This window comes from Lepidochelys kempii, chromosome 27, assembly GCF_965140265.1.
Source record: "Lepidochelys kempii isolate rLepKem1 chromosome 27, rLepKem1.hap2, whole genome shotgun sequence".
NCBI lineage: Eukaryota > Metazoa > Chordata > Testudines > Cheloniidae > Lepidochelys > Lepidochelys kempii.
Window position 1 is genome coordinate 19,471,943 of NC_133282.1, and position 72,089 is coordinate 19,544,031.

The 72,089-nt window shown below is 43.2% G+C and overlaps 2 protein-coding genes and 1 long non-coding RNA gene across 3 annotated transcripts in view; all 3 read right to left on the bottom strand.

The window, feature by feature from the left end:
* Positions 1–346: 346 nt before the first annotated feature.
* MEOX1 (mesenchyme homeobox 1) lies at positions 347–14,099 on the bottom strand. Its single transcript, XM_073326160.1, has 3 exons — positions 13,649–14,099; positions 2,384–2,556; positions 347–571 (listed from the first exon to the last, which is right to left on the bottom strand). The coding sequence occupies exons 1-3, from the start codon at positions 14,097–14,099 to the stop codon at positions 449–451; spliced, it is 747 nt and encodes a 248-aa protein (XP_073182261.1). The 3' UTR covers positions 347–448.
* A 15,177-nt stretch (positions 14,100–29,276) lies between these two features.
* On the bottom strand, positions 29,277–38,449 carry LOC140903987 (uncharacterized). The gene is made up of 5 exons (XR_012156402.1): positions 38,308–38,449; positions 35,168–35,229; positions 33,946–34,060; positions 32,394–32,456; positions 29,277–30,820 (listed from the first exon to the last, which is right to left on the bottom strand). It is a non-coding gene; the product is annotated as an uncharacterized lncRNA (long non-coding RNA).
* A 32,109-nt stretch (positions 38,450–70,558) lies between these two features.
* SOST (sclerostin) overlaps positions 70,559–72,089 on the bottom strand; it is a 6,822-nt gene continuing 5,291 nt past the window's right edge. Inside the window, exon 2 of the mRNA XM_073325724.1 lies at positions 70,559–72,089. This exon is cut by the window's right edge and continues 280 nt beyond it. Coding sequence (XP_073181825.1) covers positions 71,948–72,089 — 142 coding nt within the window. The 3' untranslated portion in view covers positions 70,559–71,947.

Here is a 72,089-nt window from a genome sequence, read left to right on the forward strand (position 1 = left end):
TTTAACAAATAGCAGTGACCAAAGAGAGATGCTGGATAAGGTTATATGTTGGGGAGCTACATTACTGCCCCACTGAACCCTAAACTGGTGCCTCTAAACTGCGTCTTTTGAGGACTTGAAGACCAGTATTGGTTCTTAGAAATCCAGCTCTAGTCAGCTTTATTTGTTTCATAGTCAGTGGGCTTAGTTATTATTTTGAAGAAATACTGGCACTGCCAAGATGGCAGTGGTGAGAGTTCATTCAGACCCTTCTCTGGACTTTCTTGTGTGCCCTTTACAGTCCCCAAGGCATGTTAAGGCTCACCACTTCCAGAGTCACAGGAGGATGAGATGATTTGAGCAGGGAGGGGCACCTGTTAATGATGCAGCTGCTGCTAAACTGTGTGGCGTCAGTTCTTTGACTGACAACCCTTCCTGCATTTGTCAGTGCGTTACTACTGGTGAGGAGCTATTCAGAGCTCGGAGAGGCAGCAGAGTCCATATCTTCTGTGTCATGCTCGTGAGGGGACACTGGCTGCCCACCCTTCACACGTTTCCACTTCATCCTTCGGTTTTGAAACCACACTTTAACCTGGATGAGAAAAGGAAGGAATTATTCATCAGCTCCCCATTGTCTGTCTCTGCATGCACCTTTGCAGTGTTGTCCTAGCCGTGTCGGTCCCAGGATACTAGAGAGACAAGGTGGGTAAGGTCATAGCTTTTATTGTCAGTGAGAGACAAGCTCTCGCGTTTACACAGAGCCCTTCTGAAGAAGAAGACCTGAAGAAGAGCTCTGTGTAAGCTCAAAAGCTTGTCTCTCTCACTGAGAGAAGTTGGGCCAATAAAAGGTGTCTCTCTTGTCTCTCTATTACTCCTGGAGAAATTCTGTGCCAAAAAATTAAAAATTCTGCACACAATATTTTAAAATTCTGCAAAATTCTACATATTTTTGGTCGAAATAACACAATATAATCAAGCTGGTTTCAGTTATTTTGATAATTTATTTAAACTACAACACAATGGATGGAGAATGGGAGTGGGGAGAATTGGAGGAAATCACCAAACCCCCTCTATCTATTAGTAATGTAGCTAGTATTGACTCTTTATTTCTAGTTATGAGGCAAAAAATATATGCAGCCATATGCTCAGTGTTACATCATAGGCAATTGAAGAGCGAGCAATTGAGGGCTGGGAACTCAAACTCATGATTTATACTGGCTACTGACCAGCTCCAGAAAGGTCAGTAGCAAACAGTTCATGGAGCACATTTTGATAGGAAATTTTTTCAGTCCAAAAATTTAGACCAGTTCTAATCAACAAAGCACCATAAGCATTTATAAGGCCATACTGCTTCAGAAACACTCCAAAGCCCCGCCCCTCCACGCTGAGCATGCCACAATAGCAAGCGAGAGGGACAGAGTGTCTCTCTCTGTCTCATACACATGTGACTGCCCAGCTCCTCCCCACCCCGGTGATTTACATCTCTACCAGCTGCTCTGGGTGCCCAAACCGACCTGCCTGCATTGCCAGGGAGGGGGAGCATGACTGCTCTTGTGGCTTCCCTTTGCTTCCCCATCAGAAGTCATTTTTCTGCAAAGAAGCACAGAAATCTGTGGGGGCCATGAATTCTGTGCACGCGCAGTGACAGAGAATTCCCCCCAGAAGTACTCTATGCATACACCTGTCCATCTGCCTATCATATTTCTAATAGGCCTATCTGAGTCAGCTAAGTGTATACTATTTTCCTTTCTTCACTTGATTAATTCCTTTATTGCCCAACTATTAAGACTCGATAGAAGAACCCTTCCTAAGAGCAGACTAGGAAACTGGGAGCACAGTGACCCTCATAAAGCCCACACTCTCCTCACTCTTATACTCCCTAGTTAGTTCACAACATTCCCTTACCCTGAAAGAAGACAGCTCATCAGATGAGAATCTAACATCCTCTGCACCCTTGTTTCATTTACTGCTGGGCGCCTTGGGATGCTGCAGTGTTTGTGGACCTTGAAGGCTCAGCTCAGTCCTGGTTATCAGATCCTGGGAGCTGCCGCCCAGCATTTCTTATTAAGTACCAGCCATTTGGTTTGTGCCAGTGAATGGGATAGGTCTTCTGAAGACACCACTTAGACACCAGTGATTCAGAAATGTTTTTTGCAGCTTAAAATTATATTTAAACATGTATATTTTTAACCAAATACCAGAAATCAGCTTCTCAATTATCTCCATGTTAAAATGCATTTGTCAGATTTGCTGTGAAGTTTTTCAGGTTGTGTACAAATATTTAAGCACATTTGCAAAAGTAGAAATGGGTGCAATGTGAATAAATTGTACATACACCCTTCTGTCCAGGCAGGAATAGCCCTGTCAGGGGGTACAGCTGAGGAAGCAGATATTCCAGAGGTACCTGTCTCTCGGTGAGGTCCAGATTCACAGCTATCTCATATCTCCTGAGCCTCGTCAAGTAATTATGATGAGCAAATTCAGCTTCTAATTCCCGCAGCTGCTCCTTGGTGAAAGCTGTCCTCTCCTTCCGTGCTTTGCTGCTGGCTTCTGGCTTCCTACTGGAATCCTGGTTTTCTAAGAGGCAAGCATACTTTATGTATAAGTTGCAGTCGTAATGGTTAATACAGCTATATGCATCAAAGAGAACTGATAGAATCCTGGTTTAGGTCCCAAGTGAAAGTTTGTTTAATGACCTTATTCCATCCCACCTCACAGCATCAGTCACACAGTTGGGACACGACTGTCAGTTCAGACACAGAACTGATGGGATGCTGGGGGCATTGGCAGAGCTGTGTGGAGGAAGCTTGCACATCATTTGGCTGCATTGTGTTTGTTTCTAGTTAGCACAATCAGGCCTTCCCTTTTACTTACCTTTTTTTATATACACACATCATCACCTACCTAGACTGCTGTTGCCTCAGATTTTAGTTAGGAATTGGTCTCAATGCCAGTGCACTTAATGAGGTGTGTGGTGACCTCTACTGGTGTATGTCATTTTGCACACACTAGGGCTAGGATCCAGCTTTGAGGGATGAGGAAGCAAAGGTGCTGAGTAACCACCCGTACTGACAAGGCAATGACCTTGGAGTAGCTGGTGGCTCTGAGCAAGGTTTATAAGACCCAACCAAGTTGGGTCTGGTGCCTGCAGATTCCTCTGGAAATGTGTTTGGTTTGTGAACGTAAGCACAGAACAATGCTCATTAGAGTGAATAAAGCAATGGGCAGAATGGGGTGAGAGCATTGGTGGCATCATGTCCTTCCCTGTTACTCAGAGTTACTCAGCTCTTATTGAGTTGCCCTGAACTGTTTTTCGCTGACCGTACACTTAGTTGTCATATACCCCTAGGAAAGTAACATTTCCAAAGCTGGTCTTGCAAGTCCTAGCTGGAGAGCTGCTGTCCAAACCACATTTTAAAATGCTCTGACAATGACCATAGCCACATGCAAAGTAAGATCAGTTTATTTTAAATGAACGATTATTGTATATTTCTAAGCAACAGAGGGACACAGCTCCTCTGCTTCAGTGCGCAAAGGCAAAGTCCATGCTTTTGTGTCAGGAACTATTTCTACAAGTTCTAGCACCGAGATGTGAGCTGGCTGGTTTCAGTGGAAGTGAAAGAGGTTTTGTAGCCAGTGGAATGTTTTGCCTCATCTCAAGGGCTTGTTTAAAAAAAATCTGTAATTGTTTAATGATGCCATTTTCCACTGTGTTTCCATTGCTGTCTGAAATGACACACGTTAGGGAGCATCTGGTTACTTCATTGGGAAGACAGAAACTCTGGCGGTGTTGGAAGGATGAAGAGGAGGGGGAGGAAGTAAGACCACCGGTGGAAGGCAATATACAGCTTGCCAAGCTGCCCTGAACATTTGGGCCTTGCTGAACTTTGGGGTTTGCAGTAAATTTTCCCAGCAGCGCTCAACTTTGTTCTTTAACCAACTTCTAGCTCTGTCTTTTGTCAATATCTTCACCATTTAGGAAAGTCATCATGAAGACGTGATGATGTCAGGGCTGGCAAAAACCTTGCAGTGCAAAACTGCAGCTTTGGAACCTCACTGAAATGTAACATGAACTGGGGTGCATCAGCTCCAGCTAGGCTTAATAAATATATACAAATGAATACACTTATTTCATTAGGTCTCTGCTCAGAATTAGCCACCCCATCAACTCCTTATCTAAAGCCCTTCAGGTTCCAGTTTTCTATATAGCCAGAAGGGAGACAAGGAGAATCCAGAATTCTGCAGCAGCCAGCATTTTGGAAAAAGAAGGGAGCTATTCTGGGGATTAATTAATGTTCACCTATTTTCAGAGCAGTATAAAGTGTTCTCTCCCCCCCCCACCCAAGAATAGAAATACTATTATTGAGTTATTCCAGGAGATGCACAAAAGAAGATTGGAGAAGCAATATATATATATATATAACAGAAGCAATGGATGTATAATGCAACAGCATTTACCAAATGCTCAATTTGTTTGTCAAAGGAATCCAACTGGAATAATCCATTAGGTTTAAATTTAGGATTTATAATGTGTTCGCTCTTAGTGCTGCCCATCAGAAATGGAGAAATTACATGCAACTCTCATTAACAATAATTTCTGCTAGGAACTGCCAGCATTACCTGGTGAAATTGTCCTTGGCTACATTTCTAAAAAATGTTTTTCATTTGTAACAATCTGTTCATTGTAGCTTGATCTTTAACCCCACTCCCAACCAAATAACAAAGTAAGAGGAAAAATCACCCCAAAATATTCCACCCAGCATCAAACCCAATTGCACAAGTTTAATAGGAAGCAGGTTTAAAATAAACAAAAGGAAGTATTTCTTCACACAGTGCACACTCAACCTGTGGACTCCTTGCCAGAGGATGTTGTGAAGGCCAAAACTATAACAGGGTTCAAAAAAGAACTAGATACATTCATGGAGGATAGGTCCATCAATGACTATTAGCTAGGATGGGCAGGGATGGTATCCCTAGCCTCTGTTTGCCAGAAGCTTGGAATGAGTAACAGGGAATGGATCACTTGGTATCATTTGTTCTGTTCATCCCCTGTGGTGCACCTGGCACTGGAGACAGGATACTGGGCTAGATGGACCTTTGGTCTGACCCAGTATGGCCATTCTTATGTTCACAGAAATCCTCTGCTTTGCCATCTCCCTGAGTAAACAGACCAGTCTCACATCATTCCCCAAAGGTCAACAAGTTTGGGGGTTGACAGAGCAGCAGGAGGAAGCAAATTTCATAGCTGAGGACCCCATGTGGAGAGGCCCTTGCCACCAGCTCCTGAGAGCTTCCAGCTCAGGGGATTCCCAGCTGCTGTCTGCTTTCTAGGGGCAGCATGAGGAGAACTGCAATCTCTGACATAGCCAGAACCCAAATCATGCAAGGCTGTAGTGACTGAAGCCAATAACACAAATTGCATCTGGAAGCAAATTAGTAGCCAGTGTAGTCTAAGCAAGGAAGCAGCAACGTTCTGCACTAGCTGAAGCTTCCCAGTTTGCTTCATGTGAGTGAATAATTTCTAAAGAAGGCAATTTCAGCTGGTCTTTTTTGTTACGAAACTATTCCAGTCATTTTTAATGATTTTAACTCTGTTCCTCAGGCTGATTATCTTGGGGAATGGAATAGGCTGTGTAACTTGGAGCCTGTGGCATGGGCCATATGCCACACAGAGCTCCTAAAGGGACTGGTTGTTTAATTATGATTGTGGGTTTTGTGCCTTTCCAAAAGTAGAAACTGACTCTACTTTTCTTTGGAGTTTTGGCCATAGGATGTGGAAAATACAGAATGCACATGAAATATTACAAGTCCTTGCTTTAGAAAGGTTTTTCCCTCCAGCACAATCCACAAAAAGATCCCAACCCAGAAAGTCCTCTGGTATCACTGGGGAAGATATGGTGGCATTTATCACACAGACTGTGAACATTTTCAGACCTCCATCCTCTCCTGGATCTCACATCTCTTCCACCCTCACATCTGCAGCTTAATTAAACAAGTTTTCCCCAAGGGAGCTGTCATGCAGCAAAGACACATGGGAGCCAAAAAGTACTTGTGTCTTTGTGCCATAAAATTTCCGAGACAAGATCTGCATCAACCTTTGCACAGAGCGGGAGAGGGGCAAAGATGACCAGTTATTTATAAAAGGATGATGGGCCAGAGTGTAAATCTGGAGTCAATCCAGTAAAGTCAGGGGATTTACTCTGGATTTACACCAGTGTGATTGAGATCAGAATCTGCCCCCCAATGAGAGGAAAGGCGAGAGAACACGTCTGTGCGAGCAGTGACGCAGCAACAATGCTCACCTGGCTTCACCCTCTGCCCACTCAGCCACACTGAGCAGTTAGACACAGAACAATTTCTCTACAAATATTTCCAGACAGCTTCTCTCTCACCCATAACTCATAGCCTGCCTCTCTCTCTGCTGTTATCCAGCATTGATTTCTGCTGCACATTTTGGGGTACAGCTGGTGTGAACAACCATCTGTACAAAAAAGCTGCATGCAGCATTTTGTAACAGCTGAGGCATCAGGGCTGTAACAGCTGCGACTTTACGGAAGAGTCGCCTTGAATTTGGGACTCGAACTCTGAATTGAGAAGCCGAAAGGAAACATGCCCAGGCCATAGTAATTGTCATGTTGGATCAGAGCCTAGTGTGAGGTCCTGGCTATGACTGTTTCAGAACAAGGCGCAAGCAACTTCCCAGTAGGCAGATGTAGGACAAACTGCTCCCCCATGAAGGGGCCTCACCTTAACCCCCTGATAGTCTGAGATTGGCTTAAGCACTGAAGCATGAAGGTCGGTTGGGAGTGCATGTACAATGACACATTTGGTTGCTAGATGTGCATGGGTTTCATAGCCAGTCGCTAGGCACCTGAAGTTTTAATTATTGACATTTTTAAAATTTCTGTAGTTTTTTTCCTCCCAATTAATAAAGGGGTTACAAAACCATTGGAGTATCTGCATAATGTCTTTGAAGTAATGTTTTCTCATGCTAAAGGCTTTCAGGGCATATTTATTCTAGCTAGTTAAAATAGCAAGATGCTGAAAGATTTGCTGTTATGGAACAAGTCACAGGATTCCAAAATCTCAGCTAACAGGATGTGTGTGTGTGTGTGGCTTTCACCATATGCATTCATGTTGTCCAGGTGAAATGATTTCATAGATCACTGGCTCATTTGACATCTGTTCCTACAGTAACTAGAAGTTCTTATCAGCATGCACCTCAGGGAGGTATTTTACCTGTCAAACTATTTCAGATGTAGCTCTACTCAAGGATAACATGATCAACACTTAAAGTCCACATAATCTAGGGAACCAGTATTCCTTTGGTCCCTCTGAGGTCATCCAGAGCAGGAAGAGAGTTTCTGTAGCTTTTTCATTACAATTAAGTTAATCATAATTTCCAAACCACTGAGTCTTCCTGGATTCTGACAACACTTAGTTGTTTAGCTTGATTTAGCATTATCTCTGCTAGCACAGTTTAGAACAGTCTAATTGCTAAAGTAAAAGAACATCCCAAGCCAGCACAGGGCTGGGGCAATTAAGCATGCTACCTGATGGCTTTTGATATGTTTTCTTCCTGCCTTAACTGTACTTGTGTCAACAGGTGGGTGCCTGCAGAAAAATCCAGTTAAACTCAGCATTTTACACTTTCTTATGAAAAGACAAGTGTACGGAAAAGACTAGACAGTAGCAACAGTAATCTTTTCGTGTGTTACACAGCCCAGGTCTAAAGAAAGAGGTGCAGGAAAGGTGAAGGGATAGTCATTTTTTTCTTCCCTAATGCAGGTTCAGGTCAGTGATACTCTGATAAGTGCAGGCACGATGTACTGAAATTTGGAACTGAGACTTACAAACATATTACAAAAAATAAGAAAGATCTCATACAGAGACTTCTGCAGCTTCAGCATTTGTTTGCTGCAAGCAAAGCAAGGCGGATCCTTGCGACAGTTTTTATATTATTTATTTGCTGTTTGTATAGCACCTTCAGCATGCTGGATAATTTAAAAACAGCTGAAACAAATAAGGTACCTGCCCCAAAGACCCTAAAATAGAAACTTATACAGGCAGTTCACAAAGGAAGGGGAATAAGGAGGCAGGGAATGTGTAGTGTGAATGAATTCAGCAGCATTGCATTAGTTCTTCTGTCTTTTTTTCCTGATATGTTGAATTTAATCTTAATTATTTTAATATTTCAGCATGTCTGAGGGCTTGTGGAGGAGAAGACGTCTATGGCTTATGGGCCAGTTTGAAGAGGTGTTTCACAGTAATAGCTCATAATTGATTTATGTAGCTGAAACTTGCTAAGTGCTTTGAGATCCTTGGTAAAAGGCATTCTAGCTATACAACGTGTGTATTATTATTTATTAATAAGCTGCAAAAATGGGCTGCATTAAGTGAAAAGCTCATTGTATTGTCCCAGAGTGCTGTGTCTTCATCTCAACACACACAGGATTCTGATTGTTCTGTCTTGTCACACACGTCTGGTACCTCTCATGTGTCGTTCACAAATCAGTCAAAATTCAGCCTAATTATTGCAGCACATTTCACCCACAATGTTTGAATCTTCATGTCTCTGTTTGGTCAAGTCTTAATCACAGATATGGAAGTGAAACACCTGCCACTAATTCACCAGCCTTTCCACTGCCCTTGCCCTCTGGCTTTTTATTTGCACCTCAGGTTGTCACTAATTCTGACTTCAGCAGCTGCTAACAAGCACATTAGAATCTACATGCTTTTTAGGGCACCGTGACTGCAAATGCAGGTCAACCATAGAAAAACCTCCATGTTTCTCTGCAATCAGTGGTATGACTAGTAAATGCTGTCATGGGAGATCTTGTTAGAAATTTGATGGAGGTCTGTAAATAGGGTTAATATTTTACTTAGGCAACAGGACAAGGCAGTGTATGTTATTTCAAATGTAAAAATAAATATCAGAGAAATAGGCCAAGCACTTATTTCATCTTCTTGTAGGTATCCTGCAGTATACGTGTTCTTATTTACTATTTGTATTGCATATAGAAGCCCCAACAAAGATCTGGGCCCCACTGTGCTCAGTACTTTTTGTATGTGCGCATAGTGAGAGTCCAGGCCTGCCCCAGAGAGTTTACATGCTAAATAGAAAAGGGAAAACAGGTACAGAGCAGAGAAGTGGCTTACCCAAGTCACACAGTAGTGGTTCAGCTATAGAAGCCAATAGGAATAGAACCCAAGCCTCATGAGTCCCTATCTAGAGTGCTATCCATTATACCATGTGCCTTCTCAGTTCATTATACAAAGTTTAATTAGCAGTTTGTTCAAGGGACAGTTGGGCAAGTCACATATTTTTAGGTAGATTTCCTTACCTGTGTTATTATATTATTAAGATAAGAAGGATTTTTAAAATTGAATGTACTTCTCACTGTTATTGCTGATCCTTTACTTGGCACACTTCACTGAGTGTGGAAACTCAGGGTGGTCAGTTTGCTTTATTTATAGACTATTTCTGACTACTTTCACTTTCTGGTTCTAATGCACCAGCACACTAGTCTAATGTCTAGGTTGCAAACACAGCCAGGGGAGTGCTTAAATCCAAATTTAAGATTATTTTAATTGGGTATTAAAATTATAGGGCTATTTTCATTGATCCTTGGATTTATAAAACCTTATGTTTTGCATCTAAAGTGATCTGACACTGTCCTTTGAAAATTTCGTAACATATTTTAGGCTTTTCCTAGGATAAAAGGCACTGTATGAATGTAAAATGTTGTAAATGAATCCTTACACACTGTAGTCAGATCTCATTTCTGCTACATCCCCATTTAAATTCTGCATGTTTTCATTTATATAAAGATAATGGACCAAATTCTGCTATCAGTTACATCAGTGCAACTCCCCAAAATTCAATAGTGCTTACCAGTGGATAAACATTTTGTAATTGCTGATAGATAAACAGAATAACCAAATTTTATGTACTGTTTCCTATGTTCTAGTGTGACGTGTTCTTACTACACGGTTTTCTAGTTTGTTGAGTGGTAGAAAACTGAAATATCCAAATTGTCCATCTGAGTGAGTTGGGTTTCTGCCAGGATTCTGTACTTTATTTGTAAATGTGTGTGGATACACATGGAGAGGCTGGACATGTCTTCTGCACTGTGGTCATCTGGAAAATGCTTCACACAGAAAGTCTAAAATGAGATTACAGAAGGTCTGTTCAAAGCTTGCGCACGGTCCCATATATGTCCCACACAGTCAGTGCCTGCAGGGGTTTATTAGTCACTCTGACACTCAGACCATTTGTCGTTTTATTGAAGAGCTTAGTTAAGTGCTTGTGGCATTGTTTGTTTACTTGGTAACAGTCACTTTATCATATGGAAAACATAGAATACCATAAGTTACAAGTCATTATAAAACGCCTTGGCTTTTGTAATATTGGTCATTGCAAGGCATCATGTTAGAGCTGCTTTTATATGTGATGGGTATGGTTGCACAATATTGAAAACCTGAAGAAATCTATAAAGACAATAATTGAAAATATTAGGACTGATGTACAGGAGAACTACTGCAATGATAGGTGTGAAAACCAATTCTAGTCCATCTTCTGCCTTTACTTTCTTGGGCATACCTAAGTTGTCAGTCAGGGCAGACCAGAGCCTCTTACTAATAAAAGTCAGTAGAAAAGATGTGTGTGTGTGTGTGTGTGTGTGTAAGGTATGTACATGCACATATTAATATTGCTGTGACTGCTACTGCCCATACTAGGCAGTTACATAAATATGTTTAATATTACAGCACTGTTTTTCATGGATTAAGCAGAATGGTCAATCTTTCTTTTACACTGAGAGAACACTATAAGTCTCCCTGTTTATCACAGAGTTAAACTTGTTTTGGACTTTTTGGGGAGCACTATACTAGCAAAGAGCCCAATCCCGAAGTCCCTATTATGTATCCTCTGCTGAATATGGACCAAGAAAGAATTACAGGATCTGGCATCAAAACAAATAATTGAAATTCTGTGGCTGTGTTACAGTACAGCAAAGACAGTAGCTGGTAAGACACCATCACATAACTCTGTGTAATAGAGTATTATCTTGCAGCATGTCTCAAGGTGGTAGAAAATTGCTGTTTCACTTTATTAACAACTGCTAACTTCTGAAGAGAGCAGTCTTTGGACACTTGGATTTTGCTAAAGCAAACTGAAGCCAATTCTCAGGAAGAGGGAGAGGAAGCATGTCCCACTTATAACAAACTATAAACGTGTGTCCAGCTGCATTTCAAGGAACTGCCGTTAGATTTCAGGAAACCAGAATGTTTACCCCAATAGGAATTTCTCCCTGTTTGTTTTATTGTATTTATTCTGGGGAAGGGGAAGGGGAGGAAAGGAGCAGTAACAATTAATTTTAGCTGCTGCTTCATCAGCACAGTAGTGAATGAAATGAAAGCAGCAATGGAATCACCTTTGGGACACTGTCTGTGCAAGGTGTTAAACTAGAGAAGGAGGAATAATTAAAACAGTTGGCCAGAGGGTAGAGAATCATTTTATATTTCAGTGATGTCATGTGTAGCAGTGTTGGTTACAGCTCCTCTTACAGGGTTACAGGGTTGGCAGCAAGCGGGAGGAGAGAGTGGCAAGGTGCTCACAGCAATCAGGGGGTGGAGGGTATCAGGGACTATTTGTCATCTGTTTAACACATGAGGACATGATTTGGAATCCCATTAAACTATTAAGAATAAAGATATCCATTAATTGGAATGTAGTGAGATGTCCCAGCTATTTCTTAATCCCATAAATTCTTTAAAAAAAACAAAACCTTAATGACTTGCAATATTGTTGTTCTGTTCTAGAAAAATTGCTCTTTATATTATTTTTATGGCTGTTTGTTGCCTGAAAATCCGTTATGGGTTTGGATGGCCAAAATTTCTATCAAGTTGGGTTTCTAGAGACTATAAAATATCTAAGGGAGTAATTTAGAGTCTGTGACTCAGGTTTGGTTATTATCTGTTTCAGATACTCACTGACAGCCTGCCAATGTCTGGAGGGGACTGAAATGGGAAACTCTCCCGAGCAGAGATTAGGGCTAACAATGGCACTGACAGAGGAGAGAGAGAGAGAGAGGGAGAGAGAGAGGATGGTCTTGGAGTTAAGGTGTTGGGCAGAAAGTCAGGAGATCTGGATTGAATGCCTGGCTCTGCCCAGACAGCTCGTGTGACTTTGGGCAAATCATTTAATCTCTCTGGGCCTCAGTTCCTGGTCTGTAAATTGGGGATGATATTTCCCTATCTCCCAAGGGTGCTGGGAGAATAAATGCATCAATGTTTTTGGTGGGCACAAATACTTCAGTGAGGGGACTCATAATAAATACCTAACTCGATAGCTTCCTTAAGGGAAACTACCGGTCTCTCCATGTCTGTATTTCACACTGACAGCAAAAAGAAAAGGAGGACTTGGGGCACCTTAGAGACTAACCAATTTATTTGAGCATAAGCTTTCGTGAGCTACAGCTCACTTCATCGGATGCACTGACAGCAGCAGCCAGTCTACAGCAAAGTATCCGTGAGATCCTTGAAAACTAAGAGGTGGAAGTTTTTCATTTTTCAAGTTACAACAACACAATTAAACCCATCTTCACTGTTCTCCTTACAGCTGAAAACAACATGTCCTGGTTATGTCTAATGGGCAAGTCATTAATACCAACTCGACCACTGATTTTGGATTTGAATTGAAAGTATTAAATGCTCAGCCAAACTGACACAAAGGTGGAATGTGTATCAAAGGGGAGGGGAGGAGGCATCTTCGACTGCAGACAGCTGAAAACTACCTTCTCTCTTTGGCTGCATTTAACCTGCATTGCGATACAACATAGCTTCCTACAATGGGCAGCTCCAGATAGCAGAGGTCAGAGCCTAGATTCTGCAGTGGTAGGTGCATTAGCAATGAAAATGGAGAGTCAGGTCGATGCTATTCAGCTCTCAAATAATTTGTAAAATTAGTGACATAATTTTCCTGTTAGATTCTCAGCACCTCGCAGTATAGATGCTACCTGATGTCTAGTTAAAGGGCAGAATGAGTGTCCCCCTTGGAGCTAGCCTTCATGATACAGGACCCGCTGCTGCAGGAGACTGCGTTTAGCAATCCAGTGATCCACAGCTTTCTTGATGTCTGCTTCTTTACGGCTTGGGGTGTGAGATCTGACAGTGATTTATTCCCAGTGAATTTTGTGTTACTCTTGAGTGTCTCGATCCTTTTCTAATCCTTTAATCTTAGCGACAGTAACTAGCCCGGAGCCTGTTTTGCTTTTCCCCATTTCTAACATGCTCCCACAGGCTGCCTGTTCTTTGACCCCCATCATTTCACACTTGGGCAAATGGCAGCCACGCAAAGTATCTGCTCCTTATTCGAGGCCTGTGGTCCCAATATATGGGACACCACGGCTGCCTTGTGACCATGTTGGGAGGTAGCTAGTTCAGGCCCAAGATTTGGAAAAGCAAACATGAACACAAGGGAGCAGCAGACAGAAAGCACTCTAGCTCAGCAGTAGTGCTCTGTGTTGCCAGCTACACTTTTCCCTAGTCAAGAATTCTGAAGTGTAATTCTCACTGGTTTCCTTTCCTAATCTCTGCTATAGAACCTCACAGATGTTCTGACTCTGTGAACTTTGCTACCCCAGATCCCTGGTGACATGCCACCTACCTGAGGTTTCCTTTTTCCTTTTGGATGACTTTTTCTCAGTTTCATTTGTAGTGTTTCCTGGTACCCCATAATCTTCATTCATGCCCCCTGCAGCAGCCACTAGGTTTGGGCTGCTGCTTTCTAGCTCCCCAGAAGCCAAGGCCAGTCCTGGATTTAGCCGCCTTCTGGCCTCAGATGCTGCAAAGTGCCATTCAGAATGCTGGAAAGAAGGGTGCTGCTCTGCGAACATGCGTTCCTCTCGGGGGAAGCTGTGGGGGGCAGTGGCCAAACAAGAGGCTGAGAAATCGGAATATGCAGCAAAGTCTGGTTTTTGATGGAATGAGAATGGTGCTTGTGGGTAATGATGCGCTCCTGCTGCTGTGCTGAGCTCCGAATGGGCATTCCGCAGGCACCCCCAGAGTGGGGTAGTGGGACGGGGACTTCGCATACAGCTACTCACGGAGGGATCCATTCCTGGCTCTATGCTGTCCGTGCTCCGAGATTCGTAACTGGATTTGGCTCAGGCTTCAAGGATACAAAAGAGGGGAAAAAACAGCTCCAAACTTATATGGAAAAACAGAATTGGATCTCCCCCGCCGCCTCCCCTAAAAAATGGTTAGTTTGTTCTATTGCAAATTTGTTAGTTTGGAAGCTTGACTAAACTTCCGCATAGTCCCAGCTGGAAAACCCCAACCAGATCTATGCAGCAGTTGGGCCGAACGGTTTCCCAAGGCCTGCAGCTGCCTCCCTGTGAAACGCTGGACATGGGTGAAACACTTTTTAAATACAGTGCCGGGCAGCAAGTGACAAGTTTGTGAAGTGAAATGTGAGAGAGGGGAGGGAGGGGTTAACCTGCATACACTCAGCCCCTCCAACCAAAGCAAAGCAGGCAACTATTAATCATCCGAAACCTTATATGCACATCTAATGGGATTTGCAGATGGAGACTTTTAAAGAAACATTGTCTGTATTTTTTTATAAAGGGAGAGAGCAGCACACAAAAAGGCTTTAATGTTTCCCTGCAACACTATGAAGTTATTTTTATTGCACTGTTAACAAAATTCCCCAAGTCTTGGATTTGGAAAAAGCCCTAAACCAGATCCAGAATTCAACAGATGTCAAATTCCAGGGACTAAAACAGGGGAAATAAAAGCAAGAGAGAACTTCACTGATTGCATTTGATTTAAGGGCCAATCATAAGGTAAAAAAAATTAAACCTGATATTTTTATCCAAGGTTGTGTGAGTGACTTATGTTGACTTTTTACAAAGAGGGATTTGCTGATATGTGGTTTCTGCTGCCAATGGCAAAGAATCATCCCTTTTTGTGTCCCACTTTCCAGAGGATTGTCAAAATGATACTTTTCTCCAAAGAAGTCTCTGGTTTTCATGCCAATGGGAGACACATTTTTCATCTTTTGTTGAAAGTTTTATAGTTTTTGTTAACAGAAAACAGATTCTCAGACCTTAAAGCCATCACAGTTGAAAGGATATTAGCAGGGAATCTGCTCTCCATCTCTTTCCCAAAGAGAAGTGGTGGCAGAGAATAGTCAGAACATGCCCTTCTGGAGAGTTATGCTAACGGTACTGTAACTTGTCTCAGGGCTGTAAACTCTAGCACTTTCTACACTGTATAGTTACATATATAATATTTCCATAGTCTGCCAGCAGTCATCTCCCACACTGGTTTCATAAGGCCTTGCTATATTGTTAGTCTAAAATATATAAGTGACTTTCAGGAAGAAATAACATTTAGCAGGTGCTTGTTTTCAAATGGGACTTCAGAGAAAAGTGGTAGTATTCTGTTGCCTTTAACATGTCACTCAGGAAGGTGAAAGACATACAGCCTAGATAATGGCATATAACATGGCTTTTCCTTTACTGATAGACCACAGAATACTGAAGTCCTTAGTGATTCCTTTTGGAACCCAGTCCCTTGGTGAATGTGACCTGGAGAGTTCAGCACCAGAGTTACATGATCTCTGGCCAGCTTGTGCTACGGAACATGGATGTTCTACTACATAGCTGGGATGATGCATCGTGGAAGAATATTATCACTTACCCACTGGGCTCCTGGACTTTCTTCAGAAACATAATTTTGCTGCAGTTAACGCATTGAAATTCAACACTAAGGTGCTTACACTATATATGGCTTGTTGCAAGAAAAGATGTTAGACATTTTGGGTTTGTCTGCACTGCAATAAAACACCTGTGGCCAGTCTGTGTCAGCTGCCTTGGGCTCGTGGGGCTTCAGCTGCAGGGCTATACAATTGCAGGGTAGACATTTGAGCTTGAACTGGAGCCTGGGCTCTGGGAACCCCCAAGGGAGAAGAGTCCCAGAGCCCAGGCTCCAGCCTGAGCCTGAACATCTAGGCTGCAATTGTATAGCCCTGCAGCACGAGCCCCATGAGCCCGAGTCAGCTGACACGGGCCACCCATGGAGTTTTACTGCAGCAGGCTTACCCTTTGTCATCTTGCCTATCTAGACTGTAAGTTCTCCAGGGCAGTTCTCTCACTGTGTACCTGCACAATGGGGCCTTGCCTTTGTTTGGGGTCTCTATGAACTATTACAATATGAATAATTAATAATAACGTTTGAAGATTGTAAGTCACATCAAGCAGACAATGCAAACTGATTACAGGTCTGATTTTTCTGGCCATATCTCAACCAGGGCTCACATTAGTTAGTGATTTAATACTACAGATAGCAAAATAAACAAGCATTTTAAATCCCCTCTCCTCCAGCATCTTGGAACTAGCAAGATGATGTCAAACACAGTTTCTCAATCTCTTTGCTTTTATGTTGCATCCCATTCCCATGCTGTATTTTCTATATTTGGATGTAAGCTCCTCTGGACAGTGACCTTGTCATTACATATCTGTGAAGGTCCATGCTTACCTATATAAATAAATAATTTATTTTCTGAGGAAGTGGTTTTTACCAACGTATACCAACTTGATGCTGATTCTTATGACTGTAGGTTCAGAAATTAGAAGCAGTGATTGGAATGTCTGGATGTCATGTTCTGAGATTCTTTAACATTTTAGGTTGTTTTTTGTAGTGCATTTGCTTTTTGAGATGGCATTTGTAGCTTGTCTCTAAGATCCTTGTGTAAATATCTTAAAGGGGCTTATTGGGATAGGTGAACCATGAAATTTTAATCAACAAACAAATTTGGAGCCACATTTTCAAAACACTCCCTACAAATTCTAAGATACAATTTTTGGTGGACAGCTATGGGCATGTGAACAAACCAAAATTTGTAGGTGTAGAAATATAAATGCACAGTTACCATTTGTACATGAAAACTGGGAGCCAATTAAAAACTCTTTCATTTATGGAAGTTTTCTTTTGAAAGGATGCTATAATTTCTTGGCTAGATAGTGCTTTGAACACATGGAAAGCAGATTATTCTCCCAGCAATTCAGAGCTGGAAGGCTGGTGCCATCTGGAATATTGCCGTGAATCAAAATGACAGTGTAGGTTCAGAAAACATCCAGAAAACAAGAAAACAGAGGCTGCTCCCTCTGAACTATTATTTCTAATAATGCTGAAACCCTGGTGAGATGATTTCTGCCTTCATTGCCTGGGAGCTCAGTCTCTTCCCCCACCCCTGACTTCAAAGAACCACAAGGGAAATCATAAACATGCATTCCACTAACCCACTGTTATAGGTGGGCTATGTTCTGTGGTGCACTGGTCTGGAGCCAGAGTCAGGTGATAAGGATGAAATTAAATGAGGAAGCTCTCTCTTCAGGTTCATTTGACTGGAGTTTGATTGCAGACATGAACGCACGTATTACTGGTAATTGCCAAATATGTTATAGCATCACTTCTTCCTAAGTGGTGCTGAGACCTTTTCTGGCCCTCTGAATTGCATATGGAGTGGGAATTATTTTAAGGAATCAGAGGAAAGGGAAAATGCGTGTTCACTCTGGTTTCTCCTAGTTCTTCAGTAGTGGGCCTATTCCAAATAACCCCAGGCTGGTCTAGTGAAAAATGCTGGGCTTTCCAATCAATAAGGAATAGCATCAAATCTCACTCTATTTTTCATGTGATCCTTGACCTTTAAGATACTAAATATCTGGTCACTGATTCATCCTTTAAGAAGAGCTATTCTTACTAAGGGCGTCTCTTGCTGTATTGTAGCTCAGTTCTAGCTGAACTTTACTACATGCTTTTTCCTCCCGTCAGTGAGTTCAAAGCAAAATCATGCTTAGTCTTGGAAAGCTGGTGCCAAGACTGAATTTATGAATCCTTTAACTGTTAAACATGATAGTCCATGGAGTTTGCAGAGTCCACAGGGACCGCTGTGCAGCATGAAGCACAAATGCGAAGACTATTTTTTAGGTTCTCAGAGCTTTCCTGTGTGGCGATAAGAAAGACACTGCATGTAATAGGTATGCTAGTGTCCATTAAAGCTCTTTCTGTTGAGCTGAGAGGCCTAAGTTCTATAAGTATAACTCAAAATGTGTTTATGGTCCTTATCTAAGGTAGTTATTATTACTGCAGTATGAGTGCCCCACAATCTTTAATATATTTATTCTCACAACTGCTCTCCCCCCAGAAGGTATAGACATTGCATCCCTGTTTTTAAGGGAACTGAGGCACAAAGACTAGGCCAGGATCACAGAGGAAGTCTAGGGCAGAGCAGGGAATAGAACTTTAGGTCTCCCAAGTCCTAGCCTATTGCCCCAACAACTGGACCATCTTTCCTCTCAGAATAAATTGATAGATAAGTGATGCACCCATGGCAGCGCCACCCACATCAATAGGTGGTCACATGCAAAGTGCTATTGACAGTGGGACAGTCACGAAGGAAGCAGCAATGAAAACTGCAGTGTGGCCTCAAGTGGATACATCTCCAGTGCTATTGGTCACTGGAGCGATCGATTGATCGTGTCTTGGCCATGGTGCAGGTTCTGATCTGGAACATGGAGCTGATTTTTTATTTGGTTGTCTCCACTGAATGCATCCAATGAAGTGAGCTGTAGCTCACGAAAGCTTATGCTCAAATAAATTTGTTAGTCTCTAAGGTGCCACAAGTCCTCCTTTTCTTTTTGCGGATACAGACTAACACGGCTGTTACTCTGAAACCGTCCATTTTTCTAATATGCTCTTTTCTGGGGAGAGAGCAAATGCAAGGTGCCCTCTGGGGCTCCTGGATCTGTGGCAGTGAAAGCCTCAGCTGTTTGTTGAAGCCTTTTTCCTAAGGGCCCAGCTCAAAAAGAAAGGCAAACCCATCATCCTTTTGCCTTAGCTTTCCACCATCACCCAAAACACTTTGTATGAAACCTGATGTCAATGGGAATTTTGCCCTTGACTTCAGTCATGATCAGGATTTCACCCCATAATTCCTGGTTTCAGCAAAGGGGAGAGAAGAGAAAACTTGATGGTTAGTTGGATTGGTCTAGTTGACTGAGCCAGGGCTGGTAGTCAGGTGTCCAGGGCTCTAACCCAGATGCTGTCCTTGATTCCCTGTGTGACCTTGAGCTAGTCACTTATATTCCCTGTGATCAGTGTAACACTCACCCACCTGTGGGCAATGTTCCCTCTAATTTTTGACAGGCCGTGTGCGTAAAAAATTTCTTCTGTGCAAATTGTTGTGCTTCTGTGCAAATTTTTGTGCGTGCGGTGTTTCGCCGTGTGCGCAGGGTTTAGGATCTGTGTGCACTCGCACATGTGCAAAGTTTAGAGGGAACAGGGCCTATGGGATGCTCGTTGGGGTCTATAAGTGGAAGGGGATCTGTACTGTTACACGTGGGCAGATAGTCCTAGCTGTGGATCACTCTAACCCCAGGATTCTAGGGGCTCCGTTCCCCCAGGAGTAGGTTTAGATTGTCGTTCTGCCATCTCCATGATGCTGAGTTTTGGGGGCTACATGCAGGTGAAGACGCGGTTCCTGCAAGTCACGCAACACCGTCAGCTAAATCACTTGGATTCAGTTTTCTGGATGGAGCCCTCCCTATTCTTCCTCTAGCTTTAGCTGTGTGAGGAGGGGGCAGCCTGCATTTCCCAGTGGTGAGAACCACTGGCCCGACATCACCCCGGCACCCTCTGCAGCTGGTGTTGTCAGTCAGCTGCTCAGCAGGGGCTGTTTGCCCTCTACATCTTCCTGACACTTTGCTCCCTGAAACAAGAAAAAACAACAGTCCTCCCCTCCTGCGAGAGCCCATTTGTTAGAGGGGGCAGCCACCTTTAACCTCCTGAAAGTCAACATCTCCCTTGTCAAGCTCCAGGCTGGGCGGGATGGATATCAGGGCTTGTAACAGGAGCTGCTTTAACGAGCTGAGTGCAGCTTTCCAGAAGAAGGCTTGGGGTTGCTTTTTCAGACTTTTTCTGGGGATTGTGGGATGTCCCTGTGAAGGGTTTTCTTTGTGTCCAGTGAGTCCTAGAAATAAAGGCTGAAGAGGACAGATTGTCTGAGGAGCCTTATAACCATGGATACTCCTCACTTACACACCAAACTTTATCCAAGTAACCTTTGGGATGATGAGGAGGGGATGCCATGTCATTCTTCTCCTTTGCTGGGGGGTTGGGAAGTCCCAAAAGGCAGAGCCTGTACAGCGAGTCCTCTCTCTCATTCTGAATGCAGACCTGAGTCACACTGCACAAACCCAGTTCCCTCTTCTCAATTCATATTAACGTTCATGTCACCCGGTAGAGCAGGGGTGGGCAAACTTTTTGGCACAAGGGCCACATTGGGGAATAGAAATTATATGTGGGCCATGAATGCTTATAAAATTGGGGTTGGAAGGGGTGCAGGCTCTGGAGTGGGGCTGGGGATGAGGAGTTTGGGGTGTAGGAGGGTGCTCTGGGCTGGGATTGAGGGGTTTGGAGAGCGGGAAGGGGATCAGGGCTCAGGCAGGGGGTTGGGGCGTGGGGAGAGGCTCAGGGGGTGCAGGCTCCAAGCAGTGCTTACCTCAAGCAGCTCCCAGAAGCAGTGGCATGTCCCTTCTCCGGCTCCTATGCATAGGCACGGCCAGGCGGCTCTGCACTCTGCCCCATCCGCAGGCACCGCCCCTGCAGCTCCCATTGGAGTGCGTAGGAGCTGGAGCAGGGCCATGCAAACGCTTCCAGGAGCCGTATGGTGCGGCCCCCGATCCTGCACCCCGGCCAGAGCCGTAGTTTGCTCATCCCTGCACTAGAGTGCAAACCAACAGTTACTTTTACCCAGAGGTCAGACTCTGAATTCTCTGGGGAAGAAACCACCTCATCCTGTGTTTGTGCAGCACCCGGTACAGTGGGGATCTTCTCCTGGAAGGGGCTGCTGAGCAGTTCTGCAGTCTAAGCCGATTCAGAGAGTGCCCTGGGGACGGTGCCGGGCCCTCACTGCTCCCCAGCAGGAATAGTGCAGGGCCAGTACGCCTTGCGAGGAAGTTCAACTCACAGGCCTTGCTGAGCCCCAGTGCTGTTGCAGGGCAGCAGGTGAGGCGCTCTGAAGGGCTTGGGCGCAGGATAGCTATGCTGCTTGGCTTGGGTGGGCTAATGATAGGGGTAGCCCAGGGGGTGGCGGGTCTCTGTCACATTCAGGGCCACAGGTGCAGGGTAAGAGGAGGGACAAAGTGGTTCCTCTGCCTGATGCCACAAGTCAGTTTGCTTAATGTCCTCTGCCTAGGAGGGGACCTCCAGGGCCATGCTATGGGGATAGAGTGCCATGTTTCAATGGTGAGAACCCCACAGGTGTATTAACTCTGCATGAAATCAATGGGGACCTGCTCAGCAGGTCTAAGTTGGGTTTGATCCTACTCAGGTAGCCTCAGACAGGGCAATGCTACTGCTGGTCTCTCTGTGGCTCCATCTACTCTCTGAGCTGGGTGTGTGATTCCCAGCTGGAGGAGACACACTCATGCTAGCTCCTATCCAGCTAATGCTCTAAAAATAAAGTGTAGCTGGGGGAGTGCTAGTGATGGAATGGGCTCGCTACCCAGAAGCCATGCCGGGGTCTGTGAGGGCCACAGATTCAGTGTGGCTAGCACCTCCTGCTGCTCGTGCTGCCACGGCTCTGGCTCGAGGAGAGCTGGCACAGTGTGTCTCTGTGCGCTGGGTAGCACACCCCAGCTTGACGAGTTGCCAGCCCCTATGCAAAATTGTCAGAGAAGATTATATTTTTTCAAAGGAGCCCCACACTTTCTGACTCCGGAGTTCAGGCACTTCATGCTGGAACCGCAAAATTGTCAAACCCTTCAACATTCCCTGTAGGGATAATTCTTTCCTACTGTAGCAAAGCTTCCAAACTGGAGGCTTCCCATGGTTTGTGTTTGAAGCTGGAGATAAGTCGTTTAGCACAGGACATGCATGAAACCTCCTCTGCCCCACAGTAGATTAAGACATTTGAAAAAGTCTCTCAAAATGTTTAGCACAAGTCTACTGAGAGCGAAGAGATAGTGGTCTCAGACTATTAGCCTGTGGGGAGAAGGGAACCTGAAATTAATTCCCCTGTAAAAAGGGTAATGGGGAAAACACCTGTAAGGAACAGATCAGTGAAACTTCCCAGAAGCATCTGGAACTGAAACCCAAAGAGGGATGTTTGAGATTAAAGAATTTCTTTCTAATTTAAAACTTCCTGTGTCCTGCAATCAGGATGGAAAAGCACTAGCTAAAGATTTATCTCATCTAGAGTCTGAGAAAAATATACCAGCGTGGCATGAACAAAACTAGAGGTGCACGAAATTATTCTGTTAAATTTTCTGACCTATTAAGTTGTAAGTTGTAACTTAATAGGCTCCTTTAATTTAAAAAAAGGCACCAACTTGGTCTGCAGCTGGAGTAACTGGGCTAGGTGTCCTGATGGGGGATGTCCACCAAGGCTATGGAATTTGGGGACGGGCCCTTGCTACTGGCACCACTCCTCACCTTTAGCGCTTGTGGGGTGGAAGCTGAGGTGAAACAATAGCTGCTCTTTTCTGCATTGCTGTCCCGGAAGTGACTGCTCCACAAGAAGAATGTTGCAGAAATTAAAGATGGAAAAAATCTTAATAAATCGTTTAGTCCCCAGATTGCTCCATGTGGAATGTTTTCTAGGGCCTTGCCCAGTTCCATTTAAAGTGTCCCTAGCAAAGAGATGTCCTACCTGTCCATTGTGTGTGTGTGTGTGGGGGGGGGGCAATTCTACACTGTCAGGATGTTTTCAAATATATACACTCAGTTTTCCATTTAACACCTTCATACCATCACTCCTAGTCACATCCCTTTGCATAATCCTAGTTAACTCCCCACCACCTAGGATGTTTAAAAAGTTTGTAGGCAATTACCATGCCCCCTGTTCTTTTAATCTCTCCTCTTAAATAAATCCCTCTAGCCTCTTAACCATGTTTGTGCTTCGCGGAACTCTCTTCAAGTTGCAGTGCAGGGACTGAAGATTGACTGGTGCCAAGTTGTCACTGCTGCCCAGTCCCTCTTATGGAGACAGGAAGCTACAGCCCAGCAGGGTGAGGCAGCTCAGCCAGCAAAGGGAGCAGCTGCAGGGAGCTGACAGTAATCTCTGCATATCTCCCATGCCTAGCACCTTCCTCATAGTAGTGAGTCATTTTTGGTGCTCCCGAAGTTCACTCTGTCCTAAGGGATAATACTGCTAACTACTACAGGGATATAAATGTGAGGTTTTTTGGGGTAAAACCCATTGAAGCAAGAAATTCAGAATGAAAGTTCAAACTGTGGTAATGACTCTCAGTTACTGACTGCACCATCTCTTGGTCTCGCATCAGAATCCCCCTTCCCCTTCCTTACGGCCTTGGAACCATGCTCAAGGACCCTTGCTTTGTTCTCCTGTCTTTCTGCATGGCACCATCATTTGCATTGCTTGACTGTGTAGGTCCCTCCCCATCTCTCATGAATGCTGAATTCTATTCCTCTCAGGTGGAGCGGCGAATTACACAAAACAAATGAAACTGGATTGATTGTCAAACTAAAACAGTCTGCAAATTCACTATCAGTGCAGCCATGCCACTGTGCCAGGTCCACACAGAAAACACCCTTCTGGTAGGAGAAATTGTCCTACCGCATAAATCCAGAATCACTGCTACAGCATTTCCCCTAGTGGAGAAACCCAAAAGAAGGTGACGCTGACAGAGCCAACAGAAGCAAGTAGCCATGAGGCGCTCTGCATTAGATTGTCATGTGGTAAAGAGAAATGTTGACAGAAACTTTCAAAGCTGACTAGGGATTTAGAGATTAAATTAATGGTGTTTCTAAATCCCCTAGTCACCCTGCAGTTTCCCAGCTCGCGGCTTCTGGACAAACTATACTGTTTTTTGGAAAAAAATGGCTACTGGGAAATGGGACAGAAACACTGTGAGATTTATGTAGTGAGGGAACCTTAAAAACACTTGAGGAATCTGCTCAGTTCTGAGTGTTGTGAGGATTGAGAGAGCTTCTGGTAGATAAATGTTTAACAGTATTGTTAATGAGCCCCAGCCAGGAACCTGTGGCCAGCACCATATCCAGCAACAGTCTGATACCATTTCCGATCCAAAACTGGATTCTTTGGCAGGAAGCTGTTGAACATTTGCTGGGAATTTCAGATGAACACCTGTATCCACTAGAGGAGTGACCTGCTCACCCACCTCAATGGCACAGGCTGCCCTACAGATTAGCCAAGCTTTCTGCATCCAGCCATTCCAAGGACGGAGCGTGGGAGATGTGTTTCCACTGAACAGCAGCCCAGACCTCCTGTTTCCACCCAGGGTTATTTTTCAAAGCCTTGTAAATTCTTGTTCTGTTTTTCTCTGAAGGTGACATGCCCCTGAGGAGGCTGGGAGCAAAGAGGCCAAGGCTCTTTGGAGCCTTTAGGGGTTATTTTCAAATGCGGGAAGGATCTCATAGAATTGGGGGTGAGACAACTCCCCAGGCCTGGGAGTTAATGCATCTAGGGAAGAGCAGGCCCTGCTCAATTTTGCAGGACTGAGCTGCTGTGAAAAGGGCTGGTGGATTTTTCTGAGGCAATAGATTGGAAAGTCATCTTGTTTTTATATAAAAAAGGAGCATGAATATCATACAGGCCTTTTAGTGTCTCCTCACCTCATGAAGAATTGTCCTTTCCACATAATTTTCAGATTGTTTCCTTTGTATTTTGAATTTTTTAAAAAACTGTACTCTGTTTATTTGACCAGAATGGCGCTGCATCTCAGGACCTTTACCCAGAAGCCTGAAATGTGGAGCAGTCCCTGAAACTGGTCACGATTCTCTGAGCTGTTTCATTGAGCAGGCCCAAGGCTGGTTGTCTGAAGGGAGCACTGTGGGGCTTTTGAAATGCCATCATTTCAGCAGGATTATGACTGAGTTCCTGTTTCTATACTATTCATTCAACTTTGGAAAGCAGACTTTCAAGTCTCTGGAAGAGACAAGGTGCATGAGGGAATATCTTTTATTGGACCAACTTCTGTTGGTGAGAGAGACAAGCATTCGAGCTACACAGCGCTCTTCCCCATGTCTTTGAGAGCACTTCCTACAGCAGCTAGTGCATGGTATTTTGGAGCAAGCAAAGCCTTGGGAAAATGAAAGTGGACACTCAGCTGATACATAGGGAGTTTGCACCTGAGAAGAATGGCTTTTCTGTATTGTGGAAAAAGGGAGAAAATCTGACACAAAGTCAACACATTTTTCACAGCTCCATCAAATGGGGCTTTATAGTGGTTCTGCACAGCGCTGCTGACAGGGTTAATTTAATGTGGCAGAATATCAAGTACTCACCTGGTTCAAACATGATTAGGACTTTACAGCAAGGCACAAAAAGAGTTAAATAGTGATTGAAAATATTGAAATTGAATCTGGGGCATTTTTTAATCCACATCTGGTGTCAAGACAGCTGGGCCTCTGGGCTCCATTGGCCGGTGCCATTCAAGTCAATAGGAATTCTGTAAAAAGTGAATTTCCATGTTTGCAGCAAATCTTTTTTAGCAAGAATGACTTTAGCATACGGTGCAAAAAGGGCTAAACTTGAAGTGAGCTCCAGCAGGGACATCCTGTGGTAGGAAACGGAACTGCGTGGAATGGTTTCCAATAGGTACAGCTGCCTGGAACAATGCCTGTGTTGTCCCAGCAGAGGAGTGGAAGCCAGTGGTGAGTCTGAGTTGCAGTACAATATGCTCGCCTCTGCAGCCCCTTCCCTGTCGAAGGCAGGGCTTTTTAATGATGCCCTCGAGACCTCACAGCTTCTCAGAGACTCTCAGCTCCTTCTATGAGCATACACTCATACATACCCTCATACACTCCCCCGCCAGTGCTCCTCTCTCCCCAAGGCAACTCACCTTCCCTAAGGTGAGCACAGCTTGTTTCTTGGCCCAGAGGCTGTCTCACAGATAATGGGAAAGTCCAGAGTGATACGGCTATTTGAGAGTTTAGAGTTTAACCTACTGAAAAGCGTATAAATTAGGGGATGTTCTAGAGGTTTGATGTTAATGCCAAAGCAGATGGGGATTCCCTCGGGCAATAGGAAATTCTCTAGCTAAAACTTTACCTTAGTGACAGACATAGAAAAGTCCGAGGCAGGGTTTCCATAATCCCTTTCTCCAAATAAAACCCCTTGCTCCAGTTCCCCTCTATTCTGCAGTGGAGAGTTGAGGATTCTAATGAGGAATAATACTCGTTTGCTCTTCTGTGGAATCTTTTGTATCTGAGGAGCTCACAGCGCTGTACAAACACGGAATGAATTAAAACTCCAAACTCAGTAAATCAGTATTTGACAGGTGGGGAAACTGAGACACAGAGCGACTAAGTAGCTCATTCAAGGTCATGCAGTGAGTCATAGATGGGGGAAAAATCCCAGGAATCCTGACGCCTGGTAGCATGCGCTAATCACCAATCACACACCTTTCTCCAATAGACCAAAAAGCATTTATTTCAGTGTTAAGGAACAAAACCACCCTAAGCAGTTATAAAAATCTAAGACTAATTTATAAATGAATAGTTCAGGGTCTTCAGTTCACCATGATATCCCCAGAGGAAGGGTGGATTGTCACAACCTTGCATTGCCATTGTATGGTATGTGATCAGTCAAGCCAAGTCAAGTCAAGCCAAGTCAAGTCAAGTCAAGCTCGAATGGCTGACATGCTGCATAACCTGGCTTTTTTTTTTTTTAAATTTGTCAAGTTTATTATAGTAGTGCATAGGAGTCAACCAACAATGGTGCCACATTGTACAGGCCCTGCACAAACAGAGAATGAGAGACAGTTCTCTGCCCTGAAGGGTTTACAGTAGAAATAGATAAGCCAGACAAAAGATCAGGGAAAGGGACTGAACACACAGGCAGCGTGAGCAGTGCTAGAGAAGAGGGGGGAAGTAAGTCACAGATTCAGCAAATCTCTTAAGCATGAAGTTAAATCCCATTGAAGTGAATGAGACTCAGGTACTTAAGTGCTTTACTGAATTGGGGCCTAAAGGAAACCAAGTGGGGCCATAGTAGGGAAGCTCCCCTGCAGAACAGTGGATAAAAGGAACTGTCTGAGGGAGAGAAACAGAGAGCACAGCCTGCACGGAAGAGGGGGCCAGGCCACAGAGAAGAGATGAGGTGGGGTAAGGGAGCTTTAAAGAGGAAATACCAAGGCCAAAGATGGGCTCTTTGGATCTATCTATCATTTTAATAGTTATCTCAGCATCCTTAAGGAATATAAGAAGAGAGAAAAGTGTAAAGCTGGGACTAATAGAGGCAATGTACATAGAAGGGGAAAATGATCTCTTAGCAATGAAAGTTAAATAGCTGTGTGGTTAAAGAGCAATGCAAAAAGACATTAGATATTGGGCAAAATGTCAGGAAACATTAACTCGCCTTTCGCTGTAATCCCATGTGACAAATTAGTCCAATTTCAAAGGCTGGTATTTGCAGCAAATTAATGGGGAATATTAGGTTTTGAAGGGAAGAGAATGTGAATGTAGGTAGTAAGATAAATGTACAAAGACAATGACAGCTATTTTGTAATATTGGTATCATATCATCAAGATGCATCTCATCACCACCCCGTGCCTCCCCAAACTCCCAAGAACAGAATTTTCTAATCAGTTCATAGGTATGTTTCCAGCAGAGATGAATGCGTGATGTGTAACTTCAGTGACATTAAGCTGCTGAGAAGGTCCCAGGGTACAGGACTTTAAAAGTCTGATGTGGCGCAATGACTGTCTATGGTTTAAAGGGTCATTTAATGCTTTTAGTCTCAGAGAGTTTTGTCAAATGAACACATTACAGCTTAAAGCAAATCCTTCTATTCCCTATTATCTGTTGTTGACTGTATTTTCATATATAAAATTCATCCGGATTTATTTATTCTTGTGTTTAGAATCATTTAGTTTGTTCCATTTTTGGCTTAAAAGGATAAGGATATTTGTTACTGGGAGCAGATGAGGATTTGTCCTTATTCAAGAGATACCATATGAAATAATTCTTACACTCCAGCCACAGAGCTCAGAAATAGATTAAGCTAAACTTCTGCCTTATCACTAACTGTTCAGGCTAGAGATTTGCCCCTGCTTTGTCGCATACTGCAGCACTCTTGATCCCTTTCTCATCTCATGGTGAGCAGCAGGGATCTCTGGAGCTGGGAATATCCACATAGCTAGTGCTTCCTTAGCACACTGCACTATCAGGAGCAAGAAGACACTGAAGGGGCAGAAAATATATAATTGATCAAAGGAATCTGTGGAATTCACTGCCTCATATTGGTAAATATTGTGGCTGCATTTTTAAAAAAGATCTGGATAATTTAATGATCATTAACACTGGAATACCATCCAGCTGCACCCAGATGTACACCTCATTCTCATCTGGTCAATTCCTACTGTTAATATTGTATTCTGCAAAGCTGTATATTGAGTGTTTTAAAGAAAACATCTGCTTTGTAACAGATTATTTGAAAGAACTGGTTTGATGGTCAGTGGGAATTTTGTGCTGCCCCACTCATCATTTTTGATACACTGTCTTATTTCACAGAAATGATTTGTTAGTTAAAAATAAAGACTCAGAATGTTAATGCAGCATCTGGCATTGCTGGAAGTGGCATTGTTCAGCAAATTCTCATTGCTATGGACTTACTGGGAACTGGATACTGTAACAATAACCGCTGGTGTTGATGGGTTCAGATGCCTGTCACATTACAGTGGCACTGGGCTTTGGAACCCTCATCTAGTTCAGATGACTGAAGCTGGGCAGTAAATTTCCTCTCCTCCCAATGCCATAGAGTGTTACACCTTTATTATATACACTAAGAGGGTTTGCCTTATTGGTCAGCTGGCCTAAATTGCTTTTTTTTAAAATGGAATATGTATCTTAAGTCCCCTTTCCTCTTTGTCCTCATCTAGAGTTGGGCATAGTATTTATTAATGAGTCATATTTGTTACACATTTAGCCCCTTTCCGGGTAGTGAATCATTTACAAACCAAGCCTGCTTTTCTCCTAATGTATTTGTAATTCATTAGCAGTTTCTGTACAGTTTGAACAAATAGTTTTCAGATTAGGGGTTGTTTGCTTTGCTGTTTCACTATTTATGTGAAGTTATTGCTCACCTAAGTCACAGGGTATATTCTGCTGCCTGATTTGATGGTGAAATATTTAAATTGCAGAATAACTAATAATGAATCATGCTCCTGCCTAAAAAGAAATATGCTCCATTTTGTGAAACTTTGAGGCTTCTCAGACATTCCCCCCATTTTCCCTGGATGTCTGAATCTGTAAATAATAAAAAAGTCTCCTGAAATCAAAGTTAGCAAAACTCAGCACTTTTATTTATGAAAACAAGCATAAATCGGTTCATTTGCTATTTGACCAGCTCTACACGGGTCTTTGTTAAACAGAGTGAGAAAGTCCTGTTTTAGGAGTGAAATAGAGAAGAAGGGTGCTTTTTTAAAGTGAACAGGTAGCAGATCCCTTTGAATTCCTCAATTTCTGCAATTAAAACGTTAGTTCTTGAAAACACTTTCTTTCCCTTGGTTAACCAGAAGATGCAGCACTATTAGCACAGACAGAGATGGAGCCCCTTTGAAATGTCACAGCACTGAGGGAAGCACAAAATGTCATATTCTGAGACACTTGTTATAGAATCTCACTTTTCCCAATCTTCATTTCATTTTCTAAACTACAACTGAACGGTGGAGCTGGGAGATCATACTCATTCTTGACAACTTTGAAGAGGAGGAAGAGGTAATGATCCCCCTTATTCTCTGCTAGTGTTCTCAGTCTAACAATACAAAGTAGAACATTTAAATAGCGTCTCTTGCTCACTGCTTCTCTCACATTCTCCCTTCATCCCCCACTTCTCTGCCATCCATCCAATTTATTCTTCTATCTTCTACTTTTATCCCTCTTCTCCTGCTTGGATTTTCAGGCTCTTTAAATTTCTTTAGTTCCCCACTAAATTTTCAAAGCATTGTGTGTGGTTTTAGCCACACAACTCCCATTAAAGTCAGTGGGAGTCATTAAAGTCCACAGGCTCCGTATTAAAGTCAGTGGGAGCTGTGCAGTTAAACCCCTCTGCAGAGCCATGGAGCTTTTTCCTTCTCCATGGTCTTTATTCAGTAGCTTCATTTGAGACTTTACTGAGGTTTAATGTCTGACTCGCTCTGCAGCTGGGAGCTGACATCACTATCTCAAGAATTCTAATTTAATGATAATGTTTCTCTTAGAACTAAGTCAATATTTCCGGTATTAATTAGATTTGATGGCTTTATAGTAGTGGGAAAACAGTTTCGGGTACAGGAAACACCAAACTGTGTTCAGAGCAACTGATATGACAATTTATCTTAAGGACAGATAGGATCAGCAGTGGAAAAGAGGGGGACCATAAATATAATTTGTTATAACTTGGGGAAAATATTAAAAGGAAGATAATTCTGTATGGGGGGAAAAAGAAACATTAGTTGGAAGCATCACAATCACATTGTACAGTGAAAGTGCTGCAAGATTTTAACTCTCTGAGAGAGACATGGGCATCATATTGCTGTTTTTATTACTATTAGATTTTCAGCCCAAAGGATTGGGAGTTTTGGGTAATGGTGGGATAGACACTACTGGTAAAATTAATCCTTGCTATAATTTTACTGGACTCAATGGAATCACACTAGACATGAGTTAGGTGACGGTCCCATCTGTAAGAATGAGTGCTTCATTATTACACAAATTAAATTTTATTAATTATTATATGGAGTAAATTACCAAAGTCACCTCCATTTGGTCATTTTCTGTTACGTCTGGAGAAGAACAAGAGAGTATCTGTCATTAAAAAGAGGAACAAAGAGTCAGCCTAACTTCAATACATGGAAAGATACTGGAACAAATTATTAAATAATCAATTTGTAAGCACCTGGAGAATGATAGAGTTATAAGGAATAGCCAACATGGGTTTGTCAAGAACAAATCAGGCCAAACAACTTAATTTCCTTCTTTGACAGGGTTACTGGCCTAGTGGATGGGAGGAAGCAGCAGATGTGATATATGTTGATTTTAGTCAGGCTTCTGAAACAGTCCCACATGACATTCTCATAAGTAAACTAGGGACCTGTGCTCTAGATGAAATTATTATAAAATCAAATGCACATTCACAAAATGGGGGATATCTGGCCAGGTGGCAGTACTGCTAAAAAGGATCTGGGGGTTATAATGGATCACAAACTGAATATGAGTCAAGAATGTGATGCAGCTGCAAAAAAGATACTAATATCATATCGGGGTGTGTGTGTGTATCAACAGGAGTGTCATATGTAAGGCACAGGAGGTAATTTTCCCACTCTACTCGGCACTGGTGAGCCTCTGCTGGAGTACTATGTCCAATTTTGGCCCCACCTTTTTGGAAAGATGTGGACAAATTGGAGAGAGTCCAGAGGAGAGCAACAGAATGATACAAGGGTTAGAAAACCTGACCTATGAGGAAAGGTTAAAAAACTGGGCACGTTTAGTCTTGAGAAAAGAAGACTGGGGGGTGGGGCTGCTAACACACTTCAAATATATTCAGGGCTGTTATAAAGAGGACAGTGATCAATTGTTCTCCATGTCTAATGAAGGTAGGACAAGAAGTAATGGGCATAATCTGCAAGAAGGGAGATTTAGGTGAGATATTAGGAAAATCTTTCTAACTCTAATGATAGTTAAGCTCTGGAACAGGCTTCCAAGGAAGGTGGTAGAATCCCCATCCCTGGAGATTTTTAAGAACAGGTTGGATGAACCTGTCAGGATAGTCTAGGTTTATTTGGCCCCGTCATGGTGCAAAGGGCTGGACTTGACATCTTGAAGTCCCTTTTAGCCCTAAATTTCTATTATTCTGGGTTACAAATATTAATGTGTTGCGGCAAGAATTACCCCAGCTCCTCATAACAAAAACCATTTAATAAGGGATGAAATGTGGTGATGACATAAAAACTCATGGCTCTGGCAGATGGATAAGTGAATAATGCTATTTGGGCTGTGAAAAGGGAGTCTATAGCAGAGAAGCTGGCATCCATGCATTCTTTTTTCCATAATAAAAGTCATTAAGCCAAATTCCCTACACTTACAAATTGACAAAACTCCCTTAAAGTCAGTGGAGCTGCACTAATTTACACTAGAAGAAGATCTGATCCATTACCTGTAAGGCTGGATATGGGTCATTTGGTTAAATTGTGTTTACTGCAGTGTAATTATTCTTAGACTCATGCAATATTCTAGCTGGATCTGCATGCCCTCTGTGCCCTTTCCTTGGCTCTGCTTATAACCACCTGGAGTTGTGCCTGTGCTTTATTTGTCTTTAAAGCTTGCCATTTTCTTCTGTCGTTAAGAAACTAATAGGAACATAAGAGAGAAAGTACGTTACCCCTGGCTTCAGATCCAGTGACTGCAGGAAGCAAGTGTGTTCAACAGCATCAGTGGCTGGGAGCTAAGGGAACAAAGATCTCTGCTTACAAGTCTAGATACCATTTCTCACATTTTAACTTTGTCTCTATTATTTCAATTTCCTTTTGGATTTAAGGCCTACTACCTTGTAAAGATTAGGAATCCCCTTCCCCTGGAAGGCCATAATAGTAAGCGAAGTCTTGGTTTCACCTTTATTCTTAGAAGCAGGAGACCATTTGACAAACACATTTTATTGCAGCATATTGCAATCTACATTGACATTGCTTGTGCCAATTAAGACTGAGAGTAAGAGCTGAACATCACTGAATATGGGTCCTGGTCAGGAGGCTCCTGAGTCTGTGTAGCAACAGGCAGATTTTTAGGATCAGCAGATGAGGAGTTAAGCATTTATGGTGGGCAAATTTATTAAAAAATACAAAATTAGCTCAGCTTTTGGCAGATTTTAACGCTCATCTGCTGTTTGCATCAGACCACACTAAAGAAACAGGAACCACAGCATCCCCAAGGAGCAGCTGGGAACAGAATGTTCAACCTCTTCAAGCCACTTTTTGTAGATTAACAAATCTACATCTATTTACACACATACAATACACACATATTTTGGGAAGGGGGGTGGCCATGCATTACATGTGCATTTTGTGTGTATGTGCATGCAAAGAGAATGAAGCATCTTGGGGAAAAACAGGAAAAAATCAGTTTAGAGAAAAATCTGCCAATTGATGATCTCCTTGTCCTGTTTCATCCCCTCTTTTTTTAGTGCTAGAGATATTTGTATTTAATCAAGATCTGTATTTAAGAGCTCATCTGCTGCCATTATCCAACATAATCCTGTCTGCAGGAACTGGTTGAACTAAATGCAAATAAACATACATCCAGTAGGGATTTCCAGAGGAGCTAAAATTCAGCCTTTGCTGAGGGCTAAAAGAAGGCATATACACCACTGAAGTCCCTTAGACTTTGTGCTGCCCATCTGTATAATGGTGAATTTCACTCAAAATAATTAGTATATATTATTTCTCCAGAGTCACAAATGTGCCCCCAGGATCTTACATTTGAAGTAGAGATAAGAGGCACAAGGGCTGTGGACAGCCACTGGAGCATTGTTGCCATCTCATTTTATCATGAGTCTCACAATATTTGGTGTTTTTCTTAAAGCCCAACCTCCTGGAGCCATACTAAATGATAATCTTGGCTTTCATTAAAAAAGTGTCGAGCCTTCATGGTTGCAGAGAAAAGCTGGAAAAAGCGACCCCCTAAAAGCTCAACAACCAGAAGGCAAATTAAAAGAAATAAAAATGAATTATTTTAAAAAATCTCATGATTTTTGTATTGTTGGGGTTGGCAATAGTGTTGGGGTTAGCAGTACACCACTGAACTCCAAGCTCTGAGGCCAGCCCATATTCTGTGTGTGTCATTGCTCTAAGAAACTCTGCTGAGAACACAAAGCTCATTTAATCTAAGAGCCACAGAGCCAGAGCAATAAGGATATAGTTCGGTCCTTTTACACCTACTTCTCCAGTGTTGCTGTAAAGGAATTGTGGTTTGTTAATAGAGAAGTTACTCCCTCTACTGGCAGCATGTAGGAGTTCAATATCAGCGCGGTCCACACTGGTGGGCTCCATTCTACTAAAAATCAGAGAAACAATATTATCGGTAAAGTTGTAAAATGTCTCCCAACAAAACCAAACTAGCACTTGTAGCATAAGGGCTTTAATGCTGCTGCTGCTACAGGATTTTATTCAAATAAAAAGGAGTAAAATCTCTGTTAGCTCTGTGTTTAAAATTGAAGGTCTTTGTTGTAATTTATAAACAGCTGATGTTCACATTCACAGCAGATGGGGCCAATTCAGGGATATTTGAGCTCACAACATACAGTTTTTGTGATGTAGCATATAGTAATTTGGCTGAGACCTCCTGACCCATCTCTCTCTATCTGACACTCACATTCATACTCTTTCTCACACATTTCACAGACAAGGGTCCACTGAATGGATTCAATGGGGCACCTGGGGAATTCCATTCCCAGCCTCTTGGATCAAATTGCAAGGTGCTTGTTAGTAATAATAGCAGCCATGCAGCAAGTCGGGGCTCGGAGGTGAGTTAAAGACTAGGGCTGCCAGAGCAGAAGAATGACTTTGGCCTGTCAGTGCCCCTCAAGCCAAAGAGCAGGCACAGCTCTCCTAGATAATATTTAGTCCTGCCTTGAGTGCAGGGCTCTGGACTAGAAGACCTCTAGAGGTCCCTTCCAGTCCTATGATTCTATGAATCTGTTGGCTGTGAACATTATTCCATTACTGTAAGAGCAGATGTTATTATGCACTGGTATCATGCTTGGAGTGTTTTTTCAGGAGTTATAAGGCCATGCTGTCTCTAGTATTATTAGCTTTTATTGTGCCCTCAGTGAGGCTAGGTTCAGGTCAGCCTTCTAAACAAGTGAATTCTGGAGGAAACTTCCCATTTAGAAATTGTTCTTTTTTTTTTTAAAGGGGGTAAGAGTTGGATGAAAGTAGGGGAGATATTGTTATGGGCCCTCTTTTCCATAAGGACAGAAGATTGAGCAAGGTGGATTGAAAGAACCACGGAAACTAGAATTTTAAAGTCTTAGGTGTGAAATGGATCTTAATCCAAGAAAAAAAAATCCTCGGGCCCAAGGAGATAAGATCAGGTGAAATGAAGAAGGAATCTTTACACCATAAAACTAAATCTGATTAATGAGACATACGGGTCACTTACATTAAAGCTGCAACTGGCGATAAATCATTTTTGAAATGAAGATCTGAAATATTCGTGTATTCCTGGCAAAATAGGCAGATGGAATTAAATGTATAATACTAACCCATGAAGATTATTTATACAGCCACCTCTCATATAAATCTGCTTCACCTTGGCCCTCAACCCCACTGAAAATTATAACTATTATCAAGGGCCTCATTAGAACACAGCAGAAAGTGGCCGGAGGATGAGTGGATTTGAAAGGCTCTTTGCTGTTGTACGTGCTGTAGGAGCCTTGCTATACCAAGATTATGGATTCAGTATTTAACAGAGCATATTCTAGAGGTAGAGTATGCAGGAAATGCCAACAGTCTTGTTGATATTCCCCCTGCCAAGCATTCCCTTTGTGGGGTTAAGTGCCGCTGTGCTTTTTAACTCAAAATGAAGTTTGTCGTTAGAGCCAGGCCAGAATTTGAGTTATGGTGGCATCTTGCTAAGTGGCAAATTAAAATTTTTCAACTTTTTATTGGAAAACAAACAGAAGCTGACAAATTTTTAACTGAAATTTTTCAGTTGCTGAAAAAAATTTGCTTTTTGATGAAAACCTGAAAATTCTGGTGGAAAATTTTGTTGAAAACATTTTTACTGAAATTTTCTATGGAAACAAAAGCCATTACCCAAGCAGCTCTAATAACTAGTACAGAAACTTGATAAAGATGGTAAGGTGTGAACCAAACAGTACAGTGACATGGTCAGATCAGCGAGCAAGGAAGGTAATTTTGTCAGGGCGTCTCTGGATGGTCTAGATGGGGAGGGATAACGGATTTCAGAGAAGGCAAGCTGGTCACAAACAAAGAGAGTTTGATGTTATCAGCATACCATCATGGAGGTTTATTCACAACACAAACACAGGGAATAGCAGGAGAGGCTGTAGGTTGGGATTGAGGGGTATCAGCAGAGCTGTATGTAGGATCCCAAGGACTGGCTAGCAGTACCTAGCACAATGGAATCTTGGTTCAGCTACCTAAACTTTCCCCTGCAAGTTCAACCAGATACAGGATTCTTCTTCAGTTTCCGTTCTAAATTATTGTGAGGTGTTACTATTCAGTATGCATTATTTAACAGCTTCTACCAGAGGTGGCTGCATTTCAGCAGTCAGACACGTAATTCCTACAGATACGGGCCTTGCTCCTAATTGTTTTGTGCAGGGATACCCTGGTGTCTGCATGGAGCCCCCAGTTCAGCACTGGGACCAAAGTTTGTAAATCAGTTGGTAAAGTGCTTTGTGTCCTTCTGGATGCTGTAGCAGGGCTGGAAGTGGGGATTGAGCAGCATTGGCAGAGCCATATTTGGGAAGCTTGTGTAGCATCATGCCGAGTCTATCTAGTGCTGCTAGTCTCCTAAAATGTGCTCTGTTCAGAATTGTGCAAGGAAAATCCTGTGTTGTTAGATTTTCCTAATGTTGGGCCAGTGATGTCTGTATTTTTGTTAAGGGTTAAAAAGCTCACCTGGATCAATAAAAGCAATTAATAAATGTTGGTACCTAGAGGGTTACAGATAAATCCATCCTATTCAATAAGTTCAGTGCCATAAAACAGCTTTTCTCTTTTAATTCTAGAGTTAGTTTGATAGTAAATGTGAAGAAATTAAAAAAAGGTGACTTACTAATTGCCTGTAAAATAAAAAGCAGATGGATTCTTTATTGCAGTTGAAGGAAGTTGGTAATATTAAGGTAAAATGTCAAATAACAATTGATTTTTCTCACACATAAAGGGGCGATTTATAGCTTCCTAGTTACTACAGGAGAAATTATCTGAAGTTCTAAAAAGTATAAGGCTAAATAAAGATGAAATCATAGGAATTTTTCTTCTGCAACTACAGGATGTGACTTACATACCATCAGGAGCAGCCTGTGCTCTACACTAGGACCCTCTGGATATGTCTACAAGCATTTTGCAGTGAGAGGGAATGAGTGTCCCAGCCCAGGTCAACAGACTTGGGGTAGTGGGCTCATGATAGCGCCCTAAAAATAGCTGTGTAGACAGTGGTTAGAAGTTGTGGTTTAGGCTGGGATTCTGAAGCCTACGGCACGAGGGTGGGTTTACATAGTAGGATACATAAAACCAGCTATTAAACAGTAAAAACACTATAAAGGAGAAGTTACACATTCATTTGTAGATTCATTCCCCACAATCTCCAGCCGTTTTGATACTTAGCTTTACCAGCCAAATTCCAGTATCTTAAGATGAGCACTCAGATACAGCCTAGGGTTGCCAGGCATCTGGTTTTCGACCAGAACGCCTGGTCGAAAAGGGACCCTGGCGGCTCCGGTCGGTGGTAAACATCCAGTTGGTGGGCAGCAGGGACCAGGGGCTAAGGCAGATGCCATGCCTTCCCTGGCTCTATGTGGCTCCCAGAAGCTGCCGCCAGGTCCCTGCAGCCCCTAGGTGCATGGGAGGCACCGCGCACTGCCTGCACCCCAAGTGCCGGCTAAGTAGCTCCCACTGGCCAGGAACAGTGACCAATGGGAGCTGTGGAGGCGGCACTGTGGGTGCGAGGGCAGCGCATGGAGCCTCCCTGGCCACCCATGCTCCTAGGGGCTACAGGGACCTGGTGGTTGCTTCCTGGGAGCCGTGGTAAGTGCTGCTGGGACCCTGCACCCCCTGCCGTACCCCAACCCCCTGACCCAGCCCAGAGTCCCCTCCCACACTCCAACCCCTGCCACAGCCTGGAGTCCCCTCCTGCACCCAAACTCTCTCCCAGAGCCCGCACCCTGCAACCCCCTCACACCCCAACCCCCTGCCCCAACCCAGAGCCCTCTCCCATACCCCAAACCCCTCATCCCCAGCCTCACGCTAGAGCCCTCACACCCAGCTGGATCCCTCACCCATCTCCAGCACTCAAACCCCCTGCCCCAGCCCTGTGAAAGTGAGTGAGGGTGGGGAAGAGTGAGCAATGGAGGGAGGTGGGATGGAGCGAGCAGTGGCTGGGGTATCAGAGAAGGGGCAGGGCAGAAGCAGGGCCTTGGGAAAGGGTGGGGCAGGGTGTTTGATTTTGTGCAATTAGAAAGTTGGCAACCCTAATAGAGCCCTGTGTAAATTCAAAAGCGTGTCTCTTTCACGAACAGAAGTTGGTCCAATAAAAGATATTATCTCACCTACCTTGTCTCACTTAGATACTGTGGTAGATGTCTTAGATCCGATAGATCAGAACTCGGAACTCTGGGCAGCCCCTAGGAAGGGTGATGTTAGCCTGTCTTGTCCTGTGGCCTTATGACAACAAATGACTGAATTGGTGCAGTGCCAGGCCACTTTCAGGAACAGATCTGACTAAGAAGAAAGAGATTCAAATACATCATCATTCTAACGCACTTGATAGCATTTTGGATACACAAACCTTATCCTCAGCAAAATACTGTATTTGGCATCTACAATTTCACTTAACAAAACTGACAGTAATATTTACTACACAAAATAGATGGTAAATAGCAAGGATGTTGCCCTGGAAATGATACATTTGAAACATTAATGATAAGTGCACACAAAAGAAGCTTCCCTGTTCATACACTATCTGGGTAGTGAGCTCCTGGAGTGAGTGAGTGTGTGTGTGTCACACTCTGATTTGTGTTTGGTTAAAAAGCTCTGTTGTATATTGTCAGAATCAGATTTATGATTCCACTTTTCTACATTTTCAGGGTTTGTCTGAGCAGAATTTTCAATGAGGCCACTAGGTTCAGCTGAGCTTTTCTGTGCCTGTCAAGTGAATCATGTATTTCTGGTTAAAATGACTGTGAAGTTAAAACTCAGGCTCTTTTCTAAATAAGTGAGCAACAGATACATGTAAAATGTACTGAAGATGGAACAGTATGCTCTCAGTAGTTTTATGAGTAAGTTTCTAGTAAATTCAGTGGAGATGCCCCAGGGGCCGGGAGTTTTGTACAGTTCTGACTGGCTAAGCTAGTGAGGCGGGGGCAGGAGATAGAAGTTCACAGGAACACGGAGATCTGGGTGAAGGGTCGGAATGTGGGGGGAACACATGGCTTGGATCAGGGTTATACAAAACCTGGTGCCCCAGTCACAAGACAGCAGTTAATAACCTTTGATACCAGTGGCTACTGTTAAAACATATCCTATCTGTCCTGGCTGAGAGCACCAAGTGTTACAGTAAGTTATACCTGGATAGATTGCTACAGCTGAGAGTGTTGGAGAATCTGTCTCCTGACTGGTAAGTGTGATTCCTGGATTTTGTAGGATATCATAGACACAGCTGCTGACAATATGTGTGTAGAAGTGGGCTGGAGTGTTAAGAAATTAAAAATCATGATGTTTTAAAAGCAGATATTTTACTCAGATTTCCAAAGGAGATTTATTTAGAGACTGGGGACTTTGAACCGAATTTCACACTCTTATACAGCCTGATTTCTACTAGCTTTATGCAAAGAGCCACAAGAATGATTAAAGAATTGGAAAAGATGCCTTATAGTGAAAGACCCAAGGAGCTCAGTCTAGTTAGCTTAACGAAAACAAGGCTGGGGTGACTTGATCAGTCCACAGATAACTACATGAGAAACAGAAATTTGTTAATAGAGGGCTCTTCAAGCTAACTGACAAAGATGTAAAAAGATCCAACGGTTGGAAGCTGAAGCTAGGCAAATTCACCCTAGAAAGAAGTACAAATTTTTAACAGCAAGGGTAATGAATCATTGGAACAATTTGTTAAGGATTAACCACCACTGGACATTTTTAAATCAAGATTAGATGCTTTGCTAAAAGATCTGTTCTAGTTCAAAAGGAAATAATTTAGGAAAGTCCGATGTCCTGTATTACACAGGAGGTTAGACTAAATGGTCACAGTGGTTCCTTCTGGCCTTATAATCTATTGATCTCAATGGTCAGAAGAGACCAAATTATAACTCACATTCATTTGACATTTGATGAAATGAGAACAATTTTTCCAAGTCCCATCTCTGTTATATCACAGAATGTTGAAGATTTGATGTTTAGTTAGGATTTCATGTGGAGTAGCATGGTAGGCATAGTGGCTGCATGCTCAATGCTGAGGCTAGCTTAAATTTTTTAGTATTTCTTTGCCATTAGTTCTCCATGTTCATGGCAACAAATGACAGAACAATCTTGTTATTTCAAGCCCCCTCCATCCAAAGTCTGGTTCTGTCACTCTGTCAGTGTGCACCTCGTACTGCAATGGCATTCATCCCACACTCCATCTATTCAAAGGTTTGATCCTGGTTATGTATATCTCAGATGGATGCTTACCTCTGTGTGCATGTTTTTCAAAGCTTTTTGTCAGTAAGATTTTTTTTTTGTCTGAGATATTGTCTATGACTAGTGTTCATTCCCTGCCCTCATGACCATGGAGAGAACAGAAGTTCTGCATTGCCCCCAGCATACTCATAACACTTGTAGCTCTGCATTCAGACAAGCTATAATCAAATCTCAGCTGGTTACCTACTGGACTCAGAAAGGAATTTTTTTACTCAGTGCACAATTGGCCAGATGTATTCTGGGTTTCTTTCACCTTCCTCTGATGTATCAGTGATTGGCGAGAACTGGAGGTAGGACACTAGACAGGGAGAATCAGTGGTTTGAAGTGGTACCAAGAATTCCCTTTCTTAGATCCCTGGCTGCTGTGCCTTGCTCATATGGTCAGGTCATAATGATTGCTAGATTTGAGGTTGGGAAGGAATTTTCCCTTAGATCAGATTGGGAGGAACCTTGGAGGTTTTTCACTTTCCTCTGCAGCCTGGAGCACAGATCAGCTGCCGGGTATATCTCACCTAAACAATCCCCTGTTGTTGCATGGGCCTTAGGCATTGGTGGCACCTCAGTCTCTCCTGTTCTCTGCCTGTAGCACACAACAGTTCCGTTTCAACACAGCTAATGTGGTGAAATGTAATGGCCTGTGATACACAGGAGTTCAGACTAGATGATATAATGAAAAGGGACAGAAGGTGGCTGAAATTTGAGAAGTGAATGGTTGAAAATGGCAGAATTTTGTGTGATCTGAAAGTTATCTTTGAAATGAAAGGGCCTGTGGCTATTGGATTATCCTTCTGAAGGAGATTCCATGACGAAACAGTATTTCCCTGCTGTGAAACTGAAGGAGAGCACTTCACCCACCACCCTACGCTGGAAGTAAAAATGAACTTTTCTTGTCTTTGTGTACTGCAAGTACGTAAGGCAGAAAAGCCCCTCCACTTTCTGCTGTGGCATTGGCGTAGAAGGGTAAAAGTATGTAGCTTGGAATAGAATAGAAGATGCTAAAGATTATTTATTGTATCAAATTACATAGAATTATCCTAAATGATTATTGTGGAAGAAATAATGTTGTTAAAGTACAGAAATGTTTTAAACCAGTTTCTTGTATGTTTGGATGTTTGGTGTTATGAGGATATCGAGTGTGGAAGACTGGGCTTTGTGACAAACTATTTTTTGAAAATTCCCTTTTCCTCACAATATCTTCCTCCAGATGTGAACAAAGATCCACCCTCTACAGTTCATTGGAAACTAATGGTAAATAAGATAATGTGTTGCTGCTCTTGCAATGAATGTTCCCTTTAGGCACTCCTACTCATCACCACTAGATGGCAATATATACCAACAATTCCTGGTTAGAAGACAAAAAGAAAAGGAGTGCTTGTGGCACCTTAGAGACTAACAAATTTATTTGAGCATGAGCTTTCGTGAGCTACAGCTCACTTGAACAGTGACATTACCAGCAGGGATTTATGCACATAAAGGGCCAGATTTTAAAAAACGGGCCTTCTGTTTTTTGCACTTGCATATAATTGTGGGTACAGTCATTTTCAAAGAGCTTTAACTTCTTGCATTGTTTCACACTAAAAACATTTGTTGGGGTCCCCTGGCCTGGTACCCAGGATTTTTGTGCATGTCTTCCTCAAAGAGCACCAGTTATTTTTCCATGTAAACCAGAAGTGAGCTCCCCTTGGCCAAACTGGAAGGAGCTGTGCTAAGCAGGGTTCAGCTGACAATTGTGCTTTGCACCTTACCTAGGGAATCCGACCAGTCTGTGGGCCTAAGGCATGCCCTGGGTGAGCTGGCACCTCAGCTGTTAATATATTGCCAACTCTTCTCTCTTCTCCGTTGGGGACTGGAGCTGAGAAGAGAGCCCCAGTGCAGACTCTCAAAGGAAGAAGGGTCAGGCCCCAATAATGACAATCTGAAGCTCCCCTCAGTGAAAGGGACCGACCACAGGAGCTGCACTGAGGAAAGACCAAGGCATGAGTTTGAAATGGATAGTAATAAATTCCTCATGGTCTAATCACTGTTAAGGGTAAAGCACTGCCCTTTACTAAGCCAGCAAGGGAAAACATGAAACTCTAGCCAGACTCCCTGCACTGGATCTAATCCACAAGTTCTGAGGGGAATTATGAACTCAAACAGCCACAGCAGCATGGTTTCCCTCAGCCTGAAAATTGTCCTGAGCTGCTTGAAAGAGGAGGGAGAAAAGAGGAGGGAGAAAAGATCATTTCAAATAGATAATACTTGGACTACTCCAGCAAGCTGTAACCTTCTTGGTAATAAGATGGCTCAGTTTTAGCCCTTCCAGAGCCTAGCAGGATGAGGGTCACCCAGGAGCAAGCAAAGGGCACAAAAATTTCCCCAAGACAAACTCTCTTCCTGTCACATTTACCTGAAAGACAGCGCAGGCCCCTCCACAGGACCAGTCACAGGTCCTTCTGCAGGCTTGTCAGCCATCGCTTCTAGAACACCAGACTGTCCACAGATCTGCGAAGCGCATGCTCCCTGTCCAGAGCTCCTTCCCTCCCCTCAAGGCTGCTGCCTCATTTGTTTTTGATTTCATGTTTACAGCTTATACATTCCAAGCTCCTTTCAGTAAATTACAAGTGTGTTCGCCAGCTTGTTGTCTGGGCCCAAGGGAAGAAGCTATTTATTCTCATTGCTGGACCCCTGCCATCATGGGACCAGCATGTCTGAAGGGCAGAAGCCTTCACAAGAAGCTGACAGGGACAGTTACTCCTGTGGTTCACGGCTCAAGGACAGCAAGGCACCACGGTTCCTGCTGTGACTCAGGACTCATTTGAAAATAGCGGAGATGCAAAGGTTAAGGTAGAAAAATGGAGCCGTCTCATTCTCAGGCCCAATCTCACTTGCCATTTTTGTTTCCATATAAAAATAAAGGATTATAATGGATCCCTTCATGTCAGGGTACTGGGCAGCTGCTTACTGAAGAGTCTTGTGGCTTTTAAGGTCAGGGCAACAGCATACGTTAACTGGTTTTACCTCAATCTAAACTCTCATGCACGGGGACTAGTGGGCCCTTCCCTCAGCGTTTAGAACCAGCTTCCTTGCCGTGTGAGGACTGTTGGTGGCTGAGAGAGGCACATTCAATGCTGCTGCTCAGGGAAGCCAAGCTAAGGCCCAGTCGGGAGCAGTGACTGGGCAGGTGCAGGTTTTGAGAGGCCGTGGAATAGATGGAAGAACCGGTACTAGGCCAATATAGGGCCTCCCCACAATAGTGGTCTTTGGGACAGAACAAAGAGAGACCTATGAGCAAGAGAGAATGGGACAATCAGCCATCAGTGCAAGGAGCCAGGAACCAAACCTTAGTTGTGGCAGAGTGAGGAGAGGCCCAGCTGGCAGCATAGGGATCAGGCTCAAAATAATTCAGCAATTCCCAAACTTCTGAAGGTGTGAGCCGCGCTTCAGGAAAGTGAAACTAGTCACTGCCCCTCCCAAAGAGGCCTCGTCACCCAATGTATACACCTTCACGCTCCTTGGCTAGTCTTCCACACACCGCATCCTGTACAGGGGAAATTCTGAGTTAGGCTTTGGGACCTGGGGAGGCTGCTGGAGGGATGGAGAATTGGGGTGAAGCAAGTTAAAAGAGCCAAGATCCTAGTTTCTTATTGTTTGGGTAACATGGCAGCCATTGTATCATGCTTTTGCAAGCGGATTTAATTGGCCGCTCTGAGGAAAGCGCTGTGCGGGGCAGGTTTGCAATGAGACATTGGGCTTAGCCAGAGGCTAGGAATCATTCAGGTGATGGTAACTCTGTTTGTGTTTCTGGGGAGACTTGTGTCCTCTCCTGCCCACCTTCCCTGCACTGTCCCCTGGAGTTTGCAGAATTTTGTTCTGTGATCAAATCCCCAGAACCAGGGGACCAGGAAATGGGACTTCCCCCTCCTGATTTAATCAGTTATGACTGTGACAATGCTCACCACCTGGAATGTGGTGAGGGGAGCCCCCGCCAGCCTCATCACAGTCTCCAGGCAGCCATGTCCCCCTTGGGAAATGCAGGTGCTAGGGGAATATATGTAGTTTGCCCACCAGGCCTGGCAGAAGGTTAATGATGCAGACTCACCTGCCCCATGTTTCATCTGCATCTGAGAGAGAAATAACTTTACCTAATTTGAGGGAAGTTGGTGCATCAGAAGGAGTGAAATGCTATGTGTTTGTGAGTGAAAGATGGGTGTTTTTCCATTCCAAAATGGCCTCATTTGAGAGCTGAGGAGAGGCCTTACCAATAGGCCTCTTTGCTTGCTCCACCCTCTAGGACCACATGCTTGGAATTTGGAGGAGCTACTTACAGAGAAATCAGAGTTAGGGTTTTTCCCACAGTGTCACTGACATTTGTTTTCAGCAAAAGTACAAAAATCACAGGGGCTGCAGAACTTTCCCCCGGTGCACAGGCCCTGTCAGTGGTAGTGAAGCCTGCCAGCCTCTATGAGCCTTAACCCGTTACCTCTTGGCTGAGACTGCCAACAAGAGGGCTAATGGCAGTGTTTATAGGGTTGTGATGTTAATAGCTTCCCACACGGAACCAGGCTGAGACCAGCCAACCCATTTCCCACAGGTTGGTCAACAGCCATTAGACAATAATCAGATCAGCTGCTACCAGCAGGAGCACTGAACCAGGTATCAAACCCATGAACCATCCTCTTCTCTGACACTGAGCTTAGTAGCTCCCAATGTTTAAACTTAATTTTCTGTGCAGCATGAACCTGCTATGCAGCATGAAGGCGGTCATGGGATGACAGCCACAACTAGAAATCCCAGCAACAAAAGGTTACACAACCCAGGCTGGTGCACTGAAAGCATTCCCTAATGCAATGTGATAGATTCATGGGCAGGTCCCTTTCCCTCCATCCAGGAGGTTGAACCAGCAGCACTAACAATTAAAATCTGCAGGAAGGAAATCTGTGATGATAACAAGATGTGCTCGCAGCCTGTTCTAGTGGAGAATGAAAATGCATCTGGTAGAAAGAGCTAAAGAGGGAACTTTTTCGAAATCTTACAGTGGAAATGGCTTGGTTTTATTTTCCTTAGAATTTTCCACAAACTGCATCAGATGTTGACAGAGTGCTCTCAGTTTAATACCATACGTAATGGTCCCTCAAGATGTGTCTTTGTTGGCAGCCATACACTTCTTGGGAAATCTCAGTTTGTTCTAATGCCAACTGCATTAGCATGGCCTTAAAGAGATGCGACGTTAATGGCAGGGCCGTGCCTTTTGCCAGCAGGAGTTCTTGTAGGCCAATAATAGGCAAAAGACAGTCAATCTGCTTCAAAAAGATGAGGTGGTCTTCATCCATGTGGAACTGGGCTGCTTATTTGTTCTTTGCCAATTGTTGGCAGCAGTCCTTTTCAGTCTCTATAACATGATCAGATATCAAGGGGATGGACATTAACATAAATAAATGAAATACTGTCTAAGGGATAAGGGGAAAAAATCTCACTCTGCAGCCTTTTCAGGGCAATAAGGGACTTGCAGGAAGCCCATTCTCCCACATACAGTCTTCTGAAAATGGGCCTCTGCCATTTACTCTGCTGCTGTGTGAAGACAACATGGGCCCTTTGGCCGTGTCTGTACTGGGCCTCTGCTAGTGATTGGCAGCCATGTTAAAACCCAGTTTCTAATGCTGTTGGGCTAGCCTGTGTAGATGGAGATAAATTATCTTAAAACAGTGTTCAAAACCATGCTTTATACCATAAGAACATAAGAACGGCCATACTGGGTCAGACCAAAGGTCCATCCAGCCCAGTATCCTGTCTACTGACAGTGGCCAATGCCAGGTGCCCGAGAGGGACTGAACCTAACAGGTAATGAATAAGAACATAAGAGTGGCCATACTTGGTCAAATCCCTAGGCATAAGAGCAATGCTTTCCTAAGAGTCCTGCTAGGCAACATCAACACTTTCAACTCCATTACCAAATCCGACCTCATGTTCAAACAGTTTCCAAGCCTCCAAAAAGGGTTGTGTGTCCAAATGATCCATGGCTTTTACATTCAGATTATGGAACATTCATCAACCTGGTTTGTTTGATTCTTCAGAAATATGTTTTGGAATTTGATTATCAACTGAGCAGCTCTTTCCTGAAGGACCAAGAGCAGAATCTGACCCCATGTATCTTTTTTTTTTTAAGTGTCCTGACGGCAGTGATGCAGGCAGTGGGCACACGCCCACAGAACTCTGCTTATGGTTTGATTGTGCAGCTGGTAGTATGTGAAATGGCCTAAGCAAGACAAATGTGTCCAAAACAGGGGAACTTCTCAGCATTGGTTCATGGAGAAGTGGTGGATGATTTGACTTGTACACACACCTCACTCTGGGCCCCTGCAGTGTCTATCAGAGCAGCTCCAGAAAGAGGATTTTCCAGAGGTACATCATCCATGAGCTTAAATGAACTTTGACCTCTGTGTTTCAGGGGATAATTTTTATAATAGTTACGAAAGAGTTGGGAGAGGGATATGGTCTCAGAAGTGATGAGCAGGAGATGTGGGGTGGGAATTTTCATCTGGTGAAGACATAAGAAACCTGAGTGCACACACACAAAGCCAGTGGTCAGAAGCTGATTGATAAGACCCTAATTCAGATCAGACCCTGGGGGTACATTTTCAGTAAGGTACATGACATTCTGTGAATGCCAGCAAGGCATTGGCTAAAACCACCACACGCGCACCTCGTTGCTGTTAGAGGAGCGTAGCAAGGTGCACTCGTCCCTTTGAGGGATTCTCCTTCCCAAAGGACAAACCCAGGATGGGATTGGGCTAACCTGCTATATACACATGTGTTAGCAGAGGCACTAAGGAAACAGTTTGTGGGAGAATTAATGAAGGCATTTCCAGGTAAAGGAAAGGAGCAGATAGTGACTCCAGAAAGGACCATTCCCAGCAGTACCTGCCAGTAGTGACATCTGTACCCAGATTGCTTTTTCAGGAAATCTCTTGTCCAGGTGCTTCTCTTCCAGAGAATGAATAGCTACAGTTGTCACTGCCTGCCTGTTGCCCGTGCCCTAGAATTCCCTCCAAGAGACTGTAACTCCTACAGTCTTCAGCACAATGGAAATGGGATCAGGCACGCGCAGTCAACAGGCTTTCTCTTACTCTGAAGCAGTTTTCTCCTTTTGGAATGGTCTCTGTGGTTGCCATGACAGTGGCCAGCTGGGTAGTAAGACAAAGGTGGGGAGCCTGTAGGTTTAAGGGAGACCCCTTTGTGGTGTTTGATTGACTGACTGAATCAGTGAGTTGTATCTGGGTAAGAAAGTATAGGAGCAGACCCCCTTTCTTCCCCTCACTGGGTTCCCAGGGCCCTGAGCCCTCCTGTAAATAAGGGAAGCATTTGCCCTGGGACTATGGGTACAGACACTCATGTAAAAAGGGAGATTCCTTGGTTTTATTTGTTAGGTCTCGAATGGTGGAATGAAAGAACTTAAAATGGGAGTAACTGGAACTGCCAATCTCCCCACTCCAAATCGTTCATTTTATTGAGAATATCCGCAGCTTGGAGTAAATATCATCACTGGCCACTGTGCCCTTTACCATACCCTCTGGCCCACTCTGACACTTGGCATTCCCTGTCCTTGCCATCTACTTTAAGAAGCTCATGATGCAGAGGACAGCCTTAAACAGCTGCCTGAGGAGTGTGTCAGTAAGTTACAATAGGCTCCAGAGCAGATCAAGAACACACTTATTGAGCTGTGGTGGGAAGGGTGACTGTCCATGGTCAGGGGAAGGGAGTCTTGCAGTTAAATGTCACTTTCCTTATTCACCCTAAGAGTGAACAGAGCTCCAGTTTGATGCCACAAGATAAAACTTTATCTGTAGCCTTTTAATTACTTAAATACTGGATGTTATTTCCATGCCTTGCATTGCTTCCTCCCTCACTCTGTTCTTCAGGGAACTGCTGAAATTGAAAGGTAATTGTGAACTTGCTGTAATTAGCAGTATTTGCTCCCAGTCATACATTGCACCTGAAAGGAAAAGCAAGTTCTACTAATTAGAAATGAAACTCTTAAATTAATCTATTATAATCTTGATAATGCAGTATAAATCTCAAATTAACTGAACAAATACATCATCCAAAAGTGACCCCTCTGGTGCATATTTCTAATGTACAATTTCCATACCAAATTATTGGAGTTTATGGGCAAAAAGGAGGAAGAAAAGTTGGAAGAAAATGTTTATATAGCTTTCTTCAGTGCTTGCTAGAATATAGTTTTATCCTTGCAAATGGATTATCTAGAATTTAGGCCAGCAAACAGTGAGGAAGGAGGATTGTGGAAAATGGGTGAATATCATGTCTGTGATTAAATACATACAGTGTATATAACTACACTCATGGTATCAGCATCACCAGCACAGCACCTCTGTTGTACTTCATGTCAATCACAAATCATGGCTTCATAGCCGTGAATGGATGCACAAACAATGAAACCTGCAATTTTTGGTTTGGGAGGGAGTGTGGTTTGGTCATGAATGAATAAAGCAGGGGACTGGATGTCAGGAGTCTATTTTCAGCTCTGCTGTGGACTAGCTGTGTGGCTTTGGAAAATTCATTTAAGGCCAGATTTTCAAATGCTCAGTATCCACAATTGGGGCCAGATTTTCAAAAGAACTCAGCACCCAACATGCACTCAATGTGCTAAGCTTTTTTGAAAATTCTGGCCTAGGAGTTACTGAGTCTCATCTGAGACTGTTTTTTCCACAGGCTAATAGGCGAAGAATGCCTGGGGCCTGCCATGGAATGGAATAGCATAGACAAACTTTCACATTTAAAATAGTTTCCATCTTAAAATAATGTGAACCAGACTCAATTAGCAATTATCCCTTATTTATTATGAGCAAACAGAATTCTAATTAGCCTGATTTGTGCCTCAAACACCTCCTCAGATTGGCTTGGAAATTAAGATATCAGTTGTACTAGTAATTATGGTTTACCATCAAATTACCTCCCCCCAAAAAACTATTAAATTGGCCATGGCTGGGTTTATATTTGTCTCAAAACCATGTCCAATGAGGACTGTGCAAGTAAATACAAACAACCAGGAAACAACTCAGAATCCTGTGCCAAAACAGCAATTAGGGTTTGAGAGCTAAAAAGATTTAGCTGGAGCTGAAGGGACCAGCTCACTGTGCAGGTGAAGTTTAATGTGCATTGAGTGGACACCTTGAAGTCAATGGGCATAATTCACTGTCCTGTGGCACAGCTGGTGCAAATGGACCATGCAGGCAGGGGATCTGCCTCCCTCCCCGGAGATGCTTCCGATATAAGGGCTTCCCTGGCCAGGGCAGGACTGATACAGCAACCCTATTCCATCCCCTACAGGGAACACGGTCCAGGTCTGAAGGACTAGCGGTGTGCATGGAACACTGCTGGCTAGTCCCAGCAGTTGCAATGGTCCCTTGGGGCCATAGGCTGTTGGGCACAAGCTAGGCCAGCCCTAAGCTGATCTAACCTGTTCCAGGGGACAAAGTGGACCCAGCTGGACCAGGGAAGCAGAGAGGAGGTTAAGGATAACAAATAAATGTTGTTCCTAAACCAGTCCCTCCAATAGCTCTACCTTGTCCACTGTATGATGTATAAACTTCTGTCCTCACTTTCAACTTCCTGCCCCCACAACCCCAATCTCAATCAGTCTAGTGACTATCCAAAGCTAATATTAATGCCTCCTGTATATTGAGTTACTAACTTCCAACCCTTTTTTGCTTTCTTTCCTTTAAGAACTGCGTAAGAGCAACCAGCTCTTGGTCTAACAACAGAGACTGAGCACCATGGTACAATTAAACAATGATTTGTTCTTCAAAATGTTCTCTTAATTGCAGCACACTGATCTCTTCAGGCACCTGAACAGGAGGAATTAATTGTGAAAAAAATTGTTAAAATAAGACGAACACAATACAGAATTCATATTTCCTTCATTGAAGCATAATTACCTTTTTCTGTAAATCGATTCTGCCTCAGTTGGGGTGGGCCCTTTCCGACAGAACTGGCTAGCTAAAATAGCCATTCCCTTTGTGTTAGGGGTACAAATACTACAAAGGAGAGAGAGTGTAACTTCCTTGAGATGCTATGTACAAATAAGTATGAGAAAGGCCTTATGAAAATGTATGCTATAAAAAGCCTTTAACGGCTGTCCTAATGAGCATGCAAAGACAAAAAATACAAAAATAAAACTTTCCCCACAGCCTTAGCTCTGCCCCTTGTGTGTATGAATCATTACAATACAGTCTTTAAGGCTGTAGTTATATAAATTATTTGCATAATACATATGAGGTAATATAACTGCTCAGACACACAGGTCAACTTTCTTAGGTGTAATACTGGGGCTGTTACAGTTAATTACAAAGTTAATTTAACTGCTGTGTATATGGGAAAGCTAACCAATTTCACTATTATACTTAATGTTTGGCTGCTGTTCCTATACAGTTTACTTCATGTACGATTAGTATAGAATTATGTACTGTATTGTAGTGCACACATACACACAGGGAGCACACGATTCTATATTTGCTTGACTTTTGAATCAGCAGCCCTGCCTCGCCCAGTGCACAAAGTCACTAAATATTTTATTATGTAGCTGATTTAGCCATCCATGCATGCACAGTGCAGCTGAATTTCCTTTGGGAGAGCATAGGTAAAGAGCAATGTGTTTTGTTGCTGTCTTTTGCAGGGAGGCTGTGATAAAATGTAACATTATTTGTGGTGCAGCTAGTAAGTAATTGCTGTGAGGTGATGACCTATCAGAATATACAGTTAGATATTATTTGCAAAGTAAAACAACCCAAAAAGGTAAAAGAAAACACTGCAAAGACATTCTCCCTTGACTGTCTGTCTCTGGAACATGCTTCCTTCCTTCTGAGGATTAGAAATTCACTAGAGACCACATCTAATATTGCACACAAATGTTTAGATCTCACAGTGAGATAAGCAGGTTCTGTTTCAAATAGACACCACACAATTGTGTCTTTAGATCCAGCATACAGACTGATTCAGACGTCACAATCCTAAAGTTTTATAGGTTTGAAAAACAAACAAAATGCTGGAAAAAATAAAATTCTTCTCTACCTTTTCTGACTCTGAATTAAAATCAGTACCAGCAAGAGAGGGGCCAGCTGTCTCCCGGCTGATCCGTCTCCTTTCTTTGTGCTGGATGTGGAGCTGGGAGCACAGCTCAGGAGGGGAAGTAATGGTGCAAAGGAAGCCTCTGTGCCCTCCTGAGGCTGAGATAGTCAAGTGCCCGTCTGGTTCCTGGGCATAATTTAGATGTACATTTTGGAAAAATAAACATTTTTAAAAAGAAAAAAATGGCATTTTGTTGTACACGTGTGCTTGAATGTAAAGAATTATCTGGGTGAATTTCTAGAGTGGAATCTTCCTAACCCAGATCGTTCTCAACATTCCAGATCCCCCTATACACAGATACACTGTTGGTCTCTCTACCTCTTTCCCAGCAAAGATTTAATAGTAAGGACAGTACTATAGTGAGGAATTATAATACCAGCTTCAGTACCATTAAAGGATAGCTTGCCGAACATGTACTAGTGCATTCTGAAGAGGTATCATCAATAATTAAAATTAAACTATAATTGTTAATAGGTATGGCCACCATAAAACAGGAAGAGATTAAAGACAATAATAAATCAGCTTCATCAGACTTCCAGAATACATAATCCAAAATGTAATAGCCAAAAGGCAATTGTCAGTATAATAGCTTGTCCCACTGTCTGTAAAATGCATTGTGGTATTTCTTCCATTTCAGTAAGAAGAATCTAGGACACAGACAGCACAGAATAGAACATTTGTATTATAATAATTCAAACTACCTGTTTAAGTCTGTCACATGAAAAAATAGCTTTCCAGCCCCCACATTGTGGCCTGGCACAGGACCTCAGCCAAAGCAGCATTCAGTTGATGAGATTAAGTTGTTAGGCCCTCACTTATCACCTGCAGACTGAGGCTTTGTACATTATGAGATCATTTCCTGGTGCATGTACAACATGCTATTTCAGCTTGGCTCCATTCAAACAGGACAATTTACTGAGACCAAAAGGGGTCACAGTTACAATCATATCATAGAAAAATACCCGCCTAGCCAGGTCACCCATCTGACCCTTTGTATTGGCTCTTTCAAAGGAACCAGTCAGAGAAGGTTGTAGCAGATATAGGGGGGACTTTTTTGTTCAATTTCTATCCCATGCCCGTCACCATGGTCTGCAAGCTCTCCTTTAATGGTATTGATGGGCTCAATATAAGAACCTGCGAGGTCACAGGATCGGCATTTTCTTGTTTGCACTTACCCATGAATTGGAGCCTGTTCAGCCTCACTCTGCTCTTTATGTTGCCACAAGACACACTTTGGCTGTGGGAAAAAGTTACTGCTTTGCTAGAGGGCACAACTAGTACTCAGACCAGTCACTGAGCCCATCACAAAATAACTCTTCCCTCCTCCAAGGGCAACACCCCCATTGAAATACTGGAAGAAGGAGCAAAGCTTGGACATTGGATATGGCCACATTGTTTTGCCACGGCTTTCTCAAACACATTTCCCAAGGAGAGGGATGCTTGGGAGAGCAGGTCCATGGCTCTCAAGGAATGGTTTCGTGAATAGAGACTTATCAAATGCTTCCTTAACGACAACCAGATCCCTACTTGAAGGAGGACCCTGACAGTCTTCACTGGGAACTGATCCAGTCCTTTCTGTTCCCTCCAGGAAGGATACAGCTTCTCCAGAAACTTAGTGAAGGACACCAGCCAAAACTGAAGCAGAGAAACCCTGTCATTTGTCTCCTGCAGACACTGCTCTGCTATCATAGGCATAGACAACACTTTCTGCATTCACAAATTAACACAAAAATTCCTCACACACAGAAAAACTTGGCCGCTCGAGGGCTGAGACAGCCTGCATTAGCCAAGGTGGCCGCCACTGTGAGGGTATTCACACAGATTATGGCAGAAGTGGCAGAAAGTTTCACTTAGGCCCAATCCAAAAACTCATCAAGATCAGTAGAAGTTTTTCCACTGAGCATAACAGACTTTGGATCAGGCCTTTGTACACTGTGTGCTGAGACCACTGCCATATCATGCTCCCTAGTCTGTCTATTGCCACCTGTTAGCTCTAGTCTTTTACTTGGATTGTAACCTCTTTGGGGCAGGAACTGTCTTTTTGACTGTATTTATACAATGCTTAGCACAATAGGGCCCTTACCTCTGAATGGTGTTCCTAGGTAATACTGAAATATAAATAATAATAATAAAAAATTAATATAATTAATTAAAATAATTTAATTAAATTAATTAATAATGAAGAGTTTAAGGTCTTCTGGCAGAGTCCATCTGATTTGGAAGGAGACTTCCGTCACTATTGCTCTAGCCTGTCCCCTCTCATGTCATCAGGTATTGGCCTTTTCTATTCCTGCAAACCAGGGTTCAGAAGTTACGAGGGGAGTTTTACTTCTCAGTCATTAAAAAGTGAAAGTCACATAGGTATCCCAATTCCTTGGGGATTTTCATATGAAAAAGTCAAAAGGGGATCTCAGGTTCAAACAAAGATGAAAAACATCATGTACGGTGAGCCACTGACATATACAGACAGATTATATGTAACAAGGGATTGACCTATAGCCATTAAAATCAGTGGAAAGGCTCCCATCTACTTGACTTCAATGACAACTAGATTGGGCCTTTGTTGTTTAGGCAGCATTTTCCTGATATCTCAAGGATCTGTCCTATACATTTCTAAGCCCCAGAAACCTTCCTCCTTGATGGCTCATCAGCACATTTAAAATTTGACGGTAAATGGGCTTATGAAGTTGGTGAATATTATTACAGGGAGGCTTCATTTTTAATAACTATTCACCATGCTTTTATGGGTTTTTTTATTTCACGTTATACAAATAGCTACCCAGCCCTGAGAATGAGATAAGGTCAGAGACTTTGAATTGCAGGAAGAGCAAAGCTGGCTGATCGACAGCAAACCTGTAAGATTGATTGAGACAACTTCAATTTATTTGTACAGCATGCATTTGGAATGGTCCCCACCTCCTGTTTTGCTAATGATAGATGATGAGATGTAGACAGTTATTAATTAAATTGCCTGCAGTAGCAATGTACCCAGCAATAAGGCCTAAGGAAACGAAATGTGTAGCATTCCTTCTACCCCGTTATGGGAATGGGGCCCCTACTCTGTTCTCTGGCACAGTGGGGATTAGACTAAAAGCATCAATATTCCTGCACAAGCTGGCTACCTAGTAACTGTCTGAACACAGGGCCCTAAAAATTGAAACCCTCCCACATGGGATGTGCAGTAATTAAACTTCAGCATTCTTTCTGCAGGAAATGTTTCTCTTGTGTTGTTCCCACAGATTGTGCTACAACAACAGTTTTAACCTCATGAACTATTAGCCGATTATGAACGGATTTTCACAGTCAGCTTTAACTGTGGATCAAAAGCAAAAATGTCTCTGCATTGCCAGATATTTATAATTTAGGATGCAAAATATCAAGTATACACAGGCTTGAGAAACTCTGGGCAAGCAAAGCAGAAATCAGAACCAAACTGGGCCTGTAGTGCACTTTCCATCTCTTTCACTTGTCTCACCAATAACCCCTCTGCTTCTCCTACTTGTAAATCTCCTCACCCCACACATGATATGCAGTTATCTTAATCCACTTTCTCTTGTATTTTTCATATCTTTATTTTCTTGCCTGGAGCTACCATCATTCCTTGATTATTCAAAATCCACCACTTCCCATAATCTACCCGTGGATGGCCCACCCACCTGCCCACGCCATCCTCAAAATCTAAACACATTTTTAAAAAGAGAGAGCACTTGCCTGGTGTGAAAAGAAACAGCCTCCTGTGCTTACTATATGCAAATCTCCCTCATGCCTTTGGTTGTTGTCATCTCCCCCTGTGATTTCTCACATAGATTGTAATGATTTTGTCTCCACTTGTTGTACAAAGCACTATGCACACAGACGGTGCTGCACATATTTGTTAACAATACACTACTGCTCTCCTTACAATGATATAATATTATAATCAGGAACTGCTGTTCCAAGCTGAGCACTATGGCCACTTGGAATTTCATGGGAACTTCTGGGACGTGACTCAGGTCTTCCTGCTCCATCATCATTGCTCCTGGCCACTTGAGAATGGAGAGTCTCCATTAGCAGTTCGCAGGATGGAGACTGTGACACATAGGCACACAATTCTGATTCCATCCAAGAGATAACAGTGATGACACAGACATGCCAGCCAGAAAATTACGAAGTGTTGACCCCAGGATAACTAACATCTAAAGTCATTTTCCCCAGGTGGTTGGAGAGAACGTGGCAACAGGAGCAGGATCCTTGGCATTCAGGCCTGTGACCATCCCATCTGGAGAGCAGGGAGTGGCATGGCTCTTGGTACTTGGATACAGGATTGGCATCCATCACTACCAAGAGCAGGTGCCTGGGAAGAGATGCACTGATTGGACTCATGCCCATCTCTACTGAAGGGCAGGGCAGAGAGGGTCACAGCTTCTGGCCTAAGGATCTGTGTTTATCTGTGAAAAACGAGACTGGCGCGGTAAAGTTCTTGGCATTTGGTCCTGGTAGGTCTCTCCACTGCCAGGGCAGGTGACTTCTAGCACTTGAATCTACACCCATCCCAGCCAGAGAGCTAGTGGTTGGAGATGAGATCAGGGATGCCCAGCTCCTGACACTCACAGCTTCATCTATCCCTGCTAGAGAGGGACTCTTAAATACCATGGGGTGCATTAGTAATTCAGAAACAGGTGACACTTCCTTTCAGATGGTCAAAAAAATTTAGCAAAGCATTTTTTCAATGAAAAATAGAGGCACACTGTTAACATTCTCAGGCAGGATGCATGCCTCTCCGTATGCTTCTCCAGGTGTGGCAAATGCTGTGAATTCTTGTCATGCCAAGGAAATATTTTCCTCTAACTGATTTGTTTTGGGGGACCACACATGCACAGAGCTGCCTTTGGCCTGGCTTTTGTGGCCACAAAGAAATATTCCAAACTAGAGGCATGTACATTTTAAATTGTTACATAACTAATTTTAGGCTTTCTGCAAACTATATGTTGAACCCAATTTTAGCTTATGAGAACTTTTTTTTTATATAAACTGAAGTTATAGGTAAAAAAGGCTGGCTGGTTCATTAGCTTTGTGGAGCATACAATTTACAGTCTCCTGGGATATTATTTAAGCTTATTTTTACATTCAAAGCTCTGTCACCAGCCATTTACTGGGTTTGTTTTTAAGGCATGGGTGGGATTCACAAAGCCATTGAACCTGTTACCACGGGGAGTGACCGGGGCGGCGGGGGGGGGGGGGGGGAGTCTCCTTAAAAGCATGTGATTAGAGGCTTTAATATTGTAAGCCGTCGGGGACTAAGAATGTCCCTGATGATGAAGCACCCTAAGAGCCAAGCTGCCTTTTTGGAAGATTTGGTAAAGGAGCCTCTTTCTGGATTTACCCAGATCAACTCCCATGGAGTTCAAAACAAACCCAGGTCACAAGCATTATTCAGCACTGTGCAGCTCCTGCCCAGGTGTTTGGCACTGGCAGCAGCCCCCTAGCCAGTGCTAAACATGGTGTGGTTCTCAGATAGACTCCTTTGAGAGAGGGTTCATATCCCCTTACAATGACAGACCCCTGCCCATCTCCGCCAGTCACCCTGAGTGGAAACACACATTTCCCAGCCTGCATTCTGGGAAACACTCTTCTTTCTGGGTGTCCAAAATAAACTAAACTAAAAACTTCATAGTACATGCCTACAACACAGGTGCACACACACAAAGTGTGTCATGTGTGTTTGATGACTTTCACCTTTGGAGAGGGGTGCCTCACTGAGAGCAGTTTTAATGGTCATTAACTGACTCTGAATGTACAATGGCAGAATGAAGAGGAGAATTTGGGCTGTAAAGCTTCGGAAACATTCTAACCAATGACCTGGCACTTGGAAACGGGATTGTGTCGGGTGCCAGCAGAGTTGGTGTGAGGCAGTTCCTAGAAGTAAGTTTGTACGTCCTATTCCCTCAGCACTTCCTCCTACAGCACTTGGGCTTGGTGGTATGCTTTCCCGCATGATGCAGGGCACACGGAGGGTTTGCTCTTCTTCCTCCTCTAGTAAGGCAGGCTCTGCCAGCAGAAAATATTTTCCAAATTAACATTGGCGCTGCAGAGACTCTTCTTTTCCATAAACATATAGCAGCTATGAAATAAACCACATAGATCGCTGCGGTCTGAGGCAGCAGCCAGGAAACACAGGAGGAGCCACTTGTGGGGAAGCCTCAAAGCAGTTACCAAGAAGATTGTGCCGGAACATTTTCAAAGAGCCACGATGGATTTAGCACCTCGAAGCACGCATTTCCAGTAGGAATAACGCACTGATTGTGAATGGAGGTTTGGAATCACTGTCACTATACAGGGCAGGCTGTAAAATAAAACAAGATCTACTATAAATAGTACACAAAAATGTCAGGACAGCTAAGGCGCAGAGCAAGATGAGAGTGGCAGCTAAGAAATAAAGGGTGATTGTCTTCCCAGGCAGTCGCAATCTTTCCAAATCCACAATGCCTTTTGTCTCAATGGACTATGGGATTCATTAGAAATACAGAAGCAGATGACTCTTCCTTTCAGATGATCAAAAATGTTATCAAAACATTTTTTCAATTAAAATTGTTTGGATTTTGGATGAAAAACTGGAAGCTGAAATTCATGGGAAATTTAAATATACACCAAAACAAACACAAAATAATTTGATCTTTGCCAATCATTTTTTTGCTGGATTGTCCAACCAGCTCTACTCTCCCTCCAGTCACAGTCTCCTGGTTTGTAATTCATGCTACAATTAAAAGTGATAAAGCCCGAGTGCTGCAGCCAGCACATAAATAGCCTCAGTAAGGACCTTAGGTGCCTTTCATATTCTGAGACTTAGAAACTCCAGACTATTTAACCCGCTTTATTATTATTTTATTGTGGTGGTGCCTAAACACCCTTAGCCAGGTTGGGGCCCCATTGTGGAGGCACTGTACTAACATATAGTGAATGACAGGCCCTGCCCCCGAAAGTTTACAGTCTAAAAGGTTTTAGCTCTAACCTGCCCTTACCTGTCTTCATTTATTTTCTCCAAAACTTCCTCCTGGCTTTTAACTTCCTCTTTCGCTGGAATTTTCCTTCAAGGTAGAAAGAAGAACTTTGCAAAGAGGAAAGGGAATGAGGAACAACCATATGTTACCTCCCCACCACCACAAAAAGAGGGGACTCCCAGCAGGAGGGGAATCTAAGGAGAGAACTTAATGCAAAAACTGTGTTGGGTTTAGAACCTTAATTCTTGCTTCTGTTTGTTTGTTTATTTCTTGTAATTTTAACTGTGCAACTTCAATGTCTCTTTAATGTGAGGTACCTACTGAGAAGTTAAAGTTCTGCAAAGCTACAGTTCTCTACAGATGAATGCTGTGGGATCCATGATTCATAATCCGTAATATGTCACAAATGGCTTCAGATCTATCAGATTTATTTTTCTTCTCAGAGTTAAAATGAACACATTGGCAGGAAGCAACATTTTGGTGGCCTGAATTACAAGAGGAGATTGCAAAAAAGTGATGAACAAACTATTCTAATTTTGTATATACATATGGCCTAGCCTGCAGGTAACTCCTGTTGCTGTACTTGTTTATTCATTAAAGTGCATTTATTCAGGAAAATGGAGTGAGACCTAAATTCTTGTTCACCCATGCTCCCTGAAAGCAGTAGCAGAATATATGCATCTCAACCAAAACATTACCAAGTGACATGACCTAATGCTTGGAAATAGCCAAGTGAACCGAGCCACTGAGTTCAAACAGATTTTTGCAATAAGAAAACACAGCTCTATTTTATGGTTGTTGATACACAGCCTAACTTCCCCACATCCTCCCTGATTCTCACTGCTGGCATGAGAAGGTGCTATAAATTTCTTCCTGTGGGTTACAAGTGGAGAATGTGTCAGACAGCGGTCTGCAATATTTTTCTCTAGCAGAAAATGTAAAGTGTTAAGTGTTATACAATTATTAGTAAATAGGAAGATCAAACAAACAGTTCCTTCCTGCCTTGTTCCTACACATTAACATACACATTGAGAAACCCTGAAAGGGGACAGTAGTCTGGAAAGGTTGAGCACCACTGATGCAGAGAGTGGCCAAAAGGATGGCTGGATCTTCTCTTTTACACTATATATCCTGGGTCAAATGTTCATCTGGTATGACTCCACTGAAGTCAAAGGAGCTTCATTGATTTAAACCAGCTGAAGAGCTCAAGAGCTGACCTCTTCTCAAGTGACCCATGTACAGGTTTCTACAGAGGGAACTAAATACATCCAGGTTTAATGCTTAACCTTGGCTCCTACTTGTCTGTCAAAATTCTTTTAAGACAAGAAATGTCACTGAGCATTCTCCCTTCTGGGCTCTTGGGACAGACTGACAATTGTTCTTGGAAAAGTGATGGAATGAAAGCAACTCTGATGTTTCAGGATGAGGGAAAGAATTAGTAATTCCGTGTCCAGTGAAATAGACACGCAGACCTTTCCAAAGAGAACACCGCATAGCCAGGCCTACCTGACTCTAATGCAGACTTTCCTGTGTCCTTGAAATAATGGACATTGTAGATTTAATCCAGGCATTTTACTTTGGGGACTAGGCCATTAATAGCATTTCTCAATGCACTGTACAAGCTATACATATGCAAGAATTACTTCACTAAAAAGCAGCCACCTGCAGAGCAAAGGACAGCAGCTAGCAAGACAATCAAAAACAGGAGGAAGGTAGGACATTTTAGGCAAGGGAAACCCCAGCCTTGTGAAAAGTTCCACATCATCTTTAATGTCTGCACAAAACAGATAGGACGCTGGATTTTAAATTCTCCCCTTAAAGATCCACAAACTACACTGCACAGAATTCCATCTACCTATTCCTTCATTTATCTATCTATTGGAAGGATAGACAACTGAGTGGAGAGGACTGTGATGGAAGGCCAGAAGATCTTAGGAAAGCTGAGTTTAAAATGTGAGTCCACATCATAATTCTCATGTGGGTGGGGAAGGCATCATGCTGCTGAGAATCACTGTCACAGAATAAGAAGGGTTAAATCCAGTTGCAGTAGGAAACTGTTCTTTCTGACAACACCAGCATAGTAATGGCTTAGGAAGTTCCTCATTTCCTAAATATGCTGTAGGATTTTGGAATTTTCCTTGGGAATCTGTGATAATTACATGGGTTTGAGTCCCATGGGACACTCCAGGAGCTTCTAGTTGAACATATGTGTTTGGTATTTATGCTGCTAACCAGGGCTGCTTGTAGCAGCCTTATAGACAATGCTCATAGTTTATGCTGAAGTGGCAAGAGCTGCAGAGGTGAAGAATCACTTGTGTTTATCACTGTGGGCCACTGTCTTTTAATATTTCATCTGATTGGCTACTCCCTCCTGCAGTGTCTTCTTCTCCTTTGGAATGAGACGCTGAAGCTGCAGATGTGGAGAACTAGACAGTACTTCTGCAAAATAAGTTGCTACAGCTCCGATGTCAAGCTCTAGGATAGTTTTATCCATAAATCTCATGTTCTCTATGCACTCCAGCCTCCTATCTGTGTCTTGGGAACTCTTTTGGAGCCACATATGGGTCAGAATCAGCTCCTCTGACTCCAGCTTGGCTGCAGTTTTCTCCTGGACACCATTTTCTATTTACAGTACCTAGATTTGGTTCCAGAGAATCTGTTTCCTGAACCAGCTCCTCATGAGACCCATGTGTGAGGTCTCTCTGAAGAGGCTGCTTCAAATATGTTTTAGTGTAATCCTTAATGTTGCCCCAGCTACCACCCACAAACATCCTAAGTTTTGGAAAACTTGGAGCAGAGGGTGGGTGGCAGCTCAACACTGAATAAGAAACTGACCCTTTCCTACTATAATATCTTGACATGGGGAATCTCCACAGAAAGTTCAGCTCTTCTTAAATATTTTCTCCAGTGTAATAAGTACAGAGATATTTTAATGCCAAACATGCTGCTTCTTCCACCTGTTTTCTCTGAACGAACATACTTATTACAACAAGTGGCATTTGTGTTTGATTTCTAGAAGGTTAACATAGAAATTAGGTCAGACCGTCTGCTACACTTACAGCATTTCTTGCTTTTATTATTTCAGATACCTAGAGCAGCTGGTTATGGTTAGTGACCTTATTAATTACTTTATGTTAGGAGCTAAAAATCTAGGGCATCTCTTGTCCCAGAGCAGCAGAGGCTGGAGAGGAAGCATGAACTTTAGTGACATCAACAAGAGCAGACACTGCTGGAGTTGCTCATCCATTGGTTCTTGCCCATATGCAGTGATGAACCTCTAATCTTTGTTTCCACAGTAAGTGTCTAAAGACACGGGGACACCATATAGAAAGCATTCTATTCACAAGCAATTCTCCTTCAGGGTTCTGATATGTCAAAGAAGCTGCCAGATGAGCTAACGAACAAGAACTCTGTAATCCCCATCTCTTAAATAATCACAGACAGGGAAATGCAGAAAATATATTTCAATAGAGGCACATTTCTTTTTGAACTGGTTTAATTTTTTTGCACAGGTTATGTCAGGTACATATTTGCCTCTGCCTTTTTTTTTAGGGTGATTGCACTAGTATGCGGCCAATGCTGGGAAGCAGCACATGTGCAGTGGATGAGCCTTGTTAGGGGGTGCAGAGAAAGGAGGTGGCTCTAAGGGGGTTGATGGAGATGGGTGAGCTAACAGCAATCCTCCCCATTCAGCTTTGCTGGAATATTTCACTGCTAATTAATCTTCATGGCTTTTTCAAAGTAATGGATGCAACAAAATGCTCCCTATTCTGCAGCATCTTTCAAAGTATTCTGTGAGTCAGTGGAAATGTAAGTCTTGGGTTGACCCTTTTTAAACAGGAGGCATATCTTCCCTTTAACAATACAATCAATTCACAGGATTGAGGTTGGACAAACATATGGACATGGATTTTTGGAGGTTGCTTTTGTTGCCTACTGTACACCTGGTACACCTGCCCTGTGCTGTGCAGGGAGAACACACGTGGGGACGAGTCCAGAAGATAGACCTGTCTTAGGTGTGAGTGCAGAACGTGTATCCAGAAAAGCAAGTGTGCGTGCCCTTTTACTAGTGCGGATGGTCAGCTGGGAGGAAAGTGGGTCCTTTTCTGATCTTCAAAGCTTGGGTTCAGGAACTGAGTGAGGTTTATCACAGTTCTTCTTCCCCTTAGGTTAGGACAGAAAATAACAGGTGGCAGAAACAAAGGGGTGTGAGGTGGAGGATGAGGGAGCAGTAAAACAAGCATGGTGTCAAACTGGTTCTACACCATGCCTGGTGAGATGAGTGGCGAAGGGCTAAGCAGGCAGGTGTCACTTCTGGGTGATGGGATCACTTGGCATGGGCACAGGTGAGCAACAAGGGTAGCATGTACCAGGATACCTTGAAAACAATCAGATATGAGAGATGGAGAGAATGAAAATGATAAACAGAGGCCAACAACTGAAGACCTCAAGTGGGGGAAAGGACTGTCACTGAATGAGCTCACCCTGTGAGAGCCATAGCACCAGGTAGCCAAGTTACCATTTTCACAAGGGTTTGTGTAACTCTGTCTTTCTGGTGCTTCAACGGAAAGGGCCAGATTGAAAATCTGTCTTTGCACTAGCCTTTTCCAAATATTGCTCTGCAAAAAAAAAAAAAAAAAAAAAAAAGAAAGCTGCTACTCCTGGTTCTGCTAAATCTGTAACAAAACAAGCCGGCCAAAGTGCAATGGCAAAAACCTGCTTTATCATTGATAACCCTGTTGGCTCCTGGAGCTGGCTGCCACATTAGGGACATTCACACAACAAACATTGAGCCTAGAAAATGTAGCTTTTAAAAACATTCTGGCCTGCTTTTAGCTCCCGGGAGGACCCTTGAAGCCTGTGAGTTAAAGATGAACTAACTCACAGCACCAGTTTAATTCATAGGCAGCCTTAGACTGTATGCACAGACCTAGCTACATGAGAGGCCTCTGCACTGTCTCTGATCTGTCCCCAAGCAACTGAATTCCTGAGAGGAACGTGCTGTCTGCTCAGCCAATTACATATCTTGAGCCTAATCCCTGTTCTGTGTTGCACATGGGAAAGGGGCACCAAGGGGCTCATGCAGCAGCAAGGTTAGGCCACCCTCGTAAGCATGCTATGTTGAAGGCTCTGTTCAGCACCAGCCACAGGGCTCAGCTGACATGTCCCTAGTATTCCAACATCCTTGGAAGTGTTCTGTTGTCTTGGGGTGTAGCTAGCAGCATGGCCCCAGGGATATACTCTGTTCCTTTTGAAAGCACAGTTAGACATGCTACAGAGTCACTTCTCCCCTGTGCTAGTAGGGTGGCTCTAGGACTCACCATATGGCCAACTCACTGCTGCTGCCCCACCTTTTCAAAATCAAACAGAGCCAGGACAGGATTTTGCCTAGGTCAGACCATCAGCAAGAAGGAGAAGAGAGGACATGTATTTTGTATAAATGTCACTCTCATTTATTGGGATCCACCCCAGTGGGTAAAGCTAATTTTGGAGAAGCCACCAAAAGCTGATTGCCTGAGTTTCCCTTCTTATTCTCCATGCCACACTGCTCCTTCTCACAGCATCACAGCTTTCCAGGGCAGAAGAGGCCATTATGATAATTTAGTCTGACCTCCTCCAACTCCTAGAATTTCACTGAGCAGTTCCCACTGCAAGCTAATAACACATTACTCATCCTCCTCCATCTGTCCCCCCAAAAAACTGATGGAGGAGGCAAGTTATAGGGCTGTCACTATTGGGGACACTTGTATGGATGTAGCTACACCAGTGCCGATTCCTAGGGTAAGTGCATCGTGCAAGCCCAAGTCCCATGTAATACATCAGTGTAGCTAATCGGTACAGGTGTCCCTTGTACAGACTGGTCCATAGTTTCCCTGTTCCCTTTAGTATTTGAACTATGATTTGTAAATGAACTCACCCTCTTGTAGTGAGTTACCTAATAAAGTCAGTATTGCTCCTAGATACCTAGATATTTTTTTTTCTGAAAAGCTTCAGACTTTAAGCACCTCCCTGTCTCTGAAGAACAATTTTAGAACAAAACTGTCACTTTTAGAACCAACTTTTCCTGCTAATTTGACTAGAAAAAAAAAAGGCCCTGCAAATAGCAAACCCCTCCAAATGGGAGAGTAATTATCTTAAATTGAGCTTTATTTCTGGTTTAAAAAAATACCCACCCAACCTGTAGAGCATGTGATGCAGGCTGGAAGCATTAGAGTTAAATACTGGCCTGTTTTACAGTGAAAGGGAAGGAAATAGACCAGAGGAAGGAAGGAAGGAAGAAGAGATTAGAGAATGTGACAGATGTAAATAGTCTCAGAGGAGCCACTGTGTCCCAGGGCCTCTCCCCAGGGGAGTTTTCACACCAAAGAATCTGGTAGCATGAATGAAGAACGACATCATTTATTTATTCAGCCAGCATTGAGCTGTTTTCTTAAGACATCGAAATAACCTCACACCACAAGCATTAAATTGTTGGCAACATGATAAAGATGTCTGTTTAATTTAGAGGCTTGATAACCCGCTAAGTAAATAAACTTTTATTCCCTGGTTTGTGAGTAGGCCTGAAAGTGCATGGAAGAGCTTGAATGAAAAGGTTTTGCAAGGGTTAGTCCTACAAGCTGGGCCTGACAGACGTGGGAGTCTTTGAGAGAGGAGGTATATGACTTCTAGGTTTGGCGCTCAGTTGACTAGCTGGAAAGCAAATAGCTGGGGCCACTGTAGCCTGGGCTCAGGGCTCCATTGTTCTAGATGTGGTAACAAACACATAACAAAGCCTCAAAGAGAGTTCCTGGCCCAAAGAGTCTGCAACCTAAGAATAAGATGAGAGACAACTGGTGGCTGCAACAAACAGACAAGGGGGAGCACATGGAAACAATGAGCTGCTACTGGTCAGTATGACAAACAGCAGAGACAGCAAGCAGGCTGCCTACCCATTGTCGAGATTTTTGTTGACAGTTTTGGCACCCTGGCAGAGCAGAGTTCCAATGGGAGTCTGATGCCTTCACTGAATAGCTAATAGAGAGTGACAGTCATTCACATTACAAAAGTGACCCTCTCATTGTCAGTAGAGCAAAAGACTGTGTTACCAATGGAGACGTGTTAGCCCATTCTAGCACCAGGGAAAAGGAAGGGCGGGGGTGGATTAGTGAGCTAGACACAAATGCCTGAAGCAAGCAAATTTTGCCCACAGGAGCCATATGAGATGTATTTCTCATGCCAATCCTGCAGATTTCTTCTTTCTTTCCATCTGCAACTCCCTGGCCACGCCCAGCCCCAGCCCAGTCATGGCCAATACTTTCAAAAGGGGCTGGAGCGTTTGGGTGCCTCTGTTCTTGGGAGTTCTGTTTGGGCAAGCTTTAAGGGGCCTGATTTTCATGAACTGCTGAGCACCCACGACTGTAGCTTGCCAGGTGTCTGTAAAGTAACCCAGCCTTGCGATGACGAAGGCATCAGTAACGCTGCTGAGGCCCTCATCTGCGAGGAAGGGCCACAACCTTCTTCTGTCCAGCTACAGGTGGGAAAAGACACTAACACTAAAACAGCTGGAACAGCAAAGGAGCCGTTAGGGCTCTGAGTCCATGGAAAGGGTAGGACTGCCCCCCCCCCCAGCCCCATTCCTTACAGGGAGACACAGTCTCTTGGTTTGTGCACAGGACTGGGAGCCAGAAACAATTTAGCTTTAATCCCATCTCAGACAATGCCGTCCCCTCTCCCCTGTGACCTTGGGCAAAGTCACCTGACTTCTCAGTGCCTTGGTTACCCCAGCTGTAAAATAGGGACCTTAATCATACCCCACCTTCTCGAGGGGCTGTGAAGAATAAGTAAAATGTTTTGGTGATTAAAAGAGCTACAAATCCTGGACATTATTATTCTGCTAGATGAATCCTTCTGACCCACCAGTGTGCTTTAATAGTAATGCAGCGCCACAGGAGTGCCTGCCACTTTACAGACAAATTACCAACACTGGCTCTTTCCATAGGGTTTACAATGTAATTTACCCATGACATAGAGAGAGACGACATGAGACATGGGGGAGTGGAAAAGGCAAGTTAACACCCTGACATTCCTATGATGGTAATAATTCATATTGTTATTTTAATATGTAGCATGTTTCGTGCTTATGCGTTTTATCTTGACTCTGATCTTATTTTTTTAGTTTTGTTTTTTTCTTCATTTTAAATGTTAATGTTATTATCGTTAATTGGCAGAGGAGTGGGGTCATGGTGCACAAGATCAGGGCAGGTCATTCCAGGCATAGAGGGGGCCGCATTACTTCCTTCCCATGGGGGCTCAATTCCTGACCATTCACTCTGTTCCTTGGTGAATCCAAACCAAAGCTCGGCTCCAAGAATGCAGAGAAACAGCAGACTCTAGGGTCAGTGAAAAGGAGACAGAGCAGAGTGTCAGACCAAGCCATGGCACAGACTCCCCTAGCAGCTGCACCAAAGGCGGGACAAGGCGGAATCATGCAGCTTTCTGCATTTGCGAGCCCTTGGCCAGGAATTATGTTGCTCAACATTGCCATCTGAAATTGCTGAGAGACGAGCAGGGCCACCATCTTGTTGTGTCTGTGCGCTGTGTACCTGGGTAACATCAGAAGGCTGTATATGCTGGGAGGACAGCAACATGAGCCAACTTTATTTTAAACTGTGGTTTAGTTTTAAAGTAGGAGGCATTACTTGCCTATTAAGGAGAGTCTCCGTTTATTCAAATTTCAGGTTACAACTGTGTAACATACTCTATTTAAATTCAAACTACATATAAATATATTCTATGTTAATTTAAGCCTCCTGAGCATGTTCACCATAGAAAAGCTGTTCTAGATTCCTCTATACTGTACTACTTTGAGTGCAACAAGCTAATTATAAGTTGACATCATATTGCTAAAAACAAAATGCATGTTTGTTCCTTCTGCACTTCATGAGTTTTGAAACCTGGTTTGTAGAACTCATTAATGCTGAGCCCACTGGGCTGGGGACTTACTGGATAGAAACTATTGCATGTACTAAAGAGGACAGTTTTAAAAAGGTGAATCATTCAAGACCCTTGGCACTGCCAGCAGAATGTTTGTGCCATCTGAATGTTCTTTTCACTGAACAATATAGTCACTGGAAAAATCTTACTTTTAATCAGCGCAAGAAATAAAATAGCAATAGTAATAAATGAATGTCAGGCAGAAAAGAGGAATCCAGGACTTTCCAGTGTTGGTGTGTGGGAGAATTCCCTTTGCTTCTGCGCTGCTGTGGATCATTATTTCCACACAAGGAAAAAAATGGGGAAAGTACAAAGTCTCAGGACTAACATCCCTGAAGGGTAACTGCTGCCTGAGTCAGGATTTTTAGACAGCGGCCATGATGTTTCTGTGAATTAGAACATTTTTCTCAAGACCCTTCACTGTGGTAGCACACTCTTTACTTTCCTGACGAGCTTGCCCTCTTAAGGAGATATCGTGTATTACAGCAGCATCCAGAAGCCCCAGTCAGGATCCGGGCCCATTGTACTGTGTAAACATATCTGAAAACACAGTACTTGCCCCAAGGAGTTTATGGTTGTGAAGCAATAGATAATGCAAGAAAGGGAAGGAAATGGGGATAAGGGTACAATCAAATGTCATGTGGCTATTCAGGTTTCTCGTGCTCAGCAATTTAAATCAAAGAAATAAAATAGATCTTTTTTACTGTTTAGTTTGACCTTTCACACCTGTATTCAGAGTTTAGCAATGCTATTGCTTTTGGCAATAAGAAGAGGCCATTAGATAGTGACATGAGAAGAGAACTGAAAGGTACCACTGTGCTACAACGAGCTATGCAAGCAATTCTTCCAACCCAGGACAAACCCCAAATCCATGAGTGGAGGGGGGAAGCCCTTTTTACTTAGTGCGCCCCTTTGCACTGCTGGGCTTATCCTGATCTGGGCAAACACTGGCATAGTGGAGGACTCTGTTAGGATAGGAAGCCTCCATAAATCCTCCTTCCTGTTCCAGAGGACTAGGACAGATATAAGAATTATATCCTAATCTCTTGCTTAAGCAGCAGAATGAAGAAATATAAGAGCAATGGCAGGAGGGGTCCCCTGCAAGCAGCTCACCAGGTGAGGTGAGGCGGGGGAGGGGGAAGGGTTTGTCACAGGAATCTGCAGCAGAAGCATCTCTGTAAAGGTCTCCAGTTTCATCTTTTCCCAGCTGTTCACAAAAACAGTGCCAGGTCCTACCCCCTGTCCTGGTAACATGCCAGATGCCAAGATGTAGGTCAGAAGGAATTGATTCAGAAGCTCACAGGATAGCTGAATGCACCCATAAACTGCATGCCCATTCCATTGGTCATAAAAAAAACAGCAAGAACTAGCCATGAGCAGGACAGACCTGCTAGGAAATAGCATGCAAACAACCAGTTCCGTAAATGTACACAGGACTTGACAAGAAAATGTGCTCGGACACACAAATACAATACACAGCTCAGCTGCAGGAAGCCCTGGAGGCATCCTAGCTAAAGAGCTCAATGTGGAAGGTTTAATGAAAGGAGAAGAAAGTTTGGAACGCAGGCAGTGAAGAGGCTGGCCCAGGCACAGCAAGTGTCATGAGCACCCCTTTTATTTTGTTTCAGCTTTTATTTGGTCCCATACTTTTAAGATGCATCTTCTGGGCTTTGAATCAGGTATGATGTTTCAGAAGAAATATCACCCAGACCCTGGGAGGCAAGTCTCTTTGCAACAGACTGGCAGGGCAAACATTTTTTAAAATGTCCACTACCTTTGGATGCCTCAGAGTTTGGGTGCCCAGCTTGAGACACCATGGGCCTGGTCTTCATAAGTGCTTAACACCAGCAAGCTCCCATTGATTTCAGTTGCAATGGTAGGTGCTCATCTCTTCATAAAATTCGGCCCGAAGGGTCTCACGTTGGACACACAACAAATGAGAGACCTAAAATCAAAGATCACTTTTGAAAAATTTGGCTCAAGTATCCAGCAAAATCTGCATCCAGTTTCCACACCGAGGCTTTGAATTGGCAATAAGGAGCAGTATTCACTGGGCTACTGTGAAGGGCTGCCTTACCAGCTGGCTGCCCTAGCACTGCACAGCACTATCTACTACATTGAAATTCACAGTGAATGGACATGCAAATCAGATGTACTCTAGACCTTCAGTTACATGGATGCAACTCCCATATTCTTTAAGGGCAGATGTGAGGGCAGACACGAGCACACTGTATCCAGAAATATTGGAAAGCCAATTGCTGCTTGGTTACTTAAGCAAAGGGATTTCCCAATTTTCACAATGACAGAGTTTGGAACAACCTTACTGTTTTTTTGGTGGCTCTATCAGTTGGTGAATGTTTGAGCAAGGAGACACCATCCAGTTGGAGGGTGGTTGAATTCTGTAGAGCCTTTCCTTCCCTGAGGACAAAGAGAATTAAAGTAGATTGAAACACCACTGAACTACTTCACTGCCCAGGTTGTGCTTCTCCATGAAATGTATGGTGTACTGGAGACAGCAGCTCAAGGACTCAATTTCTCTAGTGACCTAGGTCATGATGTGTGAGAGCAGAGTCAGGACCCTGATGCTCTAGGGCAGAGAAGTGTGTTCACTGGCTGGAGCCACACCCTGTTCTGTGCTGTGAATTGTCAGAGGGAGCTGACTGAGGACTACAATGATAGAGAACTGTGCTGCACTAAATGGATCGGCTTTGACACTCTTGGGAACTTAAGAATTTGCTTCTTAGATTGAAGAGTATGTTGGACCAGTAGTTTGTAATGGACTTCACTGCTGCTATGAGAACCAGATCCCAGTAGCTTTGCATCAGACTTTCTTTGCACTGTGACTTAAAAATTAACACAAGTCTTTCCTGTAATTACTCATTGTCACTACTTTATTAACAATATATTTAAAATCTGAAATAACAGACTAACATTTTGCAAGCAGTATTACTTCTCATTCTCTACAAGAAAAAACTTTGCATAAATAATTTACATGAGAAAATAAATATGTAATTTACTCTTTGAAACAATAGCTTTCACATTTAGATTCTGGTTCCACTTAAAATAGTTGCAAAATATACCAAAGTTGTAAACTCACATCTTAGAAGATTTTTACGTCAATTTTACACAGAAAATACGAACAGCAAGGAATTATATTCCATCCAGATTTTGGATTATGTGATACTACGGTTTGCAGTCCTACAGCATATGTACAGCATTTGAATATTAACTTTCCAATAATACTCTTTAATGTAAAAACACAAACACATGTATGAATGGTGTGAAGCTGTTTAAAAGGAAAGACGCTGTCAAACTGAACTGCACATAGCCAAGACTTCTCAGAAGGAATTCACTGGTTTTCAAATGAGCATAGGCTCACGCCAATGTGGAACCAGCACCTTACCCTCAGAACCTGCCATGCCCAATCCAGCATAACAGAGCATACGGTCAGATGATCCAAACTTTGCAGAACAGAGAACAGAAGAAGCTGACATCTCAGCTTTGATGCTAAAGTCAATTTGCTTTCGGAGGAGTAAGGCAAATACTCAGTATCCTTCCTATTGGCCCTCACTGTCAATTACTGAACTGTGTTAGAAGTAGTTTTAAAAACTCTCGGAAAAATATGTATGGCCCTCCATATATCTGTTTAAAAGATGAACATCATAGAGTTATGGGGTTTGGGAGGGTCCTCCATGTGTCCATCTGCCTCACTCTCCAGCATCTGAGTAGGATTGGTTTCAATATCCCATAGTCATTTCTGATGGTGTCAAATCTCAACCTTAAATCTGTTGAGTCTTGTACTATAAGAGTAAAGATATGGAATGGCTCAGACTCACATTTATACTTGCACTTTGGGATCACAAATTTCATGTTTGACTCATGTTTCTCCTCATTTAAGGAAATTACTTGGGCATGCAGAAATCTGGCAGGACTTTATTCTTTTTCACTGAAACATTTGGATTTCCTTAGTCTGCTATTGCTACTTTCCTAAAATTCAGTCAAAGCTTGTTGACTCTTCTCCTGTTGTTTCCCTACTCTCATTCTTGTCCTGCCTGAAGTGGTTTTGAGAGGGCTTCCAAGGCTCTGTTCAGACAAAGTAAGGACAATGACCTCTTGCAAAGTGTAATATATGGAAGTCACCATAATACCTTTGCTTCCTCTGCCTTTCTCAGTGTGCACACCACAAAACCCTATGCAAATTCCCAGGCTAACTCTCCTTTCACATTGAATTTAGGTGCTGCTCCCACCAGCTCAATTTCTCTCTTTCACCAGACCACAGCTGTTAGAATCCGACAGATTTTGACTATGCGAGCCCTTGACCTAGTGTTGCAGGAGGAATGGGATTCCACTGCGTTCAAAACCTTACTCTGTGGCCTGTCTGTCTGCCATTTGATGAAATGCAAAATATCCAGAGCTGTTGGGCAGTACCTCTCAGAAGGGACCTTCTAATAGGCGTTTTCTAGCTCAGGCTGGTTGGATTTGCTGCCCCTTGCTCTGGAGAGACGAGGCTTCTTGTTTTTCTGAGGCCTGATGGTTTCCTTACCAAAGTCCTTCAGCTCAGACTGGTTATGGTAGCGAGTGTAGCGC

Coding starts and splice junctions, on each gene's coding strand:
- MEOX1 (XM_073326160.1), bottom strand. CDS start 14,099: ATGGATCCCTCCGTGAGTAGCTGTATGCGAAGTCCCCGTCCCACTACC. Junction 2,557..13,648: donor AAGGAAAAAGGAAACCTCAG/GTAGGTGGCATG, acceptor CTTGCCTCTTAG/AAAACCAGGATTCCAGTAGG. Junction 572..2,383: donor TGGACCTCACCGAGAGACAG/GTACCTCTGGAA, acceptor TTTCTCATCCAG/GTTAAAGTGTGGTTTCAAAA.